The sequence below is a fragment of the Triticum aestivum genome, chromosome 7B (assembly GCF_018294505.1).
Source record: "Triticum aestivum cultivar Chinese Spring chromosome 7B, IWGSC CS RefSeq v2.1, whole genome shotgun sequence".
Taxonomy (NCBI): Eukaryota; Viridiplantae; Streptophyta; class Magnoliopsida; order Poales; family Poaceae; genus Triticum; species Triticum aestivum.
In genome coordinates, this window is record NC_057813.1 from 620,666,094 (window position 1) to 620,738,182 (window position 72,089).

The window sequence follows — 72,089 nt, forward strand, 5'->3', positions numbered from 1 at the left end:
AAAGTGAGCTAATGGCTGATAACACAAGTGAATACACAACAAGTGATTTGTTGACACCATGGGAAATAGAGAGACAAGGCAGAGCACTATTCACACATGAGGTTTTTGAATTGTTTCAGGATCAGGTGCTTGCTGCCAGAGATGATTGTGGTGTTCAGCAGACAGAAAATCGTGAGGGAATTAAAATCATGTTTGTCAGCGATCAATACAAGAAGATTAGAGAAGTGTGTTATGACACAACATCCATGACTGCTAAATGTTCTTGCAAGCTTTTTGAGTCCAAGGGAATTGTGTGTCTTCACATTATCAGGGTATTGAGGGGTGCAAAAATAAATGAATTGCCAAGCCTTTATATTCTTCAGCGATGGCAGAAAATTTGCAAAAAGTATATTTATTATCATGTAGATGTAGATACATTAATCTACCTTGACCCGCATGATGTGATGATGTGATTTTTTTTCCTATTTCCTAGGGACATTGTCTATGATGGGGAAGGGAATATTCTTGAAGAAAATTTAATAGATCCGATTGACATTACCGTGAAAACGAAGATAGTTGCTGTGAGGGATAAGCTAGAAGATCTCATACGGAATTCCAAACGCTCCATGGAAGGAATTGAATTCCTGCACAATAGTTTGTGTAGCATTGAGTTGGGCTTAGCCCAACTAGTTTCGGCCGTACCATGCAATACACAAGAAAATGAGGAGTCGTGTATTGGGAGCATCATTCCAAAGCATGTTACCATCCTCACACCTAAGGATATCAATGCAAGGGGCACATGCTCTAGAATAAAGGGGCATAGGGATGGTGTGAGGAGTGGATCTGGTGAGAAGAGAAGGCCTGGAATTCATCAAAAAGTCGCGCGCAAATGCAAAATTGTAAGGAAATGGTGTTTCATGATGCAAGAACATGTTCTAAGAAACAAACGACAAAACAATAGAGGTTTGTGCTTCTTCTTGCTTCGAAGACTACCACTTATTTGTCTTGCTATGACCACTCATCTAGGTTGATTGAAACGATTAGGCATACATAGATAATTTACCAGAGAAATGTGTGCCTTCCATTTTACTGACCTATGGTATCGCTACAGCAAGGAGTATATGATTTAGTACTAATCCTTCATCCATGACATGAGCCTATCTGGCATCTTGTTCATTTATATTTTCCTGTGCTGTTGTGGTTTTCTTATTATTGAAAGTATAATATAATGCATGCCACCAAGTTTGTTGTTTATAGCTATCAAATTTGAATAATAATTTACATCTACAGGGCATTGATAAAACTCCCTTTAAATTGCTCTATGCCACTTATTTGTCGTTCCCATTTGTGCACCAATCATGGAATTGTAATCCATTTATCGTAGGTCTATAATGGAATAATGAACTATGCTGCAACAAAATATTTGTACTCGCTCTGTTATGTTTCCTAGGTTGGAGTGCTGAATGAAGCTGGACATATAGAACGACTGTCTCTCTTCTAAAGATATGCTATTTGGTATATGTTGTTGACTGACCCCTATTTACTTGTGTGTTCACCTAGGTAGATCGAGCTGATCAATTGTATAAGAGCCCATGGAGGTTGTCATCTCTTTCCCAGCAGGAAGCTCGATTGCTACGAAGCACTAACACGAGGCAGAACGACAGATATTTTCGGTCTTGTACCAGCAAGATGCTTGTTGGGCGATGATAATTTAAGTCTTTACCACTTGGTCTTGCCGACCATGTACTAAAAATGATCTGTATGCCTCATGTACCCAAGTACTCAAATGCTTGCTGAGCATTGATAATTTTAGTCCTTAATTTGCTCTACTTCCAGTTTGACATGTGTTCTCATGTACTGAAATGCCCGCCGAGCAGCTATAATTTCAATCCTTAGGTTGCTATATTTCCAGTTTGACATGTACGTGTGATTCTACCTGATCTGGGATGGCTTATTATCCCATGTGCTCAAATATTTGTTATATATACGGTTGTTTCTTAGTGACCAAGATGTTCAACTCTCTTGAAAAGTTAGTGGTGTAACATAAATGTGTCTGGATTTTGTGCAGTAAGTATTTGCTCAGATTTTATATGAGACCAGTTGTTTCAAACAAAGAGATGGGCATCAGCACAGTTCATGTCCGAAAATAGTTGTATTTCACGAAGACTTGAGGTGCATAATGCAAAATGTCCTATTTCATGTCTAACTGTCAGGGGGGGGGGGGGGGTTCTGTAAAGTCTACAATAAGTGGGCCGAGATCCCTCCACCTAAATCTGTACCATTGATCTCCAATCTAGTGGTCCAGGATGTCTTTTTCTATTTTTGTACAGCAAGCTTAGATTCTACACAAGTCGTTCTTCTTTGGCCTCTATCTCTTTTTTTAGGCTTCTTTGGCCACTTTTATTTTTTCATAAAGTCCGGAGTCTCATCCCGACTTGTGGGGGAATCATAGTCTGCATCATTCTTTCCTCACTGGGGCAATGCTCTAATAATGATGATCATCACACTTTTATTTACATACAACTCAATATTACAACTCGATACTAGAACAAAGATATGACTCTATATGAATGCCTCCGGCGGTGTACCAGAAAGTGCAATGATCTAGCACAAAGATATCAAAAAATGGACAAGCCATGAAAACATCATGCTAGCTATCTTACGATCATGCAAGGCAATATGACAATGAATGCTCAAGTCATGTATATGATGATGATGGAAGTTGTATGGAAATATATCTCGGAATGGTTATGGAAATGCCATGATAGGTGGTTGTTTTGAGAAAGATATAAGGAGGCTTATGTGTGACAAAGTGTATCTTATCACGGGGTTTGGATGCACCGGCGAAGTTTGCACCAACTCTCAAGGTGAGAAAGGGCAATGCATGGTATCGAAGAGGCTAGCAATGATGGAAGGGTGAGAGTGCGTATAATCCATGGACTCAACATTAGTCATAAAGAACTCACATACTTATTGCAAAATATCTATTATTCAACGAAACAAAGTACTACGCGCATACTCCTAGGGGGATAGATTGGTAGGAAAAGACCATCGCTCGTCCCCGACCGCCACTCATAAGGAAGACAATCAATAAATAAATCATGCTCTGACTTCATCACATAACGGTTCACCATATATGTATGCTTCAGGATTCACAAACCTCAACACAAGTATTTCTACTAATCCACAACTACCCACTATCATGACTCTAATATCACCACCTTTATATCGCAAAACTATTGCAAGGAATCAAACATATCATATTCAGTGATCTACAAGTTTATGTAGGATTTTATGACTAACCATGTGAATGACCAATTCTTGTCATCTCTCTAAATAGATATAAGTGAAGCAAGAGAGTTTAATTCTCTCTACAAAAGATATGCCCATGCTCTAACAAATATAAGTGAAGCAAAATAGCATTCTACAAATGTCGGTTTTCTATGTGAAGAGAAACAGGCAATCCAAACTTCAAATGATATAAGTGAAGCACATGAAGCATTCTATAAAGCCATACCCAAAAGATATAAGTGAAGTGCAATGAGCATTCTATAAATCAACCATGGACTATCTCATACCATCATGGTGCATAAAATAAAAGTGAAAACTAAATGCAAAAGACGCTCCAAGATTCGCACATATCACATGAACGAAATGAATCCAAAAACATACCGATACTTGTTGAAGAAAGAGGGGATGCCTTCTGGGGCATCCCCAAGCTTAGACGCTTGACTCTCCTTGAATATTTACTTGGGGTGCCTTGGGCATCCCCAAACTTGAGCTCTTGCCTCTCTTCCTTTTCCTCATATCGAGACCTCCTCGATCAAACACTTCATCCAAACAAAACTTCAACAGAAAACTCGGTAAGATTCGTTAGTATAATAAAGCAAATCACTACTCTAAGTACTATTGCAAACAAATTCAATTTTTTTTCATTGTGTCTACTGTAGTATAACTTTTTCATGGCTTAATCCATTGATAGAAATTGATAGTTTCATCAAAACAAGTAAACTATGCATCAAAAGCAGAATCTGTCAAAAACAGAACAGTCTGTAGCAATCTGAACATTAACCATACTTCTGGTACCCCAAAACTTCTACAACAATTAGGAAAAATAAACAATTTGTATAGAAATACAGTGCAAAAAGAATCAGAACTGTTTGACGTTCCAGTAAAAAATGTAAAATCACGCACTAAGGCCAAAGTTTCTGTCCTGCACCGCACAAACCAACAAGCATTGTAAACATCCTAAAGGCAAACCTTTGCATATTATTTTTATAATACAATGGAATTGTACAAGGAGATAATTATTTTTTATGAATATTTTCTTTAATTAAGATTCACAAAGTTTTCGTGAGCATGAACAAAGTTCAAGGAGCTCCCCCACTTCAACAATGCTTGTCTTTCTCAGTTTCACTTTCCTTTTTGAAAAGTTTTGGTTTCCCCTCTTTATTTTTTTTGTTTTTAGACTATATAAAAGCACTCAACAGAAATAAATGACTCTCTAAAACTTCCGGGTTGTCTCCCTGGCAGCGCTTTCTTTAAAGCCATTAAGCTGGGCATATAGTGCTCAAGTAATGGATCCACACGGATCCCAAGGTATATCAAAGCCAATTTTAATTAACAATGATTTGTTATTTAGTAGTGAGCACAAAGTAAGATATATCATGCAACAACAAAGTGTAACTCTCTTCCTATGCATTGACATGTCATAAAAGAACAATTCATGCACACATAGTTAAGGCCAATACATAGTATAAACAGTTTCTTGCAATTTTATCATATTGGAAAGATAGAGAGGTGGAGATATAGTTCCTCTCTCATAATAGTTGCAAGTTGGAGCAGCAATCACATGCATATTATATCTATCAAAATCATCATGTGTAGTAGTAAAACACAACCCATCAATATAATCCTTAATAAGCACAAACTTCTCCGATATAGTGTAGTTTGGAGATTTAAAAAAGATAATAAGACTATCATGCGTGGGTGCAATAACAATAATTTCATGTTTAACATAAGGAACTATAGCAAGTTCATCTCCATACGCATAATTCATATTGGCATCTTGGCCACAAGCATAGAAAGCATCATCAAAAAGGGGTATTTCAAAAGAATCAACGGGATCATAGAAATCACCATAGCAATCATCCTTCGGTAAGCACGAAGGGGAATTAAAAAATGTATGAGTTGAAGAGTTACTCTCATTAGAAGGTGGGCACGGGTAGCTAATCCGCTCTTCCTCCTTTTGTTCTGCGCTCTCCTCATCATCTTTTTTATCCAATGAGCTCATAGTTTCATCAATTTCTTCTTCCATAGATTCCTGCAAAATATTAGTCTCTTCTTGGACAGCGGAGACTTTCTCAATAAATGCATCAATATCGGAATTGTATTCATAATTCTCATAACAATATTTAAGTATAGCAAAATTTTCAGGTCTATAAACAACATCATCAAGATTTTCAAACTCTTTAAATAAAGATTCAATCTCATAACCACCCATAAAAGCAACGAATTCTTCTATTTGTTCCACATCATAGTAATCATATATACCATTAGCATAAGAAGCCAAGGTTTTATCATCATTAAATTTGCATGAAAAGGGAAGGTGTGGAGCCTTCATCATATCTCAAGCATAGTTCCCGAGCACACCAATGCAACATATGAATTTGATCCCATAATAATTTCCCTTTTTGATTCAAACAATAATCCCTAAAGTATTCACGTTGATCCAACGTGTCTCCCATTACATAGTTGAATGTCGTTTTCTCACTATTATTAAAGTAGTACATAATACTTTTCACATAACCAGCATCGAGGGTTTTAGGAGGTTCCCCATCTCCATGAGTAGCAAGTACACCTAAGTTTTTTGGTATTTCGTGTTCCATATCCATAACTAAAGAGAGAGAACAACTTAGAACAGCAAATAAAAATTACTTAGTGATAAAGCAAACAAGCACACACGAGAATATTCACCCCACGCTATGACTTCCCGGCAACGGCGCCAGAAAAAGGTCTTGATAACCCACAAGTATAGGGGATCAATTGTAGCCTCTTTCTATAAGTAAGAGTGTCGAACCCAACGACGAGCTAAAGGTAGAACAAATATTCCCTCAAGTTCTATCAACCACCGATAAAACTCTACGCACGCTTAACGTTAGCTTTACCTAAAACAAGTATGAAACTAGAAGGACTTTGTAGGTGTGATAGGATAGGTTTGCAAGATAATAAAGAGCACGTGAATAAAAGCTAGGGGCTGTTTAAATGAAGATGCAATAAAGTAAATATAGCGAGTGTGGAACGGTGGTGGTAGGAGTGTGGAACTAGACCGATAGCAAGTTTTATGTGGGAAAGGCATAAGCTAACATACTTTCTCTTCTTGGATCATATGCACTTATGATTGGAACTCTAGCAAGCATCCGCAACTACTAAAGATCATTAAGGTAAAACCCAACCATAGCATTAAAGTATCAAGTCCCCTTTATCCCATATGCCAGAACCCCCTTACTCGGGTTTATGCTTGTGTCACTCAAGCAACCCACTATAAGCGAATCATGAACGTATTGCAACACCCTACAGCGGGAATCCCTCACGCTTGCGCGACACGGAGGGCACAATAGGACAGCAACATAACCACAAGAAAATTAAACGAATCATAGCAATTCATCAATCACCGGTAGGACAACGAAAATCTACTCAGACATCATAAGATGGCAACACATCATTGGATAATAATATGAAGCATAAATCACCATGTTCAAGTAGAGGGTACATCGGGTTGCGGGAGAGTGGACCGCTGAATATAGAAGGGGGGAAGGTGATGGAGATGTTGGTGAAGATGGCGGAGGTGTTGGTCTAGATCGCGGTGATGATGATGGCCCCCGACGGCGTTCCAGCGCCACCGAAAGCAAGGGGGAGAGAGCCCCCCTTCTTCTTCTTCTTCCTTGACCTTCTCCCTAGATGGGAGAAGGGTTTCCCCTCTGGTCCATGGTCTCCATGGCGTGGGAGGGGCGAGAGCCCCTCCGAGATTGGATCTGCCTCTCTGTCTCTCTCTGTTTCTGCATTCTCGGATTCTGCCCTTTCACCGTTTCATATATATCCGGAGATCCGTAACTCCGATTGGATTGAAACCTTCGCCACGATTTTTTTCCAGAAAATTAGCTTCCTTGCGGCCAAAGAAGAGCAGCAACTGCCTTACAGGGTACCCACGAGGGTTAGGGGCGCGCCTGCCCCCCTGGGGCACACCCCCCTGCCTCATGGCCCCCTCGAGCACCGTCTCACGTTGATTCTTCTTCCCAGATGTCACAAATATTCCAAAAATATTCTCCGTCCATTTTTATCCCGTTTGGACTCTGTTTGATATGAGGTTTCTGCGAAACATTGAACATGCAACAAAAAGGAACTGGCACTGGGCACTGGATCCATATTTTAGTCCCAAAAATAATATAAAAAGTTGCCAAAAGTATATGAAAGTTGTAGAATATTGGCATGGAACAATCAAGAATTATAGATACAACAGAGACGTATCAAGGGGCCACAACCGGCGGCTCAGACGATGAAGAGGACGCGGGCGAGGCCACGGGCGAGGCCGTGGCGTGGCCGGCATGGCGCCAGAGGCCTCGGAGAGGGACGGCGACAAAGGCACCGACGGAGCCGGGAAGGACGGCTCCTCCTGAGCCTACAAGGAGGACCGCGAGACGCGCGGAGACCCGGGCGAGGTCGGGGACGAGACCACCGAGGGCTCGGCCTGGGGCGAGGCCAGGAGCAGGGCCGGTCCTGAGGAGGCTGGCTTCTCCAAAGCCGAGAGGAGAGGGCCCAGCGAGACCCGTGTGGCCGGCTCCTCTTGAGCCGGCGAGGGGGACGCCAAGGGCAGCGAGGCCACGAATGAGGAGGAGGAGTCCGATGGGGTCGCAGTCATGCCCAAGCAACGGGGTGGAGGGAGCATAAGGGCTCCGCGAACCCGTCGAGGAGGGCCGTCTGGAGAGGGCGCGGAACGCGTTGAGACCTGCTGAAAAGGAAAAAAACAAGTGAAATGAGAGAAATCATCCAGAATCACAAGGCAATATGATAAACCGGAATTGCTAGGTACGGGAGATGTCCAAACATCACAGTGAATAACATCAAAGGGAAAAGTGGCAATTGATGATGAAGAAGAAAACGGCAAACGAACGTGTTTTCCTACGCGACAGGCATGGCAAGTATGTGCCTCCGATTTATTACATGAAAACGGAAAAGTCTGCAAAACTTTATCAAGGACGTCGGCGCCGGGATGACCGAGACGAGCATGCCAGAGGGAGACGTCGGCCTAAAGGGCGACAAGACCGTGGCTCGTCGTTGGGCCACATGGATAGAGATCACCGGGAGAATCACATCGGTGCAGAACCTTCCGGGAGTGGGCATCCTTAGCAGAAAAACCATGTTTGTCAAACTCAACTGTAATAGGATGTTCACGAGTAAGAGAACGAACGAAACATAAATTTTTGATTAAGGATGGAGACACAAGAACATTGTTAAGAGGTAAAGATGATGATGAGAAGGGAAGGGAAGACGCGTCGTGGTGAGTGATGGGAAGCGTAGAGCCATCACCAACAACGATGCGGGAGAAGAAGGGGTATGGAGAGGCATGCGAGAGGATACCGGGGTGTGACGCCATATGAGCGGCGGCGCCTGTGTCCATGTACCAGTCCCTGCCGCCGGAGTAGTTTCTTGGGGAAGGGGCGGCATGGAGGGCGGCTAAGAGCGCCGGGTCGTAGGAGTAGCCGGTGGGGACGGCGCCGTAGGGGGGTGGCATGGCGGCGCCGTAGGGCGCGGCCCCGCCGTACGCCGAGGAGCCGCCGGGACCGGAGCCACCCGGCGCGGCCAGGAGATCCTGGTGATGAGCCGGATGAGGGCCGAGGATGCCCGGAGCAGGCGCCCGTGGCAGCGGCATGGAGTAGGCATGTACCACCCCTGTCTAGGGGTTGTACTCCGTGAGCCAAGGCGGGGGCCCCAAAGCCGGGGCAGGGGCGGGTGCAGCCGCCTGGCGGGGCTGGGAGCCCCTTTTGCGGGCCTGTTCCGTCGCGACCCCCCCCCCCCCCGCCCGTTTCTTCTCGCGGCCGCGGTCGGGGGCAGCGGGCGGCTGTGGAGTCGGGGCGCGAGGAGGCTGCGGGAGGGCAGCGGGACTCCCGATGGTGCCGGCGTGAAGTGCGGCGAACGGCGCTTGCCGAGCTGCTTGACGAAGATGTTTCTCCTCCATCCGAAGGTAGGTGACGGCCTTCGTGTAGGAGGGCGTGGTGAGGAAGAGGTTGGCTGCGGACTGGCCAAGGTTGGGGTGGAGGCCGTGGAGGAGGTTCGTGAGGAGGACCGAGTCGTCGATCACCATGCCGACATCGCGAAGCTCATCGGAGAGAACTTTCAGCTTGGTGCAGTACTCGTCGATCGTGAGATCGTTTTGCTGCATGGTGAAAAACTCCCCTTGGAGGAACATGCGGCGCTGAAGCTGATTGTCAAGGAAGAGGTCGCAAAGCTGCGTCCAGATGGCATGCGCGGACGGGTCGCGGCAGTTCACCATGTCAAAGAGCCCGCGCGAGATCGTGAGGAATAACCACTTGACGATACAAGCGTCGATGGCCAGCTACTCGTCATCGTCTTTCATGTCGCGGACGTCGACGCTCCTGTCAACATGCTCAATGAGATGGTAGGAGCGGAAGAGGAGCATGAAGTAGGTGCGCCAAGCGTTGTAGGAGGGGGATTCGAGCTCAAGGATGACGGGAACATGGTCTTTGATGGGGAGTTCATTGAGGCGGTCATAGGTGAAGGCGAGGACGGTGGTGGAGCTGCCGAGGGAGGAGTGGGATCCCACCATGATGATGGAAAACGGCGGCGGCAGGGAGAGAGGAGGCGGTGGCGGCGTGGGAGGGTTAGGGTTTGGTGCGGCGGCGGCGGCGGCGGCAGGGAGAGAGGAGGCGGTGGCGGCGTGAGACGCGGCGGCAGCCTAGGGCGGAAGCGATGGAGATCGGTAGAAAACTGATACCATGTAGAAGACTATAGGATGCAACTTAATTGTATTCATCGGAGTCTGTTACAATATATACAAGAGGTGTCTTGCGTGACAAGCCAACTAACCCTTACAATATCTTTAGGAATCAGCTATACAAGGCTAGAGATAATAGGAGAATCAGTCGGTAATACATACGGAGATATCACGTTTCAACAGCGGCAACCACGGCTGCGTGTACGGGTGTCTGGCTCCGGCGGATGCTCGACGGTCTGCTTGGGGAACCAGGCAGCCGCACAACTCCCCTCATCAATAACCAATTAACAATTCAACTCTGTAAAAAACCCTATCTTTCACGATAGGACCAAGTACATTGAGACGCGGTTTCACTTCATTGGCAAGTCTGCGCAGGACAGAAGAGGATCGCCGTCGACTACGTCCACACCAGCGAGCAGCAAGCTGACATCATGACAAAGGCACTGCCACGTGTGAAGTTCTAGGAGTTGCACGACAAGCTGGGCATGGTCGATATCAGCAGCTGATTAAGGGGGAGAATGTCAGTTAATAGCTGCTGAACATAGTTTCGATTTCGTCAGTTTTAGGTATCAAGTTTTGCCAGTTTCGACAGTAGAGGTTTTCTCCACTTAAGTTAGCAGGAAATAAACTGATATGCGAGTCGACCTCGTTAGCTAGAATCTCTCGCCGCTCTGACCCGATCGTGTGATGGCACGATGTAATGGTCACAACGGCATCACCAGGTGATGTGCGGGGAGCGCCGGGATGCTGATTCTCACGATCCGGACATGCACTGTTGTTTCGTTTTCAGTTAGTGTCTGTTATCTCTGAATAGAAGGGGGTAGAACCGTAGAAGCAGAAAAGCTACAAGTTGAATGCGGCACAATCTCTATCTCTCTCAATTGATATGTTCTCACGTGAGCTCGAGTGTTTGGTCTGACAGACATAAGGCCTGACCCCTAATTTATGCTCCAAAGGATATGGGCGCGCTGCCGGGTGCCATTAGAAATCCTAGTGCCCACACCAATTTTTACTGGCGTTAGGGTGTTGTGCTTGAAGTATGAATTAACTACCCATCATTATTTGCCTGCCCTCTACTTGGGCATCTTATTTAAGTAAGCATCATCTTGGGTTTCTTATATGTGCAAGCCTCCTTCTCTTCCTGTCTGATCTTTGACCAAATGGTACTCCCTCCGTTCCATAACATAAGATCGTTTTTAAAAATGTTCTTATATTATGGAACCAAGGGAGTAGTTCTTAACTTCTTATATAGACACTTCATATGCTCAGCCTATAGAGCCTACTTTGATTGACAACAAAAATGATGAGAGTGGCATTATCATTTGCTAGCTCGTTGCTCTGTCCATTAGGTTGGCATGGGAGGCATGGGGACAAACAGATACGTGAGTATGTAAAATCTAACTTAGCTATGACAATAGAAGGGTAAATGGGCTCTTGTCCACAAGGGTTCTATGCAGATACGTCGCATGCTCATGGGTCTCACCTCCACGAAGATTCTTACTGTCCTTCATGTCATTTTAACTGCATTTTAGAGCTATAGTGGTTGCCTTCCATATAGTCTCATTCTTAATATGTGGTGATTTTGTGTGGTACGCTCTTCTTGCTGTTTAACATTGCAGGCCATAGAAAGCTACAAGATGCTTGACATAGAGCTTTGACGAATTTTATTAACTTAAAATGAAGCATCAAAAGAACACAAACACAATGAGCCACACCCGGCCTCCTATGCGAGGAAAAAGAAAAAATTCCAAAGCGATCAAAACAACGATCGACAAACTACAACAATGACCATATCCGCACCAGCCATCTCTTGACACTACAAGAATAGGACAATAATGTTTTTCAACAAGAACTTCTTTAGGAAGGGAATGGCGCTCAAGCATTGTCATCGCTAGAACAAACCACCAGAGGCCAAATTTCAGGTTTTCACCCGGAAGAACAAGATCATTGCCATACGCACTTTGGTCAAACCCAGTTTTATCACCCCGGAGCTCGAAGTTAATCATTTGTTGTCGCAACCACTTTTACGCTATCCTAGCAGCTACATGCGATGCGGTGGAAATCACGATGTCGCTGCTACACAACCATATCCGCTTCATCAAGCTGCCATCCATAGATTGCATCTTGCTACCAAAAGGCAAACTAGACGGAGTGACCGCCACCAATACCAATAAAGGAGCCTTCCATCTGCATCCCGCAACCTCGCCAGAATGGGCTGCAGGTAGTATACACTGGATCTGAAGAGAGGAACCCTCACGAAGACCCCTCGATGGCCACTCAAAAGTGAAGCTCGAGTGAAGTAGCACCACCACACGCAACAACTTGCTCCCATATGTCCTAGGAAACGAATCTATGGCCATGGCAGCACATGCATCTTAGGCGCACAATGTGTCCTTTCCGACTCCCCATAAGGGAACCCCATCGGGAAATCTATCGCGGGCTTGCCACACAGCCTTCCTGCTAGGAGGCCACCATGTAGCCATGATCTGTCGCTTTGCTTCTCGGAGAAGCCGCTGCACCACCTGACATCTCATCGCGCCTTTGGACCACGAATCTGGATGGAGGGTTTGTCCAAGACGAAGATACATTTCCAACCTGCTCCTCTTTAAGGTGAGGAAAGTGCAGCTACACCATGTACGGTTCCAGCTTTCCCAAGAATTTCCGTTATCCCAACCATTGTTGGACACGGTTCTCCATGAAGTATGCATAGTTGCCCAAAGATGCAAGGTTTTGAATAAACCGATTTTAGAGAAGATTTTCAATAATCGCTGTTTTATTTTCTTTTTGTTGCTCGTTATCAAAGAATTTTCCATTATCAAGACAGTATTTCACATCTAGTTAGTAGTTACATCCTAGGCATGAGGTATACAATTCATGATCTTCGTTTGAATGTGTGCATATTGACGATTCCTTGTGTTGCATGCTCCATGGTCGTTATGTGCTAGCTAGATACCCAAGATCACACCTCTAACCCATGTTAATTCCCGAGGGACTTTTGAATCCACCTAGCATTGTACAATGTGCCACTTCCATGCTTCATTTATCCCTTGCGACCATAATAACGCTGCCCCACCACCTACCACTGCCACCTACATTGCTCCACGCTGACAAATCAGGTGATTCCCCAGCGCCTTCGCCATTAGCAGGCGAATTGATGTATCCCATGGAAAGGAAGCACCTCTTGGCGAGGCTTGTGTAGATCTGACATGCACGGTTACTTGAAGCGGAGAGAGCGGCCAATGCAAGACAAGAATGGGTGTTGCAGGTGTTGGCGAGGGGCTACATCAGATGATAGGTACAAGGTGGCCCAGTTTTTTGATGAGATATTATTTGATTATGTTGTTGAGACTTTCTTGACCCGACAACACTCGACAATCACCGATGCACCTTAGCAATCACTATACGAACTCCGGTAAGGTTGTTGATGGTCTGGGAAGCACAATCAACCTGATCACAAAGGTCAATCCCAGCATGTAACCAAAGAACAAGCATAATTTGAGTTATGCAATCCGAATTGTGGATATAATATGAAGTACTTGATTAACACAATGGGATTCCAATTGAGTTGAAGCCGTCCATGATAAAAGCTCATCATCTTTTCCCATGTAAGATTTCAAAGTTGCAATGTTAAATGAGAGACTAACCCGAAAAGTTACAGGCAACTAAAGTTTCTATGCATTACATTTATCTCTATAATATCTTAAAAGAACCAACAAATCAGGTCATGAGTTTATATATGCGCAAGTCAGGAAACCTATCTTTATTCAAATGTAACCAAAATTGATCCCCTAGTTGAAACTCATCATGTTTTCTACCCTCATCATCGGCAAGTTTATACTTAGCATTCATGTGCTTCATGTTTTCTTTTCTGGCCTAATACATTTTTATTATTAGTTTAACATATTGTGTAGCATCAAAATTAACTTTTCCAAAGATGGAATATGCAACAATTCAATAGGTGCACGAGGTATAAAATTATATAGAACTTAAAATGGGCAGAATTTCGTGGTAGAGCATAGCTAGCGAATGTAAGAAAAATATATATGTGTTAAACGTTTTCCCCACATTTTAAGTTCTTTCTTTAAAATATTTCTAAGCATAGTAGACAATATTATATTGACTACTTTAGTTTTTGCATCAGTCTGGGGATGACATGTAATATTAAACAACAATTTAGTCCCTGACTTAGCACACAAATGTCTAAAAACTGGCTAAGAAACGGTTCGAGGTAAATATTAATACTATCTTCCCCCTTCTTTATTCGAGTTAATCCTAGGAGAAAATGCATGGAATCCTCCCAACGTACACTAGCAACATGAAGAGGCGTGTTTAAACCATGAGGATTCAATCATGACTTAGCTTTTTGACATATTAGTGTGGCAAGCAATGAACCTGTCCACATCATGTTCCCGGCAAAAAGAAGTGTTCAGTGAGCACGTCTTCTATCTTCTTCATGTCGAAGTGACCCATCAAACCTCCTCCATGCGCTTCCTGTAACAACAAAATACGAATAAAGCTATATAATTGGGAGGCATACCTTGTTAGTACGGAACACAAATCCATCATTAACAATGAACTTGTTACATGTTCTACCTTCTTCAAAATGTTGCAACATATCTATAAATTCAGCATTATGCACATATCTTTGATTGTCTCTAGTCTAAGAAAATGTTGTCAAGTAGCAAAATCATGGTATAACGACGAGACAATGCATCATCAATAACACTTCCTTACCGTTCTTGTGTTTAAGGACATAACAGAAATACTCAATGGACTCAACCCACTTCGCATGTCTCTGATTTAGTTTAGCTTGACTTTTTAATTATATGTTTCAAAGAATCATGATCAGAATATATAACAAATTCTTTCATCCATATGAAATGTTTCCTAGTTTATAAAGTTTGAACAAGAGCATATTCTTCTTCATCATAAATAAATAGTTCAGAGTGGCCATCTTTATTTGTCAGAAAAGTACACAACATGTTTACCGCCTCTTGCTTGGAATAGATTATGGCCCTAACTTTGCTTTTCTTGACTGAATTGCATGCTCAAAACATGTTGTACAACTAAATTTGAGTACTGATTAGCGTCTTATGCTCACTTGAGCTGCGTGGAGGGGGATAGAGAAGTTCTCTTGACAGATTTTTTCGCCTACCCTTCCACACATAGATACCCCATTCTCGCATCCATGGGAGAAAAACAACTAGGATTACATCTAACAGAGTTGCATGCGGTGATCAGACTAAGGCTCGCATCGGTGACATGCATGGACTGAAGGGCGGGGTGAGGGGGGAAGTGAAACAACGGGGGTTTGTACGAGGGAAAACCATTATTTTCATCAACAGCAATGCCACCACAGCAACAAAAACTATCGCCCGCTTACGCAAAATTTCCAAGGTAATCAATTCTATGGTTGGAAAGAGCAGTATCAGGGGCATAGAGACACTAGTAGAAAAACACCTATTAGTCCCGGTTCGTAAGGGCCTTTAGTCCCGGTTCATGAACCGGGACTAATGGGTCGTTACTAATACCTCCACCCATTAGTCCCGGTACAAACACGAACCGGGACAGATGTGCCTCCACGTGGCCGGTGCGCCGAGCCCAGTCAGGGGGGCCTTTGGTCCTGGTTGGTGGCACCAACCGGGACCAAAAGTCCATGTTTTTTAGAAAAGTGGCTGCTTTAGGGGTTTTGGGGGTTATTTTTAGGTTGTTATTAGCTAGCTAATAGAGAGAAATGTCCTCTCTTATATCTTCGTCCTTGGTTTACCAACGCTGCTGCTATATATGTTCATTTCACCCGCTGATATAATAACTCATGCATGCTCGCATCATACATCATCATATATAATAACAAGTCCTACTAATCATGCATCATCATACAACTTCTACTCGTTATTAATAATAAGTCATACGATCATCATCCTCATAGTCATCGAACCCAACCCTACATAATTGTTCTTAACACGTGATCATCAGTATCAGGTAGGACCTAAACACCCTTCAGGTAAAATAGCATAAAACAATATAGACCCTGACTCTCCATTATGAAGAATGGCGATCATCCTGTCTCCAATTCTTGCCCTTCGCTGTTTTTTTCTTCCAAGAAGCTTCTTACGACTGTCCATACATTTTTTCCATTCTTTGATTGTCATGTCTCCACTTCTTTTAGAAACCCAGTATGGACAGTTGAGATTCATAGGAAGACCTGGTTGTATGTTCAAAACATGAAGGATACCGTGCGTATACATCAGATGAGGCACACAATCATTCAGGATTATCTGTTGAAAAACATAGTAATAACTTCGTAGTTAGCAATGGTGTACTAGTTTTAGAATTGTGCAAAAAGGTGCACGGATGTCGTAATAGTAAAAAATCTTACCAGGGTATCTCCATGGTAGTTACCGTAGTTCAACACGTGCACTAGTGGCACGTATTGACCATAATGTTGAGGAGTTTGATTGTAGATATTGTAATTCTCAAGATCAGTACAAAATGTGACCAGATGATTTTTCTCCTGATAAGTTAATTCGGAGCCTTCGGTGTAGTAGGTTCTGTCTACCATCTTCCGCACATTCTTTGAAGAATGAAAATAAGCTGTCAATGAAAATAATTTGTCAACTATTTTGAAATAAACAATATAAATTACTTAATAACTATGTTAAGCTCACATGGGGGAAGAATTGGAGGTGTATCCACAAGGACCCAAATCGAAGGTCTCTCTTCCTCGATTGTAGGATCACCAAGATTCATGGTGACAAGCATACCCTCATCAAAACCATACATCTTGCAAAGTGCTTCCCAATTTTTGCAACCAAAATGGGTTACACTCTGAGCATTGTACAACTTTACTTGAAAATCCACACCATGATGGGTACTTAGGATAATTTTTTTGGTTTCCATACTTTCATGGTCTTCAAAACCCATCCTCTCCAATACATAGCATCTTGCAAAGCATGGGATAAGCTAGTCGAATTGGAAAAGATGAAAAATACACGTTAAAATAGTTGAAGTCGTGCTTAATTACGAAAAAACTATTGTCGTCGTTACGTACCGTATAAACATCGAAGGTCTCCTCGAGCTTAATGCTGAAGCGCCGATCTTCGTCCAGCTCAATGAACCTGTCGCACATACCTTGGTCGTCGTGGCACCAGTCGCACTCCCCCGGGTGGTTTTCGTCGTCCGAGTACAACATTTCCGGCCTATGTTCATAATTCAAATATTAAATTAGATCATTATTATTAATCACGGGTTGACTATCGGTGATGTACGTAGCTCCTCCTTTCATTCCCGAGTGCATTATTAGACCAAATTGTCTAGCACACGGGAATGAAGGAGAACTTATCCAATATGAGCATTCAATAAGCAAAACCAAATCATAAAATAAGCAAAACCAAATCATAAAATAAAGTAGTATTTAAATTAGCATGCATTCAATAATTATAAGCAAAAGTACATCATTTCTTGGTGTCCGTACATCGTCGAATATTATCACTAATATAGCATCACTAATACAACTAGAACCGTAGCGCCCGACGGGTATCGTCGCGGGCGGTGGACACCCAAAGATAAGGAACCATCACAGGATCATAGCTCCAGTGAGATCCCTGAAGAACCTGTCAGGTATTGTCGATCCTGCCCTCCAATGCAACCATGTAGCGACGGACGTGCTCGTCCTCCTTGCTGACATGGTGACGTACCACCTCCGCGGTGTCCGGAAGCCTCAGCACCGTCACTGGCCCACGCGACCACCACCAAACAAGGATCGGATCAACAACGGGCGGCCTCTTCACCAACCTACGTCCCCCGGAAGGTAGCACCTCCCAATACCAGCCCGGCGGAGCCCAGTCCCGAACATGGCCCTGATCAAGCAGGCCTCCGCCACCGAGTCGACGACGATGAGGATGCGGGATAGGCATCGTCGACGTCGATGCGGGAACTACTTCTATATATAGTTAAATAAAGTAGTTTTATTAATTAAATCAACTATCTAGTTCAACTACTAAGCACTTACTATAAATAAATAAAGTAATACTTACTAAAAACAAACTACTTCTATATATAGTAAAATAAATTAGTTTATTAAATCAACTAGCTAGTTCAACTATATATGAATCACTTACTATAAATAAAATAAAATAGTACTTACTAAAAATAAACTAGTATTTTTCTAACTAATTATATTAAACACTTTCTCTTCTTATTTTTTTCCTTTTTCTAAATACTATGAACAAAAAAATCATTAAAATTCTATGAACAAAATTAATTACACAATCTAAATATCACCAAAAAAAATCTATTGACAATAATATCACCAAACATGCATATTCAACAATAATATCACCAAAAAAATCTATTAACAGAAAAAAATATAACACAATATGAACAAATTAATTACACAATCTAAATTAACATACTATGAACAACATATCTAAATTACTACACATCTACTCTAAAAAAAATCTATGAACTACAAAAAAATCTAAAAAAATCTAACAAAAATCATAAAAAGTTGCTCACGACGACGGCGACGGCGACGGCGACGGCGAGGTGCGGCGCGGGGCGGCGACGGCGTCGGGGCAGCGTGGGCCGGGGCAGCGACATCGGGGCGGCAGGGCAGGGCGGCGACGACACGGGGCGTGGCGGGGCGGCGACGGTGTCGGGGCGGGGCGGGGCGACGACGGCGTCGGGGCGGGGCGGCGACGGCGTCGGGGCGGGGCGGTGACGGCGAGGTGGCGGCAGGGGACGGCGTGCGGCGTCGGGAGAGGAGGAGGAGAGATCGAAGTGGGGATGCGGTTCTGAAATTTTCCTAAGTGCTACTTATATAGCAAAGGCTTTGGTCCCGGTTCGTGGCACAAACCGGGACCAATGAACCGGGACCAAAGACCTCTTTTCAGCAGCCCAAAGGGCGGGAAACGAAGACCTTTGGTCGCGGTTGGTGGCCCCAACCGGGATAAAAGAGGGGCATTGGTCCCGGTTGGTGCCACCAACCGGGACCAAAGAGGGGAATTGGTACCGGTTGGTGCCACCAACCGGTACTGGTTGTTTTTTAGTTGATTCTTTCTGCAGCTGTTTTTAATTAGTCTCACATTGCCAAGCGAGAGTCACTCGCAGCGGTTTATAAGTCCTGAGTGCAGAGACGATGAAGAAGAGGCTCAATGCTCACCTGCACGTTGCTTAGCTTCAAGCCTTAAGGATTAGGGTAGACTGCACGGAGCTATGTGCAGTGCAGTTTACACTATTCCGAAAGGCTTGAAGCTAATTAACGAGCATTGCGCCTCTTTTTTATTTTTAATGACTTATTACAATTCGGAAATAAATAGAAGAAAAAATAATTGTGATTAACTTTACTAAAAAAATGAGCATAAATGCTTATTTTTAATGACTTATTACAACTCGGAAATAAAAAGATAAAAATAAATATAGCAGAAAAGAAAAAAAAACTATATAAAAACTACTTAGAAATAAATAGAAGAAAAAATAGTTGTGATTAACTTTAGTAAAAAAATGAGCATAGATGCTTATTTTTAATGACTTATCACAACTCAGAAATAAATAGAAGAAAAAATAGTTGTGATTAACTTTACTAAAAAATGAGCATAGATGCTTATTTTTAATGACTTATTACAACTCAGAAATAAATAGAAGAAAAAATAGTTGTGATTAACTTTACTAAAAAATGAGCATAAATGCTTATTTGTAATGACTTATTACAACTCAGAAATAAAAAGAAAAAAATAAATATAGCAGAAAAGAAAAAAAAAACTATATAAAAAATTACTCAGAAATAAATAGAAAAAAAATAGTTGTGATTAACTTTACTAAAAAAAGAGCATAGATGCTATTTTTTAATGACTTATTAGAACTCAGAAATAAATAGAAGAAAAAATAGGTGTGATTAACTTTACTAAAAAATGAGCATAGATGCTTATTTTTAATGACTTATTACAACTCAGAAATAAAAAGAAGAAATAAATATAGCAGAAAAGAAAAAAAAATATAAAAAACTACTCAGAAATAAATAGAAGAAAAAATAGTTGTGATTAACTTTACTAAAAAAATGAGCATAGATGCTTATTTTTAATGACCTATTACAACTCAGAAATAAATATAAGAAAAAATAGGTGTGATTAACTTTACTAAAAAATGAGCATAGATGCTTATTTTTAATGACTTATTACAACTCAGAAATAAAAAGAAAAAAATATAGCAGAAAAGAAAAAAAAACTATATAAAAAACTACTCAGAAATAAATAGAAAAACAAATAGTTGTGATTAACTTTACTAAAGAAATGATCATAGATGCGCTTATAGAGAAAATTCAACCTAAATTCATAATAAATTTCTAGTAACTTCAGAGAAATTCAGTATGAATTTAGGTCAAATTCCCTGTATAAGGTATTTCCATTTTGAGAGGAGCTCAACAAGGCAGGGAGGGAGGGGCTTATAAACCGGTGTGAGCCCCCTTCGGTTGGCGAAGTGGGACTAAACTCTGGCCGCAACGAGGACCAACCATTTAGTCTCGGTCGGTGGTATGAACGGGACTAATGGGCATCCTTTGGTCCCAGTTCATGCCTCCAACCAAGACCAATAATGGTGGGTCAGAAGCGAGGACCATTGGTCCCGGTTTGTCCCACCAATCGAGACCAAAACGTCCAGACGAACCGGGACCAATGGCCCACGTGGCCCGGCCGGCCCCCGGGGCTCACGAACCGGGTCCAATGCCCCCATGGGTCCCGGTTGTGGACGGGACTAATGGGCTGGCCTTGTCTGGACCATTGCCCCCCTTTTCTACTAGTGAGATGGGAGGAACTACATGGAGAACTGCCAGAAGGGGCCAAACATCCGCCCAACCGGCCAGAACAACATCACCACCAATCACCAAGTTCAGCATACTAGTACAGGGCAAGGTGGGGTCAGGAAATTTCGCCAAGAAAACACTCTCGCTTTTGGACATGGGTCGTTTTGAGGCTGCTAAGACTAGCGCCCCAAAGGTTATCCCCTCCAATGAAGATCCTACAAATGTTGTTTGCACAAAATGCTGGGAAAGGAGGCATGTTCATACTGACTAATATGCCCTTTGACTGCCAGAAATCTTCACGCCCCTTCACCCACGGTGACAGCGATGTTAACCTTTCATTCAGCAACACTCGTTCACAATTCAATATTTTGCAAACTTAGAACTTGAGTTACGATGATTCTCTCCAACTTTTTACCCAAATGTGATAAACCTTCCGAACTTAATAATTGAATGTTCACGATTTCTAGAAACCTTGAACCCAAAATTTGGACAAGAAACTTCAGAATGATGATTTTCTTAATCCGATCATCCAAACGAGCTAAAACCATTAATTTCAGTGTAGCCACCGAACTCTTTACGACATTTTGAGAATTTATTTCTGATTTGTTTTTTATTTTATGTGAAGTGCAAGCATGGACATAATTTTTTTTGTGATATTGTTGATAAATAAATAGGTGAATATTTTATTAGAGATACACTAGTACAAGACTAAAGATTTCCATTGGAATCTAGTGATAGATTATGAGGATGCTCAGATGGACTAGAAACCTAGCTTCCTCATTGAGCTACCGAATTCATAACGAGGTCTGAGTTTTCCACTAGTTGTAGTTGGGGATTTTAACATGTCTTGGAGGAACAGTGACAAGAACAGAACTACGGGCTTGAATAGATTTAGCATTTGGTTTAACTCTATTATTTCCCAAGGTGACCTTAGGTAGATCCCTCTCACATGTAGAAGATACACTTGATCCACTACAAAATTAACATATTGGTAGTGGTACTAAAATACGTCATGAGATTAGTGTTGAACAAGAAAATGCTCTCGTTCTTCTTCTTGGGGTAGCAAGGAGGGACCAGAACTAACTCGGCAACAATCTATGGCTGTCAAGGTAGCCGAATGGTACTGCATGGGGGATTTGGAAGCAGAACATAGGTCAAGGAGACGAACGAGAGAGATAACATATTGGAAAAGCATTATACCCTTCTCGAAATATGAGTTTGATTTGTATTGCTTGATTCATCAGATTTTGTGATGTGTCAATATAGGACTTGACCTCTAAGGAATGACCCAAATGATATGTGTCATGTGCCACGTGCTAGTGCTGCCCAATAGCCATTACAAATCCTAGTGTCCACATCGATTTTTACTCGCTTTAAGCTCTCGTATGCTTGAAGTATGAATTATTCACCATCTTTATTTGACTAGCCACTACTTGCCCTTCTTATTTATACATGTTTCCTTCTTCACCTTCCCTCTAGTCTATAGCCACAAGTAGTTCTAACATGATGCTCAGCTATAGAGCCTAGTTTGATTGAACCAAAATGATGAGAGTGATGTTATCATTTTCTAGCTCATTTCCTTATCCATTAGTTTGGCTTGGGAGACATGGGGACAAGCAGATATGCCTGAGTACAAAATCTATCTTAGCTTGGAGAACAAAAGGGTAGATGGGCTTGTACCAACAGAGGTTCTACTCAGAAAAATCGCACGCACATGTAAGATACTGGTTCCTGCATAGGATTTACTTTAATTAACATAGGGTGAAAACCTACCATCTTTGATCGGGCAACGACAATGTTTATGCATTGTTTCTTTCTTGGAGGAGTTGCTTTTGGAGAATCTTCTTTCTAGTCTGGGTGCTGTCTTTGGTGGTGATTAGAGTGTTGCTACTACAGATAATCGATCACCATGGCAGGGTCTTTTTTCTTTTTCTCTTGTTTTTATTTTTCTTTTTGGCTGTGTGCATCCTGGATGTTTTTAGACATCTTGATGGTGCAGAGGGGCCGGGTGTAATTGATATCTTCTTGATATAAATATATTCCCCTTTTCAAAAAAAGGACAATAGATGCCCCAGTGTTGGATGGTATCGAGTGGCAGCAAATAATCTCTATGTAGCATTGACCACAGAAGTTACATATGGTACTTACAGGTACAAGGAGAATTTGTAGAACATGCCACTACTAAGACGCATGTGCATCCTCCTCTTGCTAACTGACAAATACTACCTCCGTTCCTAAATATAAGTCATTTTAGAGATTTCAATATGAACTACATACGAAGCAAAACGAGTGAATCTATACTCTAAAATATGTCTATATACATCCGTATATTTTTTCCGTATATTGTTCGTATTGAAATCTCTAAAAGACTTATATTTAGAAACGAAGGGAGTAGAATGGAAAACAGGAGCTAATTGGTGAATGTTACTCCCTCCATAAAGAAATATAAGAGTGTTTAGATCGTCACTAAGGTAGTGATCTCAATGCTCAATGCTAAAAAAAGGTAGTGATCTCAATGCTCTTATATTTTTACAGAGGGAGTAGAAACTACAAAGCATATTCCCAAAGTCATGCTTCTGTGTGTGAAATATTGAAATATTTGCTGACGAATTTTTTACCATGTAGAGAATACATCTATATATAAATGTGAAACTGCTTTCATAATTATTTTACACTTTTAAGTGTGATTTTTGAGTCGTCATCGCCTTTCCGTGCAGCCTCCACCGGGTTTGACAACCAACTGAAACACCACAGTTCCCAAGTCCCAACCCTAGCCGCCTCCATCAAAGGTCCCCTTGCCCTCCCCCATCTGGCAGCCTCGTTGCAGCAAGAGGAGTCGGGTCCCGATGATTTAATATTTCTTTTCATTATGGTTTTTCCCCTTGCGGGATCGACGAGGTTGTGATGGCGATTGCGCGTTGGAATAAACTCTCTGCAGTTTTTCCCTACCTCGATGACGTCCTAACCGATGCCAACGAATAACCTGGAGTGTTTCCATCATTAGATCTTTTGGCTCTCTTTGGATCTTAATTAGCAGTTGGTGTGTCTATTAAGGAGAGCAATTTGTTGATGGTTCGTACGGTGACTTCAACATTTTATTTCGTATTGTTTAGCGGCGTGTTCCGGCTCCTCATACTCTCTGGACCGATGGTAATAAATTGCAAGCCTGTGTTACGTGGGGTGATGCTCCAACCGATATTTCCTCAGCAATCTCTAATCTCGTTTTAGTGTAATTTTCAATCTCCGGCGGACGACATATAGTCGGTGGAAGAAAAACACTAGTATCATTCCATTGTATTATCTACTCTTTTGCTTGATAATTATCAGATCTAAGAGTAATTTGGGCGTCTTTTGTATAAAAAGTGTGATTTTTGAATTCTCCACGAATTTTTGGCCCAAAACGTCCGACCCACCGTCCAAGCAGCTAGTGCAAAAAAATTCGTAGCAGAAACTGAGAAGCATATGCATCAATATCTATCGGGGCCAGTGGCCGGCGGTGTTACGGGTTACTTGTGGTCAGGCCCGATCGAGTGCATGAGCAGAAGCTCTGCGACTGCGGGTGTCCATGAAATTTATAGGCGTATGGGAGGTGCGCTGGATGCTTCTTTCTTAAGTACCTCTCGTGCAGCTCGAGCACCATGGAACGGATCCATGGACCAGCAAATTACTCCCACTAGACTGACAGCATCCAGACATACTTACCATCCATGGGTTCCTGTTTTGAGGCTGAGCTTTCGCTCTCACTCCCCCGTCCTGACGATCCCCCATCAAATCGTAACAGAAGGCCGGGAGATTCAATTAGGAGTCTTTCTTCGTCTTGGATCGCCACACAGGCTGATGGAGCTAACTCAAGAGAGCTAACCAACTTTGCTACCTCTATACACCGAAAATGTGGGGAAACGGCTCTGCCTCCGCGTCGACATAAAAGAGACGGCAACCCGCTGGTCGGAAGCCCAAATGGCTTATTATGTGTCGCCACTTGCCATGTGATGAGTAGCATCAAGATCAGGACTGATCAAGTTTAACAAGTTAGTACTAGCAAAATTTGCAGGGACTTTGAGTTTGCAACGGCGGAGGAAGTCGGGGGGCGGCCCTGGATGGTGGTGTAGGTGAGTTGCAGAGGGTGCAACATTTCTTTTGGATGCCAGGGCGTCGGACTCGGGTGGTGGGTCATTGGTGCTTCGGACGTTGAAGACCGCGTGAGGTCTTGGAGGTGCGCTTCCATCCCCATCAGAGTCGGGGTGGCCCACTTCGGCTCCTCCCATAGCCGTGGTGATTTCTCTACCTCTTTGTCAACGGTGGTGTTTGCGGTGTGGTGGCAGTGGCGGAGTCAGAAAAATTCTATCACAGGATTCATGTGCTCTTACAACTGAATGGGAGGGCCAAACCATTGAAAATTTGATTTTTAGCAGCTAATCGTCAAGAATTTCACACCGTTCATTACCAAATATGCAGCAAATCCATGAAGTTGGGGATGGGGGGGGGGGGGGGGGGGTCTGCTGCTCTCCCTTTGTCCGCCACTGTGTGGTGGTGTCGTTTCTCATGTGTGGTGTTTTTTGTGTTCCTTCAGGGGCGTCAGGGCATCTCCAGCCCCTTTTGGGTTACCATGCCAGATCTGGTTTACTCGTCGGGGTTTTTGGAGGTTTCGACATGGCGGGGGTCCTCTCACGTGGCATTCGTGAGTGTGTTGGGCGTGCCGGTGGTGCGTTTTTGTCTTCAGTTTCCGTCGCTCATCAACCAGTGGGGGCTTCTTCTCCTCTGTATCTGGTTTTTGCCTGGTGATCCCAGATTAACCGGGAAATTCTCTTCTTCTATAATGCAATGCAAGAACTCCATGCCCCTCTCGAGGTGTTCATGATTTAAAAAAATAAAATTAACCACCATCTTTTATTGCCTACCCACCACCCTCCATTCTTATTTATACAAGTATCTTTCTTCACCTTCCCTCGTCTTTAGCTACAAGCATTTCTAATATAGTACTTCAGTTGCTCAGCATATAGAGCCTAGTGATGGACTATCAAGATGATGTCATTTGCTAGTTGGCTGCTTTATCCATTAGTTCGGCCAGGTGGGCTGATTATGTTTGTATGGATGCTCTATTTGAACCAATAAAATTCATCCTTTGCCAGAAAAAATCCATTAGTTCGGCTTGGGAGACACCGGGACAAAAAGCGATGCTAAAGCGGAAAATCTATCTTATCTCAGAGGACAGAAGGGTAGATGGGCTCTTCTCGAAAAAGGTTCTACGTAGAAAACTGGCATGCTCATGTGAACTCACGGTTTGTTCCTAGGCTTTTCCTTAATTAGCCTATCGTTGATTTGTGGACTGCTCGTTCAAGTTGTATTTCAGTGTACACTTGTCGCCATCCCCCCTAAAGCACTCAAACAATCCATGCGTAGGGAACTTGCCCTGCACGGCAGATGCGCTAGCTAGTCTCTGACTATAATCAGTGGCAGCAAATAACCTCCTCTCTATGTATCATTCATCACGAAAGTTACATATAGTGCTTACAGTAACACAGGTCCAAGCAGAATTTGTAGAACACGCCACAACTAAAGTGCATGTACATGGTGTAATACTTAAACCTTTTAAGTAATAAAGCGCCCCTTTTCAAAAAAAGTGCATGTACATCCTCCTCTTGCGAAATGGAGAGAGATAATAGAATTGAAAACGGGAGGTAATTGGTGAATGTGACAAAACAGGTTATCAAAATCAAGGACTCACTTAGCTAGGGAATGTTCGCCAGGAGGGGTGGCATTTTGAACGATTTCGCAGGCAGTTTTGGATGTAAGGGATAGCAGTTTCTTGAGAGCGATATGAAGTTTCTGTGGGAGAAGGCGATTCTTCGTTTTAAACTGTCACCATTTGATCTCGTCGTAGTGCTAAAACTGTCATCAAAAGGGGTTCCTTTGCCATCCCTCTCCCAGTGAACCGCAGCCAGACAAGACTTCTGAAATCAAATATGGCTGAATAGGGAAACGGTCTGCTTCGAAGTGTGAAATATATGTTAAAATGTCTCGTAACAAAATTTTCTACTATGTAGAATGCATATATATGTACATAAATACATACACACATATATGTGTAATTGCTGACACAATTATCTGACACTTTTAAGTATGATTTTTGGCTTCTCCAAAATTTTGGGCCCAAAACGCACGACCCACCTCCAAACTAATATTTGTCCAAAAGGACCATATGATGAATGCAATTGAAAGAAGGACACAAAGATGGTCCTTTCTGCCAATTGGACTTGTCAAGGCTGTGGCGGTAGGTGTCACGTGTCAGACAAGGCGCTTGCCGCACGGCCCAGTTGGTCTTTTGTGTCATTTTGGTCTAGAGATGGTCCTTTCTGCCAATTGCACTTGTCAGGTGGTTCTTTTGGACAAAATTTCCCCTCCAAACAACTAAAAAAGCTCGTTAGCAGAGGCATGCATCAATGTCGATCGGGGCTGCGGTGCCATGGGGTTACTTGTGGTGTCAGTACTTCACTGTTTTAGATAAAAAAATTAAGAAACTCAAGTGTTTTGGAAATACTAGAAAGCCAGCCAGCAGCTGAGGCCTGAGGGCGTGAACAGAAGCACTTTGCATCGGGTGGTGCTTTGAAATTGATACTCGTCTATATCTGCTAGTTGCGCTGGATGTTGCTATTTTAGTACGTACCACCTCTCGTGGAGTGCAGCTCGAGCAGCATGGAATGGATCCATGGACAAACAAATTACTCCGGTTCCCTCCCACTAGACTGACAACATCCAGACACTTGACTTGCCCCATGGACCTGTACACACGCGCGCGCGCACAGACAAGACATACCGCCATCGGGTTCCTGTTTCTGTTTCGAGACTGAGCTTTCGCTCTCACGCCCCCGTCCTGACGATCCCCATCGAATCGTAAGCGAAGGCCGGGGGATTAATTGGAAGTCTTTCTTCGTCCTCGATGGCCACACGGGCTGATGGAGAGAGAGAGAGAGAGAGAGAGAGAGAGGGGTATGCGGAGAACTAAGGGGCTGTTTGGTTCATGCCCATGTGCGCCCTGCCAAATCATGGGGATATAGGTGCACCAAGGCAATTGGTGCTACCGGTGCATCGGTCGTCCGTTGCACATTTAAAATTGTTCAAAAAAATCTGGAAAAAAAATTAGTGCATTGACACAACATGAATGTATGTTTTCACAAAAACTTAGATCAATATTCGAAACATTGCTCGAGATACAAAAATAACAATGACTCTGAATAGTACATAACACAAGTTGGGCTTCAGTTTTGGCCCATTAGCACATTGACGTCCAATTTGTCATTTTTGTATCTTGACCATTGTTTAGATTTTTTATTTGAATTTTTCTGACACGATACATTAATGTTGTATCAATACACTAAATTTTTTCAGTATTTTTTTGAATATTTTTGAATGTGCAACGGAGTCCGGTGCATCGGTATTACCAATTGTCTTGATGCACCAGATATGTTCCCGCCAAATCATAGGCGCCGTGGGCGTGCCAAAAACTTGGCGAGCGTTTCAGCCGCCCTCGCCCAACCAACGAATTGGCGTAAAACTACAGGGGAAAAGTGGAGGTGCGCTGGCGTGCCAAATTTTTGGATCTCATTCAAACAGCACGCAAAGCCTCGGTCAACGCCCATGTTTTGGCAGGGCTGGCGACGGCGCCGAACCAAACAGACCCTAACCAACTTTGCTGCCTCTATACGCCGAAAATGTGGGGAGACGGCTCTGCCTCCGCGTCAACATAAAAGAGGGACGGCAACCCGCTGGTCGCAAGCCCAAATGGCTTAGTATATGTCGCCACTTGCCAAGTGATGAGTAGCATCAAGATCAGGACTGGTCGAGATTGACAAGTTGGTCTTTGAGTCTACACTGGCTAGGCAACTCTGACGCGGTTCATCAAATTGACCATAAATGCTTACATAGGACTATTTGAATATTCTTTTGCCGTCATCAAATTTGTATGGACTGGTCTGGGCGACGAAAATCTGACAAATCGGTCCTAAACCTAGTGGAGGTTTGGTGGAGTCTGGACATCCGCCACCTACATATTTGACATCGCTTGCTCACCCAAATACTCCACCTGAAGAAACTTTTTTCCTACTCTGTCCCTCCCTTACTGCTCTCTATCCACAAGCTCGGTGACCGATGCTGCCGATTTATCACCCCAGCCGCTGCCAATGGCTAGCCAAACCTCGGCCATTTGCCAGAGGCCTGCCCGCCTTGGCCTATGTCTTCGTTCCACCCCAGATCCCATCGCGAGCTGGTACCAGTCACCATTGTTCATGGTGAACACCACGTCCGGCAAGTGTTCGGCCAAATGTTATAGCAAAAAAATTGACATTGTCATTTTTGAATTTGAAGGAAACACAACGATTTGCGTACTTGGTGAAGGAGGATGAATAGTTGTGTGATGCGTGGTTGACCACAAATTCAAAATATACTAGAATTTAAAAAAAATCTAATTTTCTTTTTTGCATGGAAGATGTTTGACTGCGTGAAGTCCATGCCAATTTTGTTAGTGTGTTTGGACAACTGAGTAACTCTCGGCATAAAAGACAAAGTTAAGGTCTATGAAAAAGTTTACAGTTTTATGTAATGCTCACACACTCAAACATTTCCCATGTAAAAAGAACAAATATTTTTGGAATTAATTATTCACTGGGTGCACATGAGTCCAGGCTCGGAATATGATAGTTCGTTGTTTGAGGAATTAAGGCATTTTAGTTCCTATTAGTAGAGCAATTATCGATCGAGGCCTTGTATTACCCAAACATATACGCTCTATATTTCCGGACGGGTGAATTTATACCTACTAATAAAAGAAATAGGTATTCTTAATCTGTTTTCCTGCTTTACAGAAAACCCCATAATGTTTCTGACATTAAACCCGCAGTACATATCAAATGGTTTTTAAATACTCATATCTTCTAAATCCTAACTCTAAATTTAACATGTTATATATAAAATTTGATTAGAAAAATATGTAGAATCTGAATATGATGTTATTTTATCTGTTAACAATTTAAAATATACCATCTAGGCTGCAATGTGAATTGCCACACCAACGCTTCCTCGCCTCTGGCCATCAGCATGTCGCGTCGTTTATCATCCCCGGCAGCGGTATGATCCTCTTTCCTTCTCCCTACCTTTTCTAGGTAGGTGCGGTGCCAGCAAACGACCTAGTAGCCTACCGGTGCGCCACCATCGGCCTGTTGGACGACACGCACCACAACCTTTGTTGAGCCGCTCCTCCCCGTAGGCGGCGAGTTCTGGCTAGACCAAGCTGAGCTGCAGTGCCACATCGTCCCGGGTTGCCTGAATTGGGGTCGGCCTGTTGGACTATGTGCACCACAAGATCATTTGTTTATGTTGTTTTTCTTTACTCACCCGTAATTAAGAACACCCCATTCCGAACATGACATGAATAAATACATGATCACTTGCCCGTTTCTTTGTACGGATTGAATCTACATGCAAGCCATGTTGAAATAGAACACTTGTGTAATCTTAAACTATGCTTTTATAGGTTAAGACCATCTTGGTTTGGGCCATGGCTACAAAATTCTCAGATCATAGACCATTTTTTTGTAAATTAAAAGTGTGTGGTATTTTTTCTTCTGTTGCAACGCACGGGCCTTTTTGCTAGTATATATGAAGTTTTGTTGAGGGGTGACAATAGTTGATCACTGATCCAAAGGACTATGACTGTGACAGATATATGAAAATTATAATACTTTGCAATATGTAATCTCTTTTCTAAATTCCAGTAGCCTGAGAAATACTTGTACGTCCCCCATAAAAAAAAGAGAAATACTCATATGTAAATATCAGTGTACTCATTTCCTAATGACAGGAGCGACAAAACTCGATAACCCACGATGAGGAACCATAAACGCTACAATTGTGTTGTCACTAAGCCTGTCATTGCTGGATTTGGACAAGAAGGAGGGCGGCGGTCTGGTTGATTAAGGATAAGTGGGTTCATATTACAAAATTAAACCCTTTTTTCAAGAAAACTACCTATCTATTTATCTTTAATAATGCCAGTACAACGACACCAGAAATAATAAAAATAACATCTTGATCCGTTGATCATCTAGAGATGACTACAATCTCTGAAGTGAGCCGAAGGCGTGCTGCCATCATCGCCCCTCCCTTACCGGAGCCGGTTGAAACTTGTTGTAGTAAACAGTCAGAAAGTTATAGTGCTAAGACCCATAGGAACAGCGCACCAGAACAACAACCGCAACCGATAAAGAGTAGCGTAGATCGAAATGATTCAACCTGAAAACATATGAACATAGACGAACGACAACCAAATCCGAGCAGATCCACCAAAGAAAAATTCACAGGAGACACATCTCCACGCGCCCACCAACAATACTAGATCTACCACCATGATAGGGGCAAGGAGGGGAGAACCTTATTCTATCTTCAGGGACCTGCCGCCGTCTCTTCTTCGTGAGCATGACACTAACAATAACAAAACTCGAAGAAGCATCTAAAAACATAGCCCTCCCGCTGACAAGGGCTGGGATCCACCGCTCGATAATACTTAAATATTATAAGTACATACGGGCTCGTACGCACTACTCCCTCGATCCACGTCTTATATTAGGGGGCGATGGAAGTACTATATAGCCATGTATGCATAGCTAGCTACATGCATGGTACATCCCCGTAAAAAAAACTAAACATTATTCTTGATATATGTTTAGCATTTTTCAAATACATAATTAATATTTTTTCAAATATATGTTTTGATATATACTTTTACATACATATTTTACATTTTTTATACAACAGAAATATTTTTATACACCTTCCAAATACATTATTAACGTTTTTATATTATGTCTTGATGTCAATTTTTTTCATACACATTATATGTTTCAGGTATACATCTAAATACATTTATATACTTGTTTAATATTTCTAAACATATGATTAACATTTTTTTCAAATACAAGTTTTTTAACCTATTTCAAATACATGTTAAACAGTGTTGGATGATATAAAATATTTCTAAAGTATGAACAATTTTTTACATTGTATTAACTTTTTTTAAATGTCATGAACATTTTCTAAAATGCATGAACATTTCTAAATGCAATGTATGTTTTTAATTACACAAATATATATTTTTACACTTTAAATATTATCTAAGATTTAACGTACCTTTTTTTTGTAACACATGGATATTTTTGGAAGGTCATAACACTAGAATCTAAGTTTTTTTTGTATTTCTTACATTGAACAAAAGACATAACAACATAAATAGTGTTTATATAATTATAATAACATCCTATGCCATTGTAGCCTAGTGGTTTAGCTTAGTCATGGGCGACCACAATTTCACAGGTTCGAATAGTGGGGATCCTATTTTCCGGGTTTGACTTCTTTTTTACTTTTTTCGGTCCTATTATAAACTACTCCCTTCGTTTCTAAATATTTGTCTTTGTAGAGATTTTAACAAATGACTACATACGGAGCAAAATGAGTGAACCTACACTCTAATATATATCTATATACATTCGTATGTGGTAGTCTATTTGCAATCTCTAAAAAGACAAATATTTAGGAATGGAGGGAGTATATACTATCATTGTGCAATATGAACGTGTACTGTGGTTAGTCTGCTGGCTGTACCCGCGATACTCTGCAGGTCATGGGTCCGAAACCCACCTCAGCCCTTGTTTTATTTATTTTATTTGATCGGCCCAATGCATGAATAAAAAAGTAATGGGCTTTTCTGCAAATCTACCATGCAAGAACTATTACAGTGGCTGAGAGCGGACCCTTCGATGAGCGCCGCCAGGCCAAATGAGTACCTTTTGTTGGAACTGCCGCGGTGTGGGCAACGCCGCAACAGTCTAAGAACTTCGCGATTTTGCGAAGAAGTTTGCCCCTACCCTCTTGTGTATTGTAGAGACACAGATTGATGGTGAAAAGGTAGAAGCTCTAGTTAGTACTTTGGGTTATGATAGTTCTTTTGCAGTTGATAGTCAAGATAGAAGTGGTGGTCTTGGTATTTTTTGGAACAATGGAATAAAAGTAGAGATTTTGGGTTATTCGTGTTATCATATTGATGTGTCTGTGGAAGAAGACGGACATGAGAAGTGGAGAATGACGTGTATATATGGCGAGGCTCAGACCCATTTGCGTCATGAGAATTGTGCACCCTTCACAAATTTGGAGGGCTATCCTCGACGGAAGGGATATCATGTCTCAGCGTATTATACGAAGAATTGGTCATGACGAGTCCACTAACATATGGACCGACAACTGGATTCCGAGGCAAAGTTAGAAGAGGCCGATTGCTTCCTTAGTCCCGTTGCCACCTCTGCATGTGTCGGAGCTTATTGAAACAACTACAACGTCGTGGCGGGTGGAATTGATAAGATCGGTCTTTACACCCATAGATGCAGAAGCAATACTACAGATCCCACTATGCATGCGAAGGGTTGATGACTTCTGGGCCTGGGGAGAGGAGCCAAGGGGAAATTTTTCAGTTAGTTCTGCTTATCGGATGCTTGTCCGGACGAAGACAGATAGGGAGGCTTGGCTGGAAGGGAGAGAAGAAGTATCAACAGCTCAGGGGGAAAGCCGAGAATGGAATTCAGTTTGGAAGATGCGAGTCCCGTCAAAGATCAAGGTTTTCTTATGGCGTTTGGCCAAACACTCTATTCCTTCGGGTGAACTGTTGCTGAGGCGCAATATGGCAACCACGGAGGCATGTCATCTCTGCGGAGTTCGTGACACTTGGAGACATGCTTTGCTGGATTGCCCGGTCTTCACGGAGTACTTGGGCACAATCATCCGATGTGATTCTTGATCAGCTAAGCGTGAACGGCCAAGACTGTGGTAAGGCGTGGTTGTTCAAGCTACAGGAAGAGCTACCCACAGAAGAATTCGTCAGGGTGGCCGTGTCACTTTGGGCGATTTGGGGGCGCGAAGGAAAGCTATCCATGAAGACATCCATAAAAGCCCACACGCCATCCACAACTTTATCAATTCCTACTTGCAAGATATTCAGGTGATTTTGCCAGAGAAAGTGACGAGGGTGACTTCCACTACACGCCCCACTGGATGGTTACCACCCCGAGCATACCACTCCAAGATTAATGTTGATGCAGCTGTAGGACGGGGAGGTCGCTATGGTTCAGTTGCAACTATTTGTCGGGATTCGGGAGGAGGATTCCGGGGAGCATCTGCTATGGTATTCAACTTGAGTGACCCAACCACTTTGGAGGCATGTGCAATACGAGAGGGCTTCTCCTTGGCGATGGATTTGAACCTTGACATGATATGTATGGCGTCCGATTGCAAGGGTGTGGTCGAAGAGATCAAGAAGGGAAGTGCAGCCACGTATGGAGCAATTGTTCGGGAGATCAACCAACAAATTTCTTCTTTCACTTCGTGTTTTTTAGATCATGAGTTTAGGAGCTCAAATGTCGAAGCTCACAACTTAGCGAAACATGTATTATCACTTGGGCCTGGCCGTCATGTCTGATTAGGCCAGCCCAATGGAATTCCCTTCGTTCCTGTAAACATTGTGACGGATGAATAAAGTTTCGCGAGGTTGTCTCAAAAAAAATGTTCGTGTACGTAAAATGTGACCGTATTTGCACCTTCATGCAAGTTCATGGACCAGAAACACGTATTTTATAAGTTTGTGCATCAAATAGACCGCTGCGTGCAAGTTCTAAGACTACTAGTGTATTTACCTCGGATTTTTTTTACCAAGACAACATTCTGGATTTTGGACATGGGTCGTTTTGAGGCTGCTAAGACTAGCGACCCAAAGGTTGGCCCCTCCAATGAAGATACTAAAAATGTTGTTTGCACAAAATGCTGGGAAAAGGGGCATGTTCATACTAACTAACATGCCCTTTGACTGCCAGAAGATTTTAACGCCCCTTCGCCCACAGTGATGTTAAAATTGACCAGCCAGGCCCACATGTCATGGTGACAATGGTGTTAACCTTTCATTAAACAACACTCGTTCACTATACAAATTTTTGCAAACTTAGAACTTGAGTTATGATGATTCTCTCCAACTATTTACCCAAATGTGACAAACCTTTCTGAGCTTAATAGTTGAATGTCCAATATTTCTGGAAACTTTTAACCCAAAATTTGGACAAGAAATTTTGAATGATGATTTCTTAATCCGATCATCCAAATGAGCTAAAACCGTTATTTTCAGTGTAGACACTGAACTCTTTACATTTTTTGAGAATTTGTTTGAAATGTTTCTGATTTCTTTATGTGAACTGCAAGCATGGACATAATTTTTTTGTGATATTGTTGATAAAGAAATAGGTGAATATTGTTTTAGAGTTACACTATTACAAGACTAATGATTTCCATTGGAATTTAGTGATAGTTTCTAAGGATGCTCATACTGAATGGAAACCTAGCTTCCTCATTGAGCTATCGAATTTCATAAGGAGGTATGAGTTGCCACTAGTTGTTGTTGGGGATTTTAACATGTCTAGGAGGGATAGTGACAAGAACAGAGCTGTGGGCTTAAATAGGTGTAGTATTTTCTTTAAATCTATTATTTCCCAAGGTGACCTCAGGGAGATCCCTCTCACATGTAGAAGATACACATGGCCCACTAAAAATTAACATATTGGTAGTAGTACTGAACTAGTTCATGAAATCAGTGTTGAACAAGAAAATGCTCTCCTTCTTCTTCCTGGGATCGCAAGGAGGGACCAGAAGTAACTAGGTAACAACCTATGTCTATGAAGATAGCCGAATAGTACTACGTAGGGGATTTGGAAGTAGAACATAGGTCAAGGGAGACGAACGAGGAAGATAACATATTGGAAAAGTATTATACCATTCTCGAAATATGAGTGTCAGTTTGATTTCTATTTCGTGATTCGTCCGATTTTCACTCATTGCTTGGTTGTAAATTCATACCGTGATTTGTCAATACATGACTTGACCTCTAAGCAATGAACAAAATGATATGTGACATGTGCCATGTGCTAGTGCTGCCAAATAGTCATTACAAATCCTAGTGTCCACGTCGACTTTTACTGGCTTTAAGCTCTCATATGCTTGAAGCATGAATTACTCTCCATATTTATTTTACTACCTACTACTTGTGTTGTCTGATCCTTCTTATTTATAGAAGTTTCCTTCTTCACCTTTCCTCTAGTCTTTAGCCACACATAGTTCTAACAAATATACTTCAGTTGCTAGCTATAGAGCTTAGTTCGATCGACAATAAAAACGATGAGAGCGGTGTTATCCTTTTCTAGCTCATTTCCTTATCCATTAGTTCGGCTTGGGAGACATGGGGAAAAAAGATGTGTCTGAGTGCGAAATCCTTCTTAGATTGGAGGACAAAAGGGTAAATGGGCTCTTGCCAACAGAGGTTCTACTCAGAAAAATCGCACGCACATGTGAAATGCGCGTTCGTTCATAGGCTTTACTTTAATTAGCATTTTATTGCTTCATGGACTGCTCGTTCAAGTCGTATTTCTCTCTACACTTGTGGTCATTCCCTCATGCACTTAATAATCCATGCAATTGGTACTAGCCCTGAACGATAGATGCCCTAGTGTTGGATGGTATCGAGTCGCAGCAAATAACCCCTATGTAGCATTCACCACAGAAGTTACACATGGTGCTTACAGGTCCAAGCAGAATTTGTAGAACATGCCAGTACTAAGATGCATGTGCATCCTCCTCTTGCATGAGCTAATTGGTGAGTATTACAGAGCATGTTACTGTAATAAGTACCTACAATCTAAGACATTGGCCCAGGTTACCGCAAGACCTAATGACTCGCCCTTCTGGAAGGGGGTAATGAGGACGAAAGACACCTTTTTTCAAAGGGTGAGGTTTAACATTGGTAATGGAAACTATACTAGATTATGGGAAGATATATGATTAGGGAAGACACCCTTAGCCTTACAATATTTATATAATACTGTACAACGTAAGGAGGCTTATGTCGCTACGGTATTAGAGTCGGTTCCACTGAATATGCAGTTCAGGAGGGCTTTGGTTGGGGAACGTTGGCACTCCTGGTCACATCTGGTACGTAGGTTGATGGATGTTCAACTTTCAAACAGCTAGATGCCACACAATGGAAATTGACCACGAACGGTAGTTTCACAGTCAAATCGACGTACTTGGCTTAATTAAATCTGTGCCAATAACGTGATCACTTCAAATTTGGAAGATTAAAGTTCCATTAAGATTAAAAATCTTCATGGGGTTTGTCCGCAAGGGAGTGATTTTAACAAGGATAACTTGATCAAGCGAACATGGGTGGGTAGTTCACGATGTTATTTCTGCGTCAGGATGAAACCATAAAACACCTCTTTCTTGATAGTTCGCTTGCCAAACTGCTTTGGCGTACAATACATATAGCCTTTAACATTAATCCTTCAATTAGCATTCACACGTTATTTGGGACGTGGCTGACTGGAGTGGAATCAAATACTGCGGGACATGTTCGGATAGGGGCATGCACATTACTTTGGGCTATATGAAACTGCAGAAATGATATTGTCTTCAACAGAAAAAAATATCAAATTTTTGCAGGTTATATACAGAGCCACTGCTTGGATCAGTACGTGGTCATTACTCACACATGCGGAGTCTAGGGAGCTTTTGGATATTGGGTGCAACCGATGGAAGGTAGCACGGGTTATATACAACTGGTTTGGATGGTGATCCAATAATAGGATAGGTGTTTAGTCGTCTAGGCCTATTTTTCGCCCGTTGTGGCAATTTTTGGATTTCCGTTTGTTTAATGATCCTTTTGTGAGCTTTTATAGAACTTGGGACTTTGTTTTCAAACTTTTATTCAATAAATAGGTTGCATGCATCACTTTGATGCAGAGGTCAGGGGTTATCCTCCTTTAAAAAAACATGTTATCAAAGTCACGCTTCTGAGTGATAAATATTAAAATATCTGCTGATGAATTTTTTTTAGCGTGTAGAACATATAAATGTGAATGTGCTTTCATAATTATTTTAAGTGTGATTTTTGAGTCGCCATCGCCTTCCGTGCAGCCTCCACCTGGTTTGACAACAAACTGAAACACCAAATTCCCAAGTCCTAACCCTGTCTGGCAGCCTCGTTGCAGCAAGAGTGGAGGCCGGACGATTTCATTTTTCTTTTCCTTATGGTTTTTCCCCTTGCGGGATCGATAAGGTTGTAAAGGCGATTGCATGTTGGAGTAAAATCTCTGCGATTTCTCCCAACCACAATGACGTCCTAACCGACGCCAGCTAATAACCTGGAGAGTTTCCGTCGTCAGACTTTTGGCTCTCTTTGGTTCTTAGCAGTTGGTGTGTCTATTAAGAAAAGCAAATTGTTGGTTGTTGGTGTGGCGACTTCAAGTTTTTATTTCATATTGTTTAGCGGCATGTTCCAGCTCCTACTACTGTCTAGACCAATGCTAATAGATTGCAAGTCTGTGCTGCGTGGGGTAATGCTCCAACCGATGTTTTTTTCGTGATTTTTAGATCTCGTTTCAAGGGGTGAGTGAAATATTGTGGTTTTTAAAGCCTACTATAGCGAGGATGTTTCCAGGTGTTTCTTTCATTCGATGTTGGTACACTCTAATTTTCAATCTCCGGCAGACGGCATATAGTCGGAGGAAAAAAACACTATTATCTTTCCATTGTATTATGGGAAACGATTCCCTTCAACCGGCAGATGCAGCGCCGGGCGTCCGCCACGTCCAACACTTGATGAGTGACCCATGTAAACCCACTACACCGCACATCATTCTTTCCTTATCTTATCTCTTCCCCAATCGGCCTCCTTCCCCAACTCCTGCGGCAATGCCCGCCTCGTCCTAGCAACTACAATAGCAACACCGCCCTCGTCGTGAGCTGTTACCATCCGATGCTAACGCTCTCCTCGGTCGTGGCTGGCCATGGCCGCCACCATCTCAAACTCCTGCAATGCCACTGCTCACCCGAGCCAACCGACCGCCGTCACGCGCTCGCACGCGCCTGTGCTCGTCATTGACTCGTGCCGGTAGCCGTCGTTCTCCGGCGAGGTAGGCCTACGCCGTTTTGCCCTTCGTGCTCTTTTTCTCCATCGGCTCCCTCACTTCAAGTTTCTTTTCAATCTAGGCATGGCTCATGGCGTGCTTCTGCAACAGCAGGAACGGCGGCGGTACTGCTCTGTTGCGGTCAGCAGCGACACGCTCGACGCAGGCAATGGCGGCGGTGTTTCTGCACACTATTTTCAGTTGCAAAATTTTCTGCAACATTACGTATGTTGCAAAACTTCTTCCGCAACATCATCATTGTTGCAAAAAGAAAGAAAGACCAGAAAAAAATCCGCAACACGGCCTATGTTGCAAAAAAAAATATCCAAAATACAACCTATGTTGCAAAAAAAAATCCCCAACACAACCTATGTTAACAAAAATCTGCAACACAACCTCTGATGCAAATGTTGTTTCTGCAAATAAGATCTTTGTTGCAAGATAGAATAGCACGTTTAGCCGCTAGATTGTGTTATATGGGATGTCTCACGAGGCGTTGGATCTTTTTTAAAAGATCCACCGGCCGACGCGTAGCAGCCCCCTTGTATTGTCTACTCTTTTGCTTGATAATTATCGGATCAAAGAGTAATTTGGGCGTCTTTTCTACAAAAAAAAGTGTGATTTTTGAATTACCCATGAACGTTGGGCCCAAAACGCCCGACCCACCCTCCAAGCAGCTAGTACTAAAAAAACTCGTAGCAGAAACTGAGAAGCATATGCATCAATGCCTATCGGGGGCAGTGGCCGGCGGTGCAACGGGTTACTTGTGGTCAGGCCCGAGTGCATGAGCAGAAGCTCTGCGACTGCGGGTGTCCATGAAATTCATAGGCGTATGGGAGCTGCGCTGGATGCTTCTTTTTTAAGTACCTCTCGTGCAGCTCGAGCAGCATGGAATGGATCCATGGACAAGCAAATTACTCCGGTTGCCTCCCACTAGACTGACAGCATCCAGACACTTGGCTTTGCTCCACGGACCTGTCAGTTATCACACGCGCGCGCACACGGACGTACATACCATCCAAGGGTCGTTCCTGTTTCGGCCCTGAGCTTTCGTAGTCAAGCCCCCGTCCTGACGATCCCCATAGAATCGTAATAGAATGCCAGGGGATTAATTAGGATCCTTCCTTAGTCCTCGATGGCCACACGGGCTGATGGAGCTAACTCGAGAGAGCTAACCAACTTTACTGCCTCTATACGCCGAAAATGTTGGGAGACGGCTCTGCCTCCGCGACAACATAAAAGGGAGACGGCAACCCACTGGTCGGAAGCCCAAATGGCTTATTATATGTCGCCACTTGCCAAGTGATGAGTAGCATCAAGATCAGGACTGGTCGAGGTTAACAAGGTAGTCTTAGCAAATTTTGCAGCGACTTTGAGTCTACAACGGCAGAGGAAGTCGGGGTGGCGGCTCCGGCCCCGGATGGTTGTGTACGTGGGTTGCAGAGGGTGCAACATTTTTTTTGGATGCCAGGGCGGCGGCCTCGGGTGGTGGATCTTCGATGCTTCGGACATGGAAGACGGCGTGAGTTCTTGGAGGTGCTTCCATCGCCGTCAGAGTCGGGGTGGCCCACTTCGGTTCCACCCATAGCCGTGGTGATTTCTCCACCTGTTTGATGATTGTGGTGTTTGCGATGTGGTGGCAGTGTCGGAGTCAGAAAAATTCTACCAGGGGGCATGTGCTCTTAAAACTGAATGTGTGTGTGTGGGGGGGGGGGGCATTGAAAATTTGATTTCTAGCAACAAATCATCACTAATTTCGCACTGTTCTTCAGCAAGTATGCAGCAAATCCATAAAGATAGGGAGGTGGGCTCCTGCCGGTCCCCCTGCCTCTGCCATGCCACTTTGTGGTGGTGCGGTGTTTTATGCATGGTGTCTTCTCTGCTCCTTCGAGGGCGTCGGGGCACCTCCAGCCCCCTATGGGTGACCATGCCAGATCTGGTTTACTCGTCGGGGGTTTTGGAGGTCTTGACATGGCGGGGAGCCTCTCACGTGGCACTCGTGAGTGTGTTGGGCGTGTTGGTGGTGCGTTTTTGTCTTCAGTTTCAATCGCTCATCGAAAGGTGGGGGCTTCATGTCCTTTGTACCTGGTTTTCGCCCGATTTTTTCTAATTAAGCTGGAAATTCTCTTCTTCTATAATGCAATGCAAGAACTCCCTATCTCTCCCGACGTGTTCTCGATTTTTTAAATGAACCACCATCTTTTATTGCCTACCGACTACCCTCCATTCTTATTTATACAAGTATCTTTCTTCTTCTTCCCTCGCGTCTTTAGCTACAAGCAGTTCTAATATAGTTACTTCAGTTGCTCAGCCTTTGGAGCCTACTTTGACGAACAACAGAAATGATGAGAGTGGTGTTATCATTTGCTAGCTTGCTTCTTTATCCATTAGTTCGGCTTGGGAGATACCAGGAAAAAAAGTTATGCTGGAGTGGAAAATCTATCTTAGCTTGGAAAACAGAAGGGTAAATGGGCTGGAGCTTCTTGGCAAATGTTCTAATCAGAAAACTGGCATGCTTATGTGAACAAATGGTTCGTTCCTAATCTTTATTTCAATTAACCTATCGTTGATTCGTGGACTGCTCGTTAAAGTCTTATTTCTCTATACACTTGTCGTCATTGCCCCCTCGAGCACTCAAACAATCCATGCGTTGGGAACTCGCCATGCACGGCAGATGCGCTTGTCTTGGACTATAATGAGTGGCAGAAAATAACCTACCTCTATGTATCATTCATCACGAAAGTTACATATAGAGCTTAAACGCCAAGCAGAATTTGTAGAACACACCACCACTGAAGTGCATGTGCATCCTCCTCTTGGAAAATAGAGAGAGATAGTAAAATTGAAAACATGAGGTAATTGGTGAATGTAACAAAACAGGTTATCAAAATCAAGGACCCGCTAGGAGGGATGGCATTTCAAACGATTTCACTGGCAGTTTTAGTTGTAAGGGACAGCTGTTTCTTCAGAGCGTTACGCCAGTTTATGTGAAGAAGGTGATTTTTCGAATAAAACTATCACCATTTGATCTCGTCTCGGAACTAAAATTGCCATGAAAAGGGGTTTGTTTGTCATCCCTCTCCCAGTTAACGGTTTCCGAAATCAAACTATGGCTGAAAAAGGAAATGGTCTGCTTCTAAGTGGGAAATATATGTTAAAATATCTGGTAACGGAATTTTCTACTATGTAGAATACATTTATACATACATACATACATACATACGTGTGAAATTTCTTTGATAATTATTTGACACTTTTAAGTGTGATTTTTGAATTTTCCAAAATTTTGGGCCCAAAACGCCCGACTCATTGATCGTTGGCAGAAGCATGCATCAATGTCGATCGGGGCTCGTGGCGGTGCCATGAGTTACTTGCGGTGTCAGTACTTCACTGTTTTAGATAAAATTTAAAGAATCCAAAGGGTCATGGAAATACTATAAACCCAGCATGCAGCCGAGGCCCGAGGGGTGAACAGAAGCTCTGCGCTGCGCATGGGGTTGGTGCTCTGGAACTGATAGGCGTCGGCGAGTTGCGCTCGATGTTTCCATTTTAGTGCCACCTCTCGTGCAGCTCGAGCACCATGTAATGATCCATGGACAAGCAAATTACTCCGGTTTCCTCCCACTAGACGGACAGCATCTGACTTGCTCCACGGACCTGTTATCACGTACACGCGCACGCACACAGACAAGACATACCACCATCGGGTTCCTGTTTCTGTTTCGAGACTGACCTTTCGCTCTCACTACCCCGTCGTGACGATCCCCATCGAATCGTAACCGAAGGCCGGGGGATTAATTAGAACCCTTCCTTGGTCCTCGATGGCCACACGGGCTGATGGAAAGAGACAGAGAGAGCGGAGACTAACTAACTTTGCTGCCTCTATACGCCGAAAATGTGGGGAGACGGCTCTGCCTCCGCGTCAACATAAAAGAGAGACGGCAACCCGCTGGTCGGAAGCCCAAATGGCTTATTATATTGTCGCCACTTGCCAAGTGATGTAGCATCAAGATCAAGACTTGTCGAGATTAAGGCCAACTCCAGCGCACGACTACAAACGGACGTCCGTTTTGTCCAGATTCTGTCAATTTAAATAAAGCAATGGGGTTGTGTCCGGACCTGTCTTGGGATGCGTTGGCCGTGCGCCCAACGCGCGGACGCATCCTTTGGTCCCATCATGTTCACACCATTTTTCAAAGGCGAGTTTTTCAAACCATGCCCATGTTCAGGCCAGCAGCCCCAGTTTACGCCGGCAACAAAGACAGCGCCCCCTACACGTCGTCGCCGGCAACACAGTCAGCAGCCGGCAACAGAGTCAGACCTCAAAATGAATAGTTTTGTTGCCGGCAACACAACCAGTCCTCAAAATGAATAGGTTTCTCACCGGCACACAACCAGCGGCCGACACCCATGCCAGCCTCCAAAAAAATGGCCATGGCCGAACAAACGACCTAGTTCAGGCCGCCGACGTCGAACATCTCCTTCTATGTGGCCTCGAACCAGCTCCTCGTCTTCTCGCTCATCTTGCTCAAGTCCACACTCATGATCGCTAGGGCCACCTCTTCTGCTTTGGTTGCGGCGTTGGTGGTCTCGATGTCGAGCTGCCTCTGCCTGGTCGTGACGTTGGCGGCCTCGATGTTGAGCTGCCTTTGCCGGGACGCCTCCTCCATGTCGATCTTCCTCTTCTTGGTGATAGAGACAAAGGTGTCATGTCTTTCGATGAGATGGTGGCTATAGTTTTGGTGGAAGTCGACTTTGACGATCCGATTACGAACGTGCGAGGACGTCGCGCCTTCGCAATCGCTAAACCAACTCCGAGATGTTATTGACCATGTCGGAGCACGATCAACCTGACCACGAAGGTCTATTTCCTGCAAGCAAATGAAGAACAAGCAAGAAACTAACATTGCAATCTGGATATTGCGAATAACATAGGAAAGCTTTATTAATGCAGGTGGGGTTCTGTGACGCCTTTGTCTGGTCGTTGAACACAAACGAAGTACGCGAAGTTGCAGCTATGACGAACTTTTAATCTAAACAAAATCCAAAGTCTAAACGGTTCCCTAACGGCTGTATATATGTAGGAAGAGGGGGGAATTTCGTGGCCCTTGGTGGAGGGGTCCGAAACCAACCCTATCTCTTATTTCCCCACACATACGGACTCTAAAAATAGCCTATACTTATGTATTTTGAAATTACATGGGCCTGGCCCAATAAAAAGGTGACAGAGCACCTAGAATAGCCTCTGGACGAAATTTATGAAGTGGTTCTTGTATATTTTGTCCAAGGCTTCATGCACTCGTTATGGTGGCTTCAAAGCCCTGAAATCATCACTGATAACTCTGTTCTTGTTCTCCTTGCGCATGCCATCACCTTCATGCTTGTTCTTGCTCCAATGCCCATCCTTCTCCAAGCTAGACCCTTCATTTGTAAGCAAAACAAATGTATCCAATTTAGGCAGCATCATACTCTCATGAACATTAGAATCATTACCAAGAAACTAAAGTACTTGGTAATTTAGTTGGCGTGCGCGAGCTCTAGTAATTGGTCCAGTATATATAGCAGCAGGGGATGTGGGTGTTACAATGGTATTGATGTCCTCGTCCTCCTCCTCTTCTTGAAATGAAGTCTTCCTTGACGGGAGTTCATCTTCCTCACCCAAATAAGGCTTCAAATCTGCAATGTTAAAAGTGGGACTAACCCCAAAATCTACAGGCAGCTCAAGTTTATATGCATTATTTTTTTTTCTCTAACATCTTAAAGGGACCATCAGCACGTGGCATTAGCTTTGATTTGCGCAAATCAGGAAATCTATCCTTACGCAAATGTAACCAAACAAGATCTCCAGATGCAAACACAACATGTTTTCTACCCTTATCTCTAGGTGCAAGTTTATATTTAGCATTCATATGCCCAATGCTTTCCTTAGTTAACTCATCCATTTTTAAAATCAATTCAGCACGTTGTTTAGCATTAAAATTAACCTTCTTTAAAGATGGAAGAGGCAACAAATCAATAGGTGCATGAGGTAGGAAACCATACACAACTTCAAAAGGGCACATCTTAGTAGTAGAATGCAATGAACGATTATAAGCAAAATCAATATGAAGCAAGCATTCCTCCCACGTTTTCTTATTATTCTTCAAAAGAGACTAAGCATAGTAGACAATGTTCTATTGACTACTTCAGTTTGTCCATTAGTTTGGAGGTGACAAGTAGTACTAAAAAGCAGTTTAGTCCCCAACTTAGCCCATAAACATCTCAAAAAGTGGCTAACAAATTTAGTATCACGATCTGAAACAATAGTATTTGGCACACCATGCAAGCAAATAATTTCACGAAAGAACAAATCAGCAACATTAACAGCATGATCACTTTTATGACATGATATAAAGTGTGCCATTTTCGAGAATCTATCCACGAGAACAAATATGCTATCCCTCCCCTTCTTTGTTTGAGGTAAACCTAACAAAGTATATAGATATATCCTCCCAAGGAACACTAGGTACAGGCAAAGGCATATATAAACCATGAGGATTGAGTCGTGACTTAGCTTTTTGACATATAGTGCAGCGAGCAACAAAACGCTCAACATCCCGTGTCATCTTTGGCCAAAAGAAATGTGTAGCAAGTATATCCTTCGTCTTCTTCACGCGAAAGTGTCCCATTAATCCTCCTCCATGCGCCTCCTACAACAACAAAATATGAACGTTGCTAGCTGGAATGCATAGCTTGTTAGCACGAAACACAAATCCATCATTAATGACGAACTTGTTCCACATTCTTCCTTCTTTACAATTCTGCATTACATCTTTAAAATCAATATCATGCACATATTGATCTTTGATGGTCTTCAAACCAAATATTTTGAAGTCAAGTTGTGAAAGCATAGTATAGCGACGAGACAATGCATCAGCAATAACATTTTCTTTTCCCTTCTTGTGTTTAATGACATAAGGGAAAGTCTTAATGAATTCAAACCATTTAGCATGTCTACAATTCAGTTTAGCTTGACTTTTAATATGTTTCAAAGATTCATGATCAGAGTGCATAATAAATTCTTTGGGCCATAAATAACTTTGCCATGTTTCTAAAGTCCGAACAAGAGCATATAATTCTTTATCATAAGTAGAATAATTTAGACAAGGCCCACTCAATTTTTCAGAAAATTATGCAACAGGTTTGCCATCTTGTAATAACACACCTTCTAATCCAATTCCACTAGCATCACATTCAAGCTCAAAAGTCTTATAAAAATCAAGAAGTTGGAGTAAAGGAGCATGTGTCAACTTATATTTCAATACCATGAAGGCTTCTTCCTGTGCGGTACCCCAAAGAAAAGGCAAATCTTTCTTTGTAAGCTCATTGAGAGGTGCAGCAATGGTGCTGAAATCTCTCACAAAACGTCAATAGAATCCAGTGAGGCCAAGAAAACTTATCACGTGTGTGACCGTTTTGGGGTGCGGCCAACTCTCAATAGTTTTAATATTGGCTTTGTCAACTTCAATTCCCTGTGGGGTAACAACATAGCCAAGAAAAGATACTCGATCGGTGCAAAATGTGCACTTCCCAAGGTTATCAAACAAACGTGCATCACGTAGAGCAATAAAAACAACACGTAAATGTTCCAAATGTTCTTTCAAAGATCTGCTATAAATCAATATGTCATCAAAGTAAACTACCACGAATCGTCCAATGAAAGCACGTAAAACTTCGTTCATTAATCTCATGAAAGTACTAGGTGCATTAGTTAACCCAAAAGGCATGACTAACCACTCATATAATCCAAACTTAGTTTTAAATGTTGTTTTCCATTCATCTCCCAATTTCATACGAATTTGATGGTATCCACTACGCAAATCTACTTTGGAGAATATTGTAGAGCCACTCAACTCATCAAGCATATCTTCTAGCCTAGGAATAGGATGATGATAATGAATAGTAATATTATTAATGCCTCTACAATCAACACACATACGTGATGTATCATCCTTTTTTGGCACTAGAATAATAGGAACAACACAAGGACTAAGGGATTCGCGTATATAACCTTTGTCAAGCAGCTCCTATACTTGACGTATAATCTTCTTCGTCTCCTCTGGATTGGTACGGTATGGTGCATGGTTGGGTAATGATGCACCGGGAATTAAGTCAATCATATGCTCAATCCCTCGAATGGGAGGTAATCCCAGTGGCACGTCTTGTGGAAAGACGTCAGCGAACTCGTGCAAAATGTTAGTGACAGCACGAGGCAAAGAGGAAGGCGCGTTCTCGAAGGAAAATAATGCCTCTTTGCACAGAAAAGCATAGCAAACAGATTTGCTGAAATCTAGCTCATCAATATCAGATTTAGTGGCAAGTAAACATGCACTTTTCAATTTAATTTCAGAAGCAACACTAGATGGTTTACTATTAGACTTCATTTGTTGCTCAAATTCTTTTGCCACAATCTGATTTTTACTCTTATTTTTCTCATGTTTTGCTTTATTAGCTCTCTTAATATCATCTTTCAAAATGAAATCAGGAGTCATGAAAAGCAAAGTAATATTTTTATCCTTATTAATAAGAGTATACTGATTGTTTCTACCATGGTGTACAGAATTTTTATCAAATTGCCATGGTCGACCAAGTAATAAGGAACATGCTTGCATAGGTACCACATCACAATCAACATAATCAGCATATGTAGAGATACTAAAATGCACACGAACAGTACATGTTACCTTAACCTTGCCGCTGTTGTTGAACCATTGGATGTAGTAAGGATGTGGATGTGGTCTTATGGTGAGAGATAGCATCTCCACCATCTCCATTCTAGCCAAGTTGTTGCAGCTCCCTCCATCTATGATAACGTGCACAGAACGTTCCTTCACAACTCCCTTTGTATGGAACAAATTATGCCTCTGATTTTGCTCACCTTGTGTGACCTGCACACTCAAAACATGTTGAGCAACTAACATTCATACCTGTCAACATCTTCAGGAGCCATGTATTGCGTCTCATGATCAGAATCATCTCCACCGTGTTCTTTACGTGTAATAAGAGCCAAAGTCTCCTCATCATAGTCACTAGCGGATTCATACCCACCATCCTCAGTAGCAATCATGACACGCTGATATTTGCATTCTCATGCATAATGTCCTCTTCCCTTACAATGACGACAAATAATATCACTTGTGTGCCATGTTGATGCCATGGAAGAAGAAGAGCTCTGTGCAGGCCCAATAGGTGTGCTCTTGGCAGATAGTGGTGGTTGTGCCTGCTTTCTTATATCACGGCTAGAGGTGGCAGCTAATGGAGGTGCTGGTGCAGTGGATGTAGAGGATGCACACGGTGTCCATGATGAAGGTCGACCTGCAGAAAAGTTAGTTCGCGCCAATGCTTTTCGATTCTGCACTTCACGTTCAGCTTTACAAGCAAGATGAAATAAACGAGTGATATTAGTATACTCCTTATACTCTAGAATGGTCTGAATCTCTTTATTGAATCCACCCATAAAACGTGCAAGCATAGCTTCATTCTCCTCAACAATACCACATCTAATCATGCTAGTTTGTAATTCCTGATAATATTCTTCTACAGAATTTTTTCTTGTCTTAGACGCTATAATTTTTGAAGCAATTCACGTTGATAATATGGTGGAGCCCAACGAGTAGGCATAGCAGTTTTCAAAGCAGCCCAAGTAGTTGGAATAGGATATAATCTACAATGTTCAGACCACCATACACATGCAAAACTAGTGAAAGCACAAACAGCAGCAGCAACCCGTCTCTCCTCAGGATATTGTAAACATGTAAAATGTTGTTCAATTTCTAACTCCTAAGTAAGATATATATCAGGAACATATCTACCCTCAAATGGTGGAATATTCAATTTCAGTTTAGGAGTCATGATCTCGTACCTGAGGTGGTGGTGCTGGCCTACCATTGCGATTATATACCTGAGGTCGACCTGCTGGTGGTGGTGCTGGTGGCTGCACGTAGTTTTAATTTTGATCAACCTCATCCTCATAATCGCCCGCATAATCATCATCCTCCTGGGTACTAGCAGCAGCAGTAGCAGGAGCCAAAGAAGCACCAACAATAGGTACAGCGGCACCAAAATTTTGACCAAGCTCAATTGGAATGCGTTGTGCTCGTCCCACATGATTTGGGCGTCGTTGTAGTTGGTGTTGTTGTAGAGGTGCCGCAGGTGCAGCTGGCGGTGGTTGTGGAAGACATGTGAGTAATTCATTAAACTTGTTATCGAGCTTTGTTTCGAACATTTTCTCAATGCCATCTATCTTCTCCATGGCCTCTTCAAATCTGTTTAGACAATCTTGCACCTGTCCACTCATCATTTATTGAAATTTATCATGTAGCTGTTTGTTCGTCATGTTCTCCCAATCAGTCTCATCGGCTTGTGATCCTGCCATGGTTAGCAGCAATAGAAACACAAAAGAATATAATCCTACAGACTACTAGTAAGTGGTGGTGAGAGTGGTGTGTCACAAATCCTTCAAGTGAATCTCAAATTCTTACTAGTTCTTACCCAGCAGCAGGTGGTGATCGGCAACCATTGTAGTCAAAACTCTCAAAGCTTGGATATAGCGATTACCAGGGAGAGTCAAATGCACGATATATGTGGAGCTGGGAAGGCTTATGATATGGTAGAAAAAAGGATCAGCAATAATCAATTCAGAGATGCAAAGTTGAATAAACGCTCAACGATGGCACTATGGTGGTCCTAGGCTAGACTGTGCTAGAGACGTGAGCCTAGAACACTAACAAAATCACAACGCTGCACGGAAACAAGGGAGAAGCCCACTCTGATTTTTTTGTGCTCTTTTTCTTCGACTGCCCAGACCCAAAAACTGGAAACGGGTAAAAAAACTTTCTATAACGGTGACTGTCTCAATACGCTTGGAAACACCTAAAAATAGGAGAGCCAGAATTTTTTTGTCAAGTGTGTTTTTGAAAAATTTTGGGCCTAAACGGAGGGTGGTTTCCGGACGGCAAAAGATTGCTGGAATCCGAAACCTACTCAGAGAAGGAAAACACAAATCTGTAAACAGATGGATCTCAAAAGTAAACCTAATATGAGATGGACTCAGAGTGGTGGTGATATATGGATACGGATTGGTGATGGTATATGGACTCGGATTAGTGGTGGTATATGGACTCGGAGCAATGGCGGATAAACGGTGATGGTAGATAGTAGGGGCGATGTATCTGGTGTGGTGGTAGTATATGGCAGCGGATGATGGATCTGGTGTGGTGGTGGTATATGACTACGGATATTGATGGTGTGGCGGCGGCGTGAAAACCCATGAACAAAACTCGAAACTCTAAAAGACTAGACGCTAAGACCAGCAACTAGACACGACGATGCAACCGCAAATTCAACAAAGCAAAATACTGAAAAGACTATGCAATGGCTAAGATTGGTTTGGATAGGATGAACTAACCCTAATTTTTTATGGCTTTTTCGTGGACTATAGGTATGAAGAACAGACTTGATCTAAACTAACAAAAACTGTAAAATCTCACCGAGCAACTTGGAAATCTGATACCACTTGATAGAGGCAAAGGTGTCCCGTCTTCCGATGAGATGATGGCCATCGTTTTGGTGGAAGTCGACTTTGACGATCCGACTACGAACGTGCGAGGACGTCGCACCTTAGCAATCGCTAAACCAACTCCGAGAGGTTATTGACCACGCCGGAGCACGATCAACCTGACCACGAAGGTCTATTTCCTACAAGCAAATGAAGAACAAGCAAGAAACTAAGATTGCAATCTGGATATTGCGAATAACAGAGGAAAGCTTTATTAATAAATGTGGGGTTCTGTGACGCCTTTGTCTGGTCGTTGAACACAAACGAAGTACGCGAAGTTGCAGCTATGGCAAACTTTTAATCTAAACAAAATCCAAAGTCTAAACGGTTCCCTAAAGGCTGTATATATGGAGGAAGAGGGGGGAATTTCGTGGCCCTTGGTGGAGGGGTCTGAAACCTACCCTATCTCTTGTTTCCCCACACATACGGACTCTAAAAATAGCCTATACTTATGTATTTCGAAATTACATGGGCCTGTCCCAATAAAAAGGTGACGTGGCACCTAGAATAGCCTCTGGACGAAATTTATAAAGTGGCATCTTGTATATTTCATCCAAGGCTTCATGCACTCGTTATGGTGGCTTCAAAGCCCTGAAATCATGACTGGTAACTCCGTTCTTGTTCTCCTTGCGCATGCCATCATCTCCATGCTTGTTCTTGCTCCAATGTTCATCCTTCTCCAAGCTAGGCCCTTCATTTGTAAGCAACACAAATGTATCCAATTTAGGCAGCATCATATTCTCATGAACATTAGAATCATTACCAAGAAACGAAAGTACCTGGTAATTTAGTTGGCGTGCGCGAGCTCTAATAATTGGTCCAGTATGTATAGCAGCAAGGGATGTGGGTGTAACAATGGTATTGATGTCCTCATCACTTGGTCGCCTCCTCCATCTCAAGCTTCTTCCTTTGAAGCTCAAGGTATAGCTTCATTTTCTCGTCCTTACTGTGTCGCTTTTTCTGGTCCCTCTCATCCTTTTGAGACATCATGTCGTGCAAAGCCTCATGCAAGACCATGGATGACGCATCACGTATGTCGTCCACCTTGGAGTTGGTCGTGCCCCTCGGCCTCTTCAACGCCTCACCATCTCCACCTCCGGCCAACGCGGCCGCCATCTTGCCTCTCTTCCTTTGAAGTTCACGGTATTGATCTTTGAACTTTGGGCAATTGTTGAAGTGCGTCCAACAATGCGTAAGAGTGAATGGCTTGTCATTGTGTCGGGCCTCGAATGCTTCCAAAGATTGAAATGCCTACACAACCAACAACAATTGAACATGCAAACATATAGAAGTCCGAAGACTCGTGGCCGTAGCAACGAAAGAACTAGGACGAGGAGGGCATACCATGTCCGCAATGCCGAGGCCACTCACGGGCCGTGCTTCAACGCTCTCAAGTGCGGCACAATACTTGTTGCATTCTTGTTGGATGAACAACCACCTCTTTTGAATCGAGGTGATGCCACGGTCGCTCGTAAATTGTTAGGGCACAAACAACTTTCTTTCATGTAATTTTTTGTGAACACTTGTCCAAAAACCATGTCCCTTTTGTTGCGCACTTGGCTAATCTCCATACAACTTTGGCAAATCAAGTTGTCCTTTTCTTGTGTGTATGAACCTGTGCGAATGCTCTTCTTCCTCTTTTGTGCTTCCGCTCTTTGGGTGAGCTCGTCGATGAACAATGGCTCACCCCTAATATCAATGCCTTCTTCTTCATCACCATCACCTTCGCAATAGATGTCATCATCTTCATGCCAAGAATCACCATGGTCGTAGTCAGCATGGTCGTGAGCCTCTTCATCAGCAATGTACTGGTCGCGGCCATCCAGACTTTGGGTCTCGTGGGGATCGTAGGCACGGCCATGCCCACCCTCAAAGATTAGATTCTCCATGAACTAGTAGTAGAAGGGGTCGTCGACCATTGGCGTTGGGGTTGCCATTTCGTTGAACAGGACACAGGGCGACGACATGGTGCCCGTATAAGGCGGTCGTGCTTGCTTTCTTTGCATCTCAACGGACGGCCGACCACCGCTGCTAGACCCTAGCGTAGCGTTGAGGTCGATGGCGGCTGAGGGGCGCGGGGTAGACGGCGCGATCACGCCAACGTTTGGCGACGCCGAAAAATGGGTCTGGCCATCGTGCCCCGGCTGAGGAAATGCAGGCGACAAAGGCGTGGTCTGCGACGGTGGCGAGGGGCAGTGCGGAGGCTTGGTGACCGACGAGCCTGTGCTCGTCGGGCCGACAGCCGCTCCAGATAAACCCGTCGGACGACATATCCCAAGCATGAGAAGGGTGTGCGCTTTGTTGACGATGTCCTTCTTCTCGTCGACCTCGGCCTTGCGCCGCGCGGCCTCCGCCACATCGCGCTCGGCGGCGAACGTGGCCGCAGCGGTCTTGTCCTTGACGACCGCCCTCCGGTTCCTCCTCTTCGCCGATTCTGCGTCCAACTTTGCGAGCTCTGACGGCGTGCATTCCGACCGCGGCTTCCTCGGAGCCTTCGCCGCCTTCATCTTCACCTTTGGTGGCGCGTCGACGGCCTGGCGGACGGAATTCGGTGGGGCGTCGGCCAGGGACAGGGAGGGTGGTGGGCGAGACGATGGAGGGGTTTGGAGGGAAATGGCACAAAATGGGGCGCCTGGGTGGTGCTTTGTGCCACCGACGGGTGGGCCAGGGGAGGACAAGCGCGCGCGTCCCACCCGTCCGCGCGCTGTCTGTTTCACCCCAAAAGCGGCCCAAACTTGAATCAGAGATGGGTCGAAAGCGGACATAAAACGGACCAAAGTCCGTTTGCGCCCGCCCGCTGGGCCGTCTGATTTGTTCGTTTTGCCCAAACGGACGCACCCGAACAGGATTGGGTCGCGCGCTGGAGTTGGCCTAACAACTACGTCAGTATATATATTAGCAAAATTTGCAGAGACTTGGAGTCTACAATGGCTAGGCAACTCTGCGGTTCACCAAAATCGACCATAAATGTTTATCTTTTGCAATACAACACTGGTCACCAAATTTCTCCGGACTGGTCAGGGCGACGAAAATAGAATAAATCGCCGTCCCTCCCTTTGTGCTCTTTATGCACACGCTCGGTGACCGGCACAACCAATGTAACACCCCAGCCGCCGCCCATGGTTAGCCAGACTTCGCCCACTCTAGCCAGACGCCCGGCCGCCTTGGCCTGCAATATCGCTCCACCTTGGATCCCACCGCGGCCTCGTACCAGCCGCGCATGCCACTACAGTCCATGGCGAACAAAACAACCGGCAAGCGTTCAGCCAAATGTCATAGTAGAATATTTTGACGTTGTCATTGTTACTTCAAGAAAACACAATGGTTGTGTACTCGGTGAAGGATACTGAATTGATATGTGATGCATGATTTGGCCACAAGTGTGCAGTTTCAAGGCATGTAGCATAGTGCGGCATCTTGGCAAAGTGTGTATGTGTGTTTCAATTAGCACAACGCTTTATGCCCTATGACATGGAAGTAATCCATGATCACAACGTGAGGTCACTACTTCATCGATGGAATGCCATTCAAAACGTCGTCTATAAGTGTTACAGTGTGTATGCACAAGTGTGAGAAAGATGGCCAAAGGGTGCGTCACTCGAAGAGCTCGTAAGTTTTGCTTCTTGTTGCTCTATATATTGGTCATTTCATTTATTTTGTCAATGTTGCAACTTGTTGATCATGTTATTGTCACTAAGCCCGCCATTGTTGGATAACTAGGTTGCAGCATTGAGAAAATGAATGAAATGATGTGAGTAAGCCCGCCATTGCTAGATTTAGACGAAAACGAGGGCGGCAGTCTGGTTGACTAAGGAAAAGTGGGTTCACACACACACACACACACGCACGCACGCACGCACGCATGCACGCACGCACGCACACACATATATAGTTTTAAGATCGTTTCATAAATAAATTAAATTTGGAACACAAATAGTTACATTCATATTGATTCACTACGTAAAGTTTGGCATAGGAAAAGAAAAATATAGGTTATAAGACCAGAAAAATCACATTTTATGTATGCTTTACACTATGTTTTTACATTCATAATTTTACGTAACGTAAAATATTTTTTACGGCGAGTATATATTTTCCCACATTCTCTTTTTACGTATGAGATAACACAAAATTTACAAAACGTAAAAATATGGTGCAATGATGTCAAAATAGAGATGGGGTGAAGAATAACTATTTTGGCTCTGCCTGTTACAAAACTAAACTTGACAACTAGATAGTATCTAACTAGTATTATCGTTGCCTATGTTCTTCGTAAAACTCTATAGTACTTTGTAACAGGCAGAGCCAAAATGGTTGCGAAGCACATATGCCACAAGGCTGAAATGATAAATTCAGAAAATATAACAACCAAAATCCATCGATTCTCATGCTCTGGGCAAAAATACGAAGAATGAATTTCACAAAACCCCAAATCTAGAGGAACATGTGTGAAAAAAACGACGACCTAAAACCTTGACTTTTGAGCCAATGATTGTCAGCAAGACCCCAATACCCCGTATGATGTCTGTCATGGCGACAACAAGGGCTTTAACATTTCATTTAACAACATCTTTCACTTTACAGTTTTTGTGTGGACTTTGAATTTGAGTAATGATGATTCTCTGGAACTTCTTCCCCAAATGTGTTCAAACTTTTCAAGAATAATAATCAAAATGTTTACTTTGCTTGGGAAATTGGAATTTTCTGCTGAAATTTGGTCAAAATTGGACAAGAAACATTATGATGAGTTTCTTAATCTAGCCATCCAAATGAGCTGAAACTTTTTCAGTGTAGTCACCAAACTATTTACGATTTTTTGAGAATTTGATTTAAATATTTGTATTTTTGAAAAATAATAGTGAAGTCTAAACATCGTCCAAACTTAAATTTTGATTGAGAGCATGGTCGGTGCATGATAACTTAGGTTTAGCGTCCTTAAACCTTAATTAGTAGTTGTGTCACTACAAATTAAAACCTTTTCAGGGCATAGCTAAGTCAGTCTTGGGAGAGCAACCGGGAGGGCCAACCCTGGTGCCGCCGGGGGTCTCCCCTTCCTCCAATCTCCCCCCTCGCCGCCGCTGGGGCGGGCTGCCAGGCGAAGCTAGGTCGGTGTTGGTGGCTGCGGGGTCTTCTCTCTCCTCGTTTGGGGTTGCTGCAGCGGGAGGGAAATGTCGGGCGATAGCGGCATGCTGACGGTGGGGCGCGTCAACGCGACGGCAGGTTTGCGCGTGAGGTGTGAGCCCATGCTAATCCTTGTTGGCTGTGTGCTGGGCTGCTAGTGATGTGCACCCGTGGCTGCCTGGCTGCTCGATCTGGATAGCCAGATGCGGCCGCATGTCTTGTGGGTTGCATGGGGCGTCCACCGGCGACTGTACCTGGAAGATGCTCTGTGTTCGGCAGGGTGTGTCCAGGAGGCAGTCACCTTCATGGTCATTCGGTGGCGTTTGATCTGGATCTGCTTGCCTTCAGTCATCAGCTCGATGTGCTTTTCCGTATGGATCTGGCCATCTGGGTCATGAGACTTGCTGGTCCTCAACCGGTAGGAGCTAGAGGTACGATGACAGGTCTGGCCATTGACGAGTTTTGGAATGCTCCGCTGGAGATCTTCATTGGGTGCTTAACGCCTATAGATTGCTGGATCAGAAGGGATTCGGTCGTGTGTGCCCCTATATCAGCCCGAATGGCTTTAGGAGGGTGTGATGTGAAGCTTCGGTATCTGTTGGCATTATGGGCCATGTCAGTATTTTGACTTCCATGATGAGGACAGTGGCGGAGAACGTCATGGCGGCTGAGGTCTGAGGCCCTGTAATGGTGGATCGAGTCTTCTGGTGATGAGGACTTTGTTGGATGATACGTGACTCGTAGCAGTGGCATCGACAAGTGGGGGCGGGAGCACAAGCGGAGTACAGAGTCTTAGCTTTCAGGGTGAAAACCCAAGGCCTGACCTTAATTGGTTGTACCTGGCAGTGATCTTGTTGAAGGTATTGTTTTGCGAGTGTGGATCTTCTCCAGGGTGAAAACCTAAGATCTAAAATCGGGCAGTGACGGTGCTTGTGCACTGTTTCCTTCTTGAAGGCGTTGCTTTTGGAGAGTTTGCACTTCAGGTGTTGTCTAGGTGGTGGTTCATGTTGCAATTACAAGGAATGGATCACTGTAGCGGGATCTTTCTTTCTTTCCTTCCTTTTTCTTCTTTATGTCTTTTGGTTGTGTGCATCCATAATGTCTTTACGATATTGCGTTCTTGCAAAGGCTAGGCGTAATTGATATCTCCACAATATTAATATATTCCACTTGTCTAAAAGAAAAGCTAAGTCAGTCGTAAGATGGGGTCCACCATATTTTCTATAGTTAGGCTTAAAATCTCGGGTCTTGAGGTGGGTCCACCATAGTTGTTATAGCTGGGCTTAATGAACTTGTGCTCACATGATCTCAGGTAAACAGTAAAATCCAAGAAAGTAAAAAGAATTTAAAAACTTATTTTTTGACAAGAAACATTGGTGTTTATTCTACAGGGATAGCAAACATTCATCCATGAGCTCGAGCTCACTACTCCGCGACCCTTAAAATCTCGGTGTTAACACCAGATTTTGGCATGGAATGAAATGCAATTAAAATTGTCTCAAATGGAGAAGTGATCTACATGAAAAGGTTTCGTATTGTCGACATGAACATCTTCTAAGTTTGGGTCATCGCCATCCGATCTCATCTCGAGGGCAAAAACTATGCTCAAAGTACTAAGATTTGGTATTCAGAGTATTATTCGGCCAATTAAGCCTCCAAGACGGCCTACAATGAGACAACTTTGTACACGAGTTGTCTTCGTCTCGTCGAAACGGTCGATCTTGATACAAAACATCACCTCAATCCGAGATCGTATGTAAAAGTTACAACCACCTGAGTGCGGTCTTGTCCCGGGGCAAAAGTGGCGCACCCCATCAGACACGGTACAGTGTTGGATGGGTAGCGCGAGCAACAGCCTGTTTTGCACGAGCGGTTCGGCCCTGAATATGGCCACCGATTGAAAAATGTTCAACACGAGAATTGTTCGTCTCGTCAAAACGGTCAAATTTGCTTTTGGGCTCATCTTCATCGGAGGTCGTCTGGGACCTAAAAACCGAACTAATGTTCCAGACTTACCTAAATCCAAGTTCTATTAATTTTGGAAAGATTTGGACGTTATTTGGAGTCATTTTCTTGTACGGTAAGACTGTCTTCCTCTTATATATCTAAGGGGTGACGGCCAATTGAACAACAAACAATCGCAAAACCCATCTATTTTTTACCCTAGTTTTAAATCTCTCCCTGGTTATTTCTCTTTCGTTCTTCGTGTTGAGGGACAGCAACTCGAGGCTCTAGGGGTGGGCAAACCGACCTAGGGCAGCCCATAGCCGCCGAGCGTCCAGACGGGGTCCCTCCCGGGTGCGTGGGGTTTCGGGTCCTGAAAAGCACCCGCCGGATTGCTTGTGTACCGCGCTTCCGGACAGGTCTCCTTCGACGTGAGTTGCGGAGCATCACCCTCGGTGTTGGAGGTACACGGTGACGTGTTCGTGTGCGAACACACATTTTGACGACTCCGCTGGGAACGAAAGATCAAGAATCATCATCAACCATGTCTAATCTCCCCAATCTCTCAGAAGTTGACGCCGATAACATCATTAAGCCAATCTTGATGAACTATTGGAGGAACATCGCCAAGCCTACGAAGTGCTCAAGAAACAACGTGAAGAGGCTTTTGAGGTGCTCAAGAAGAAGCATGAGGAGGAGGATTTGAAGGCGTTTATTGCAAGTTTCAAGAAGGACCATCAAGGCAACATCACTCCGGTTGGAAACGTCAATTTCCCTCTCATCAACGAACAAGATGAAATCACTGTGAGTAAAGTTTTTTCTCCCGAGCAAGTGGTTGTGATTGAAAGTCTTGTTAGTAAGGGTAATGCGATGACGTTCAATTCTTTTGTGGAAAATACTAACGTGATGACCCACAAGTATAGGGGATCTATCGTAGTCCTTTCGATAAGTAAGAGTGTCGAACCCAACGAGGAGTAGAAGGAAATGATAAGCGGTTTTCAGTAAGGTTTTCTCTGCAAGCACTGAAATTGTAGGTCACAGATAGTTTTGTGATAAAATAAATTGTAACGGGTAATAAGCAATGAAAGTAAATAAAGTGCAGCAAGGTGGCCCAATCCTTTTTGTAGCAAAGGATAAGCCTGGACAATTTTTTATAATGAGAAAAGAGCTCCCGAGGACACATGGGAATTATCGTCAAGCTAGTTTTCATCACACTCATATGATTCGCGTTCGGTACTTTGATAATTTGATATGTGGGTGGACCGGTGCTTGGGTACTTCCCTTACTTGGACAAGCATACCACTTATGATTACCCCCTATTGCAAGCATCCGCAACTACAAAAGAAGTATTAAGGTAAACCTAACCACAACATTAGACATATGGATCCAAATCAGCCCCTAACGAAGCAACGCATAAACTACGGTTTAAGCTTCTGTCACTCTAGCAACGACCCATCATCTTCTTATTACTTCCCAATGCCATCATCTAGGCCCAAATAATGGTGAAGTGTCATGTAGTCGATGTTCACATAACACCACTAGAGGAAAGACAACATGCATCTCATCAAAATATCGAACGAATACCAAATTCACATGACTACTAATAGCAAGACTTCACCCATGTCCTCAGGAACAAACGTAACTACTCACAAAGCATATTCATGTTCATAATCAGAGGAGTAATAATGTGCATTAAGGATCTGAACATATGATCTTCCACCAAGTAAACCAATTAGCATCAACTACAAGGAGTAATCAACACTACTAGCAACCCATAGGTACCAATTTGTGGTTTGGATACAAGATTGGATACAAGAGATGCACTAGGGTTTTGAGAGGAGATGGTGCTGGTGAAGATGTTGATGGAGATTGACCCCCTCCCGATGAGAGGATCGTTGGTGATGATGATGGTGATGATTTCCCCCTCCTGGAGGGAAGTGTCCCCGGCAGAACAGCTTCGCTGGAGCCCTAGATTGGTTCCGCCAAGGTTCCGCCTCGTGGCGGCGCAGTTTCGTCTCGTAAGCTTGCCTACGATTTTTTCTAGGGAAAAAGCCTTCATATAGCAGAAGATGGACAACGGAGGGCCACCATGGGGCCCAGGAGACAGGGGGCACGCCCAGTAGGGGTGGGCGCGCCCCCCACCCTCCTGGCCAGGGTGTGGGCCCCCTGAGGTGTTTCTTCCGCTCAATAATTCTTATTAATTCCAAAAATAAGTTTCGTGGAGTTTCGGGATTTTTGGACCAGTGCAGAATAGGTTTCCAATGTTTGCTCCTTTTCCAGCCAGAATTCCAGCTGTCGGCATTCCCCCTCTTCATGGTAAACCTTGTAAAATAAGAGAGAATAGCCATAAGTATTGAGATACAATGTGTAACAACAGCACATAATGCAATAAATATTGACATAAAAGCATGATGCAAAATGGACATATCAACTCCCCCAAGCTTAGATCTCGCTTGTCCTCAAGCGGAAGTCGAAATCGAAAAATATGTCCACATGTTTAGAGAAAGAGGTGTCGATAAATATAAAATTCGGACATGAGGGCATCATGATCATTCTTATAACAACAACATAAATAGATTTTGTCATATGACTTCTTATGCTCAAGTAACAATCAATTCACAATGTCAAGTATGGTTCAGAAACTTCATTGAAATCTAACAAACTATAATCTCAGTCATTGAAGAAATTGCAATTTATCATAATATCAGAAAGAGTCAAGAATAGAGCTTTTCAGCAAGTCCACATACTCAACTATCATGTAGTCTTCTACAATCGCTAACACTCACGCAATACTTGTGGTTATGGAGTTTCAGCCGGACACTGAGAAAGATAGGGGCTTATTGTGTTGCCTCCCAACGTATTCACCTTTACGTGATGTCAACAATAATAGTCCATGCTAACTTACACCCAATTGGATATATATATCATGATCTTTGAAACACGAGGAGCTCGCCAAAGGATAAAATGAAAAAGGGAAAGGTGAAGATCACCTTGACTCAAGCATAAAGTAAAAACATAAAGTAAAAGATAGGCCCTTCGTAGAGGGAAGCAGGGGTTGTCATGTGCTTTTAGGGTTGGAAGCACAAAATCTTAATGCAAAAGAACATCACTTCATATTGCCACTTGTATATGGACCTTTATTATGCAGTCTGTCGCTTTTATTGCTTCCATAACAAGATCGTATAAAGCTTATTTTCTCTACACTAATAAGTCATACATATTTAGATAGCAATTTTTATTGCCTGCAACATGACAACTTACTTGAAGGATCTTACTCAATCCATAGGTAGGTATGGTGGACTCTCATGACAAAACTGGGTTTAAGGATATTTGGAAGCACAAGTAGTATTTCTACTTGGTGCAAGGAATTTGGATAGCATGAAGGCGAAAGGCAAGCTCAACATGTTTGGAAGGTCAATGACAATATAATTTAACTGAGATGTGAGAAAACATAAACCATTACGTTGTCTTCCTTGTCCAACATCAACTCTTTTAGCCTGTCATACTTCATGAGTGCTCCCAATCATAAAAGATGTCCATTATAATATATTTTTATGTGAACCTCTCTTTCCTTATTACTTCCTATTAATTGCAACAATGACCAAAACTACGTTTATCAACTCTCAACAACTTTTATGCCTCATACTTTCTATGTGTGAAGTCATTACTATCCATAAGATCAATATAAACTCTTTTATTCTTTCTACTTTCTCAAGATCATAGCAAGATAGCAAAGCCCTTGACTCAACACTAATCTTTATTATAGATAGGTCACGGACTCGATTACATAAAGAGATCACAAAGCAAAACTCGAAACTACTTGATATCAAAACTTCAATCTACTAGATCAAAATACTACTAAAAGGATCGAACTAAATAAAATGGTAAAGTGAAAGTGCGTTATATCGACTAGAGGGGGGGTTAATAGGCAATTTTTATGAATTCTTCACTTAGGAATTTGCTGGTGAGGAAATTCCTAAATGAAGAACTACTTACAGCAGAATAAGTACTCAGAAAGGAACATAATAGAACACAAACATAGTCATCATGATGAAATGAAGACAAGCACAGAGTACAGAAAGCGTAAACACGGAATAACACAAGGAAGAAGATGGATAGACTGAAGAAATAGAACTGAGGAAATTGAGAAAGTCTTCAGTCAAAGTCTTCAAACAGATATGAACAAACACACAACAACATACATGAGAAAATGAAAGAGTTGAAGAGATAGAACCAGTTAGCTCGGTGAAGACAATGATTTGGTAGACCAGTTCCAACTGCTGTCTCAGTTGTACATCTGGTTGGAGCGGCTGAGTATTTAAAATCGAGGACACCCAGTCCTCACCGTATTCTCCTTGAGCTAAGGTCACACAGACCTCGCCCAATCACTCGTGGTAAGTCTTCAGGTGACTTCTGAACCTTCACAAACTCGGTCACTCGGCGATCCACAATTCCTCTTGGATGCTCTAGACCTTGACGCCTAACCGTCTGGAAGAAGCACAGTCTTAAAAGGAAACAAGCGTCAGATCCATGCAGGATCAATCTCTTCAGTGATGCTCAATCACTTGGGGTTTTGTAGGTTTGGGTTTGGGTTTTTCCTCACTTGATGATTTTCACTCAAAGTCCTCGGAGGATGGGTTGCTCTCAAATGACAAGTGTCAGTTTCTCTCGGAGTAGCCAACCAATTAGTGGTTGTAGGGGGCGGCTATTTATAGCCTAGGGAGCAGCCCGACATGATAAGACATAAATGCCCTTGTCTGATATGACCGTTAGGTGGGTAGATATTTTGGGACAGCTGGCGCGTAGCACAACAACGGTCGGAATATTTGGGTTCGAATTCCTCAGGGCTATCATGATCCTCACTTGGTAGGTAATCCGCACTGGCGAATTCCTAACTCTTCTGTCAGAACAAATGCCTCAGAGACCAGAAGAACTTCGTCTCTGTCACTGAAGAATATGGCTTAACTGTGCGAGATTTCTAATGGCTTCACTCGAAAGGATTGGTAGGTGTAGGATTTTGAGTTGAGCATCACATGGAAATTTTTCCTTAGTATTCCTCAACCCCCTTTAACAGTACGGTGTTTCCTATGACTCAAGAAAGAGAAAATGAAACTATGAAAACAAAAGTCTTCGCGCTTCATGTTCCTCGAATGATTACCAAGTCTTCAAGGTCACACCAATTTCTTCACTTTCAAAGTCTTCAGAAATCCAAAGTCTTCAGTCGAAGAACTTCATTTTTAGGGGTCGACTTTCTCTGTAAATATCAAACTCCTCATACACTTATAGACATGTGTACACTCACAAACGCATCAGTCCCTTAACCTATAAGTCTTCAATACACCAAAATCACTAAGGGGCACTAGATGCACTTACAATCTCCCCCTTTTTGGTGATTGATGACAATATAGGTTAAGTTTTGAACGGGGATAAACATGTGAAGTGTAAATACTAATATTGAGGAATTTGATTGCAAGATACAGAAGAACTCCCCCTGAAGATGTGCAACGTGAGGAGTTTGCTTTTGAAGCAATGCACACTTGAAGTGTATAATCATGGAGATCTCCCTCTATATCTTGTAATTCATACACGCATTTGACATATAATATGAAGAATTTGAAATGCATGATGAAATATGGTGACTGATGTAATTCAGCATGCGTGCATTAACATTAATGAGGAATAAGCATGTAGAAGAACAAGCAAAAGTATCAGGTCACAATAGAGTTTAAGATTACAACTTGATCCAGCAAAGTCATCAGAAGAACGAGAGTTGTATCTTAGAAAAAAATGCCCATATATAGACCCGCTTGAAGACTAACTCAAATTTCTCCCCCTTTGTCATCGAATGGCCAAAAGGGTTGAATCTGAGGACTAACGCCCCTAAAGAATATCATGATGATGGAGGAGCGCCAGTGTTGTCAGGGTCTTGAGTCGTTGTAGGGCCTGCTGCAGTGTCGTCCAAATCTTCATGCTCGTCTGTGGCGCGTGATGAAGAATGTGAGCTGGCCACCAAGGAAGAAACCTTGACCTTCTTGTATTTCTTTGGTGGAGGTGCCGACCAGTCAAAGTCTTCCTTGAAGCCCATTTGATTCAGATCTGCTTCACCATATAGATGTGACAGAATAGCCCAGGTGCGATCAAACACTTCATGGAGGTTGTAGTGGTTTTTCTTCACTGCATTATGCGTAGAGGTCATGTTGTGGAGAATAGAGCCAAACTGGCGCTTAACCCATTTGTGATTCTGATCAACCTTCTGGTGAAGACTTATGAGCAGTTCACGGTCAGTCATCACACGGGGAGCAGTATCTTGAGGACTTGACTTTGGAGCATTGGCAGCAGAATCATGTGTGGGAGAGTCATCATTGGTGGAATAAGATGCAGCTTTGTGGAACTGACCATCCAATGGATGAATGCCTTCATCGATCACAGCTGGTGACTTGCCCTTCTCATCGGATGAGGAAATGGTCCGCTTGAGGACTTCAATTGGGGGCAAGTAGCTTCCATGATTAAGAGTATCAGCCTTGTAGTTGAGTGAAGTCCTTGATCTGAGGAATCTCATGATCCACATAACATAAGGCTTCAGCTCACGGTGAAAGTGCAACATTCGCAAGAGTCCTCATGAAGAAATCATGGTAATTGATAGGAATACTGTCGGTGTCAAAACCGGTGGATCTCGGGTAGGGGGGTCCCAAACTGTGCGTCTAGGCGGATGGTAACAGGAGACAAGGGACACGATGTTTTTACCCAGGTTCGGGCCCTCTCGATGGAGGTAAAACCCTACTCCTTCTTGATTAATATTGATGATATGGGTAGTACAAGAGTAGATCTACCACGAGATCGGAGTGGCTAAACCCTAGAATCTAGCCTATGGTATGATTGTTGTTCGTCCTACGGACTAAAACTCTCCGGTTTATATAGACACCGGAGAGGGCTAGGGTTACATAGAGTTGGTTACAATGGGAGGAGATCTTCATATCGTATCGCCAAGCTTGCCTTCCACGCCAAGGAAAGTGCCATCCGAACACGGGACGGAGTCTTCAATCTTGTATCTTCATACTCCGGGAGTCCGGCCAAAGGTCTTAGTCCGGCCATCCGGACACCCCCTAATCCAGGACTCCATCAGTAGCCCCCGAACCAGGCTTCAATGAGGACGAGTCCGGCGCGCAAGTTGTCTTCGGCATTGCAAGCCGGGTTCTCCTGCAAATTCTCTGTATCCGTCAAATAGTGTCCGGCTTATAGTGTGTGTTGTCCTCCTCGGCTTCTGTGCCCCATAATGACCATCTTCCACGCATCAAGCGAATGTGAAAAGCCAGGGGGTTTTCTTTTCACTTACCCCCCCCCCCCCCCCCCGGTTGCGTTAACGAGCCGCCCATAAAAGAGACGGGGATTTAGATCCAACTCGCACCATCTTCCCTTCGCGAGTCTTCATCAGAGCGCCTCTGACAGAGATCCATTCCAACATGGCCAGTCGATGCCGCTCCTCCTCTCGCTCCTCCAGCCCTCAGCCCGGAGATTGGGGGCGGTGCTCCTTCCCACACAGCAAGTTAGTAGTGCTTCAGTCCAAGGGGCTTCTCCCCCCAGCATATATGGTCCCCGTTTGGGCCGGGATTGCTGCCCATAGCGGCGGAGAGCAGGCGGAGGGCGTTCCCAACCCCTCTCAAGGAGAGCGGGTATGCCTAGTCCCTTATTTGATGAGAGGACTAGGATTTCCAATTCATCCGTTTCTCCGAGGGTTGCTAGAGTTCTATGGCCTCCAGCTACATAACCTCACGCCCGCCTCCATTCTGCACATCGCGGGCTTCGTGGCCCTCTGTGAGCTGTTCTTGGGTGTTGAGGCCCATTTCGCGCTGTGGAAGAGGTTGTTTTGCCTTGTGCCCCGTTCTCAGGAGGGGTCTATTTATCAGGTGGGCGGAGCCGAACTATGGCGCATCGCCGGGACCGAATATCTATCCGGCATCCCAAAGAGGGCGTCCGAAGACTGGCCCTTGGAGTGGTTTTATATAGATGACGTCCTCCTGCCGGACCCTGTACGGATCGGACTCCCCGAGTTCAATAATGCCCCGTTGAAGAAGCGTCTGAGTTGGCGCCCACGGAACCCTCAGAGGGAAGCCGACAGGGACGTCCTGTACCTGATGAGCCGGATAAGGTTGTTGGCTCACTCCGGACTGACCATGATTAAGGTCATGGCCGTATGCATTACGCGAGGGGTGCAGCCGCTTCAATACAGGGGCCACCCCATGTGGGATTTCAACGGGGAGGATGACGCCACCCGGTGCGGTTGCAAGGGGCCAGATTCGACCGCCACTTTAATGAGAATCTTATCCGCTTTGTACAAGGGGGAAGAGGAAGAATTCCTCCGTGTCAACCCGGAAGGCGGATTCTCCATGTACAATCCTCCTAGTTGGGTGAGCGGACACTTTCACTTGCCTATCCGTTTGTGAAATTCCCGTAGTTGAGTACTTAGATTTAGTAATGTTCAAACGCAGGAGCTGCGCCAGGCCATGAAGGAAATAAACAGCCCTGCTCCACAACCCGAGGACCCGGGACGGCCCCTCGATCCGGACTCCCAAGAAGATCCGGACTTATGCGTGGAGTTGATTGATGGAGTATTTCATTAGTTGAGCAAGAATAACTCCTTAGTGGCCATCACGACCGACTATCCTGGACTACTTCCAGCCTCCAAGGTAACTAAGACCGAAGTCCCAGTATTCTAATGCTTTATCTTGCATGCCGTGTACTGACAACGTTTCGCAGGGTAAATCCTTGAGGCAGAAGGCCGAGCCCGCGGTGGGCAGCCAACAAGGGCCGCTGAAGCCAAGCGGGCCAAAAAGAAGTGCGGACCGGATCGAGATTCCGGCGCAACAGTATGGCGTGCGGATTTAACGCCTAGGGTTTACACCCTTGAGTCTTACTAATGCTCACGATTTTCTTAGGAAGAAGAGAGCCCGCCGGACTATGTCCACCGGCCAAGGTTCGAGGCCGGGTCCGGAAGCGGAGACGGACGGGGGACGCGCCTCGGGTGCTCCTCCGACAGAGGGCGCCGACGGGCTATCTGCCACCAATTCAGAGGTGGAGAGTGCCCTGAACCACAGGCGTCGCCAGACTATTCGTCGTGACGCGTGTTTTTCCCCAGAGGCGTTGGACGCCTTTAATACAGGAGATGTGTATCTCCGTGCTGCTCAAAATGGTCTAGCCAGAGCCACGGAGCAGTATGTGAAAGACATACAGGTGAGTAAAATTGAAGGTTATATATGTCAGTAGCCCCCGAGACTTGAAACAGTGAAGATAACTGTTTGAAGGATCATATGCTATGGAGTGTCTTACAAAGAAGAACACGCAATTGTCCCAGGAGCTCGAAGAGTGCAAGGCTCAGCTCGAGGCCGCATTGGCCACTTCAGAGAATGTCAAGGGGGCGCCCGCAGGTAATATGTGCTTCGAAAGGTACCTCCATTTTGAAATGCGGCAGGCGTGCAACCCTGACTATAATAATGCAGATGAGGCCAGAGTAAATCCGGACCAGCAACAACTCCTACACCAACTAAAGGCTAGCGAGAACATGCTGACGAGGGTGAGGCAAGAGAAGAACAAGCTTCAAGACGCCAATACCCAGCTGGGCGAGGAACTGAAAGATGTTCGTATTCAGCTGTCTTCTGCTGTGAAGGAGAATCGGTGACTTCACCGCGGCATTTTTAGTAAGTGCTTGAACGAATCTTCGAAAAAAGAGTTCAGTGAGGAAGTCGATTGACAGAGCTATGTCTGTAGGTCTCCTGACGGGTCGTCCGGCGGAGGAAATGCCCGGTTCATCGGGAGACCTTCTTCCCGAGCTGTTGCAACTACACGAGCGAGTTCGGCAGGCAATGCAAGGCGTCATCCAGGCTATGTGGCCATCCCTCTCCGTGCCTGAAGGCCTTGAGGAGCTTGCCAAGAAGCTGGAGGGAGTGCGGCAGCGCTTCCAGTTGTGGAAGATATCAGCTTGCCGTCAAGGTGCCAGGGAGGCCTGGGCCATGGTGAAGACTCGGTACACGAAGGCTGACCCAAACCACATGGACGAGGTCGGCCCTATAGGTCCGACCGAAAAGGAGATCCCGGTCAGCTTGGCATATGGCCAGGTGGAGCTGGCTGCAAAGTATTCCCAACAGGACTGTAAATTAGACCGCCTGTTGGATGGCATTGAAGAAGAATATGCCGAGTCAGATTGACTCTATAAAAATGACATAAAAAATGTCCTCTAGCCGGACTGTAGATCGTTTGTCATTGCGGACCTTTTCGCCTCGACCTCTGGACCCTATAGTCTGGAGTGTGTCCGAATACCCTCTTGGTTATATAAGAACCGGGGCATGCATGGAGACAAGGCATAGGGGTCATAAGTGCTTTAGCAGACAAGTGCCCAACTAGTTATGTTATATTACATGGTTAGTAAGAAACATCTTCCAGAGAGAATAGTTCTGTTAGGGGTTCCTTTCCCTGGGAGGCATGCCCTAAAGTGCATGTATGAACTGCCGGAAAGAGTAGAAAAGCATCTGGGGGCAAATGAATAAATACGAAAGATCATCTTTTAGTTCACAGACCGAATATTCCCTTAAGAACGCTAGCTTTCGGCTTCACCCAGTCTGAGGTACACATCCGGCTGACCCGGCGGTAACAATCGCAGAGGTGCTCCCTTTACCACCTAGCCGAACGAACGGGAACGTAGGGGTAAGCACAGGAGCCAGGCAACCCAGCTTGGCGAAAACTTAAGTCATATCGATGCATATAATGGTGTATAAAAGGTTCACGCGGAAGCATCACACATGTTTTGGGCATGAGGCCCGTTTTATATAAACTTCTTGGTAGAGAAGCCCCCAGGTATTATGAGCGCGGGTAGCGCGTCGGGTGTGTGCGAATATTGCACATGCAAGCCCCTAAGGGCTTGTGAGAGAAAAGAGGTAGGGAGAAGGAACAAAATCCCGGATTGCCAAAAATAAAAATAAAAAATAAAACAAAGGGACGAGGGAAGGAGACGAACACGGAGTCCGGTGCTAGGCGTAGAACCTTCGTAGGCGTGCTGCATTCCATGGGTTCGGCTCGAGTCAGTTGTCTGATGCGCCTCGCAGACGGTACGCTCCGCCGGTCAGTACTTGGTCGATGATGAAGGGGCCCTCCCATTTGGGCTTTAATTTATCCTTTTCTTGTCCGGCAGGCGTAGAACTAGTTCGCCAACGTTATATGTTTTGGCACGTACTTCTCTGCTTTGGTATCTTCGAGCCTGCTGTTGATAGAATGCGGAACGAGCCTTTGCCACGTCGCGCTCCTCTTCAATGTGTCCAAGCTGTCCTTCCGATCGAGCTCGGCTTCTCTTTCTTCGTACATGCGCACGCGAGGTGAGTCATGGATTATGTCGCATGGCAGTACTGCCTCTGCGCCGTATACCATAAAAAATGGTGTGAATCCTGTAGTGCGATTCGGCATGGTCCGCAGCCCCTAGAGTACGGAGTCAAGCTCCTCTACCCAGTGCGTGTCAGATTCCTTGAGGGATCGCACTAGTTTGGGTTTGATGCCGCTCATAATGAGACCATTGGCCCGTTCGACTTGACCGTTAGTTTGAGGGTGATAGACTGAAGCATAGTCGAGCTTGATGCCCATGTTTTTGCACCAAAGTTTGACTTCATCGGCCGTGAAGTTTGTGCCGTTGTCGGTTATGATGCTGTGGGGGACGCCGTAACAGTGTACGACCCCGGATATGAAGTCTATCACTGGTCTGGATTCGGCCGTCTTTACAGGCTTGGCTTCTATCCATTTGGTGAATTTGTCCATCATGACCAGTAGGTATTTTTGCTTGTGGGTTCCTCCTTTAAGCGGTCCGACCATGTCAAGCCCCCAGACCGCGAAAGGCCAGGTAATGGGTATATTTTGTAGGGCGGTAGGCGGCATGTGGCTTTGGTTGGCGAATAACTGGCAAACAACACATCGTTGCACTAAGTCCTGAGCGTCTGCCCGGGCCGTTGGCCAATAAAATCCGGTACGGAAGGCCTTGCTTACAAGGGCCCATGCTGCGGCGTGGTGCCCGCCGAGTCCGGCATGAATTTCAGTCAAAAGGTCTCGCCCTTCCTCTTCGGAGATACACCTTTGAAGGACTCCGGTTGTGCTTTTCTTGTAAAGCTCTCCCTCGTGGACTTTGTAGGCTTTAGATCGCCGCACTATGCAGCGGGCCTCGTTTTGGTCCTCGAGAAGTTCCTGCCTAGTTAGGTAGGCTAGGAATGGTTCTGTCCAAGGGGCAATGACTGCCATTATTACGTGGGCTGATGGCGTTGTTTTGTTGGCGGAGCCCCCAATTGTGTCAGAATGTTCGGTGAGGGGCAGTGTAGTTGTGTCCGGGCTATTGTTTCCGGATTCTCCTTCCCATGATACAGATGGCTTGAACAGCCTTTCTAGGAAGATGTTGGGAGCGACGGCCTCTTGCTTGGCGCCGATGTGTGCCAGCACGTCTGCTGCTTGGTTATTTTCCCGGGCTATGTGATGAAATTCGAGCCCCTCAAACCGAGCCGACATCTTTAAGATGGCATTGCGGTAAGCTGCTATTTTCGGGTCCTTGGCGTCGAAGTCTCCATTTATTTGGGACATTGCGAGATTTGAATCCCCGTGGACCTCTAGGCGCTGAATGCCCATGGAGACTGCCATTTGGAGGCCATGTAAAAGGGCCTCGTATTCGGCTGCGTTGTTCGAATCCGTGTACATTATCTGAAGTACGTATTGGACTGTGTCCCGGTTGGGAACGTCAGAACGACGCCAGCCCCCAGGCCAGCCAACATTTTGGAGCCGTCGAAGTGCATGATCCAGTTGGAGTATGCGCCGTATTCTTTAGGGAGTTCGGCTTTAGTCCATTCGGCGATGAAGTCGGCCAAAACCTGTGACTTAATAGCTCGCCTTGGCTTGTAGGTTATGTCGAACGGGAGGAGCTTGATGGCCCATTTGGCAATCCAGCCCGTTGCGTCGCGGTTGTTTATAATGTCATTAAGGGGTACTTCGGATGCCACTGTTATGGAGCACTCTTGAAAGTAGTGTCGCAGCTTCTGGGATGCCATGAACATCGCGTATGCTATCTTTTGATAATGTGGGTACCGTGACTTGCATGGAGTTAGCACAGTGGACACGTAGTACACTGGTTTTTGGAGGGGGGACTTGTGTCCGTCCGCTTCTCGTTCGACGACGAGCACCGCGCTTACAACTTGATGGGTTGCCGCGATGTATAATAGCATTGGTTCGCCCGTGTTGGGCGCGGCCAGGACCAGATTTGTTGCCAGTATGGATTTTATTTCTTCGAGTCCGGCCGTGGCGGCATCCGTCCACTCGAAGGGGTCAGTGCACCGCAGGAGGCGATAAAGGGGTAATGCCTTTTCTCCTAAGAGGGATATAAAGCGGCTTAGAGCCGCCATGCATCCTGTCAGTTTTTGTATTTGTTTGAGGTCCTTTGGGGTATCTAATTGTGACAGAGCTCGGATCTTGGCTGGGTTTGCATCAATTCCTCTACCGGATACGATGAAGCCCAGGAGCTTTCCGACTGGTACGCCGAAAACACATTTTTCCGGGTTGAGCTTAATGTCATATGTTCGGAGATTGTCGAACGTGAGCCTCAAGTCGTCTACTAGAGTATCGACATGTTTTGTTTTGATGACCACGTCATCTACGTATGCTTCGACTGTTTGGCCGATCTGGTTGGCTAGACATGTCTGAATCATGCGCTGATATGTTGCGCCGGCGTTTTTGAGCCCGAAGGGCATCGTGTTGGAGCAGAATGGGCCGTATGGGGTGATGAATGCCGTTGCGGCCTGGTCTGACTCTGCCATCTTGATTTGATGGTAGCCAGAGTATGCATCGAGGAAACACAATGAGTCGTGTCCTGCGGTGGCGTCGATGATTTGATCAATTCGGGGGAGTGGGAAAGGGTCCTTTGGATAGGCCTTGTTTAGGTCTTTAAAATCGACACATAGGCGCCAAGATTTGTCCTTCTTTGGTACCATCACCAGGTTTGCTAGCCAGTCCGGATCTTTTATGTCTCTGATGAATCCGGCTTCCAGCAGTTTTGCTAGCTCCCCTCCCATGGCTTGTCTCTTGGGTTCGGAAAAACGCCGTAGGGTCTGCTTGACGGGTTTAAACCCTTTTACGATGTTCAGGCTGTGCTCGGCCAGCCTGCGTGGGATTCCTGGCATATCCGAGGGGTGCCAGGCGAAAATGTCCCAATTTTCTCGCAGAAAGTCTCTGAGTGCGGCGTCTACATTGGGTTTTAATTGTGCCCCGATGGAGGCCATTTTTGTAGGGTCCGTTGGATGGACTTGGAATTTGACTATTTCGCCCGCTGGTTTAAAAGAGGTGGACTTAGATCTCTTGTCTAGTGTCACATCGTCCCTGTCCACCGTAGAGCGCAACGTCATTAATTCCTCGACCGCTAGGGCCTTAGATAATGCCTCCAGGGCCAGTGCAGCTATCTTGTTTTCAGCACGAAGCGCTATGTCCGTATCACTTGTGAGAGTGATGATTCCGTTGGGCCCGGGCATTTTGAGCTTCATGTACCCGTAATGGGGTATGGCTTGGAAAATTGTAAATGCGTCTCGCCCTAGCAGAGCG